The 66,779-nt window shown below is 45.1% G+C and overlaps 3 protein-coding genes across 3 annotated transcripts; all 3 read right to left on the bottom strand.

The window, feature by feature from the left end:
- Positions 1-6,280: 6,280 nt before the first annotated feature.
- Positions 6,281-7,488, bottom strand: LOC123124854 (arginine decarboxylase 1-like). The gene has a single exon (XM_044545403.1). The coding sequence runs from the start codon at positions 7,486-7,488 to the stop codon at positions 6,898-6,900; it is 591 nt and encodes a 196-aa protein (XP_044401338.1). The 3' UTR covers positions 6,281-6,897.
- Positions 7,489-10,264: 2,776 nt separating this feature from the next.
- Positions 10,265-25,605, bottom strand: LOC123121617 (kinesin-like protein KIN-7I). Its single transcript, XM_044541634.1, has 31 exons — positions 25,329-25,605; positions 25,154-25,243; positions 24,676-24,794; positions 23,324-23,437; positions 23,151-23,232; positions 23,008-23,075; positions 22,868-22,939; positions 21,464-21,609; positions 21,279-21,381; positions 19,735-19,815; positions 19,562-19,630; positions 19,432-19,491; positions 19,190-19,351; positions 19,014-19,070; positions 18,409-18,636; positions 18,137-18,289; positions 17,958-18,062; positions 16,406-16,495; positions 16,091-16,240; positions 15,469-15,582; positions 15,277-15,363; positions 14,993-15,196; positions 14,714-14,881; positions 13,981-14,187; positions 13,789-13,878; positions 13,573-13,710; positions 12,864-12,961; positions 12,357-12,420; positions 11,888-12,007; positions 11,743-11,814; positions 10,265-10,789 (listed from the first exon to the last, which is right to left on the bottom strand). The coding sequence occupies exons 1-31, from the start codon at positions 25,453-25,455 to the stop codon at positions 10,556-10,558; spliced, it is 3,672 nt and encodes a 1,223-aa protein (XP_044397569.1). The 5' UTR covers positions 25,456-25,605; the 3' UTR covers positions 10,265-10,555.
- Positions 25,606-25,988: 383 nt separating this feature from the next.
- LOC123124853 (phospholipase D alpha 1) lies at positions 25,989-29,451 on the bottom strand. The gene is made up of 4 exons (XM_044545402.1): positions 29,302-29,451; positions 27,803-28,803; positions 26,797-27,698; positions 25,989-26,688 (listed from the first exon to the last, which is right to left on the bottom strand). Exons 1-4 carry the CDS (start codon positions 29,434-29,436, stop codon positions 26,234-26,236), a joined length of 2,493 nt encoding a protein of 830 aa, XP_044401337.1. The 5' UTR covers positions 29,437-29,451; the 3' UTR covers positions 25,989-26,233.
- Positions 29,452-66,779: the final 37,328 nt, after the last annotated feature.

Here is a 66,779-nt window from a genome sequence, read left to right as displayed (position 1 = left end):
CTCACTGTTCATCCCAGAGGCAGCATCAGTCGGCTTCAGTTAGCAGTAGTAGCGAAGGAATCGCTCGATCGGGTTCAGTTAACAGCCATCGATCGATTGCTCGGGTTCAGTAACGCGTAGCCTGCAGTGTAATCGCTCGAGTTCAGTTAGAGCCAACGCCTCGCACACACGCGCGTACGTGTACGAGAGAAACGCGCATCGCTCGGCCCCCGACCTCCCACCGTAACCGGGAACTCCCCGAAATTTTCCTCGCCCTCGCTTCTACCACGGTTTTTCCCGTCATGGACGGCCCAAAGAATGTCATGCAGCTGCGTCTCCGGCCCGCCCAGGACGAAAAGCCCATTTTCTGTCATGATTTTTTGTCATAGAAGTAGGAGCCCACCACATCTATGATGATACCGGGTTTTGTCACAATTATCGTCATAGAAGTGTCATATGTATGACAGGAAAAAAATTCGTTCGGCCCAAAATGTCACGGATGTGTCTTTTTTTTGTAGTGATATCACATCACAGCAAGCCCTGCAAAAACAAGTTAGACGTCCTCTACTTTGTTGTTGCAAGTTTTACGTGGCTGCTACGGGCTTCTAGCAAGAACCGTTCTTACCTACGCATCAAAACTACAACGATTTTTCGTCAAGTGTGTTGTTTTAACCTTCAACAAGGACCGGGCATAGTCAAACTCGATTCAACTAAAGTTGGAGAAACAAACACCCGCTAGCCACCTGTGTGCGAAGCACGTCCGTAGAACCAGTCTCATGAAAGCGGTCATGTAATGTCGGTCCGGGCCGCTTCATCCAACAATACCGCCGAATCAAAGTAAGACATTGCTGGTAAGCAGTATGACTATTATCGCCCACAACTCTTTGTGTTCTACTCGTGCATATAACATCTACGCATAGACCTGGCTTGGATGCCACTGTTGGGGACGCAATATTTCAAAAAAAATCCTACGGTCACGCAAGATCTATCTAGGAGATGCATAGAAACGAGCGGGGAGAGTGTGTCCACGTACCCTCGTAGACCGAAAGCGGAAGCGTTTAGTAACGTGGTTGATGTAGTCGAACGTCTTTGCGATCCAACCGATCCAAGCACCAAATGTACGGCACCTCCGCGTTCAACACACGTTCAGCTCGATGACATCCCTCGAGCTCTTGATCCAGTTGAGGCCGAGGGAGAGTTCCGTCAGCACGACGGCGTGGCGACGGTGATGATGAAGTTGCCGGCGCAGGGCTTCGCCTAAGTAATACGACGATATGATCGAGGTGTGTTACAGTGGAGGGGGCACCGCACACGGTTAAGAGAAAAATTGTGTGTTCTAGGGTGCCCCCCTGCCCCCGTATAAAAAGGAGGGGAGGGAAGGCCGGCCGGCCCTCCTAGGGCGCTCCAGGAGAGGGGAATCCTACTAGGACTCCAAATCCTAGTAGGTTTCCACCTAAGGAAGAGGGGGAAGAAGGAAGGAAGAGGGGGAAGGGAAGGAAAGGGGGGCGCCGCCCCCTTCCCCTAGTCCAATTCAGACCCAAGGGGGGGAGGCCAGCCCCTCTTGACCCTTCCTCTCTTCCCACTAAGGCCCATCGAGGCCCATTAGTTCCCTCGGGGGTTTCCAATAACCCTCCGGCACTCCGATAATTCTCCGGTACCTTTCGGAACTCATCCGGTATCCGAATAACATCGTCCAATATATCAATCTTTATGTCTCGACCATTTCGAGGCTCCTTGTCATGTCTGTGATCTCATCCGGGACTCCGAACAAACTTCGGTCATCAAATCACATAACTCATAATACAAGTCGTCATCGAACGTTAAGCGTGCGGACCCTACGGGTTCGAGAACTATGTAGACATGACCGAGACACATCTCCGGTCAATAACCAATAGCGGAACCTAGATGCTCATATTGTCTCCTACATATTCTACAAAGATCTTTATCGGTCAAATGGCATAACAACATACGTTGTTCCCTTTGTCATCGGTATGTTACTTGCCCGAGATTCGATCGTCGGTATCATCATACCTTGTTCAATCTCGTTACCGGCAAGTCTCTTTTCTCGTTCCGTAATGCATCATCCCGTAACTAACTCATTAATCACATTGCTTGCCAGGCTTATAGTGATGTGCATTACCGAGAGGGCCCAGAGATACCTCTCCGATACACGGAGTGACAAATCCTAATCTCGATCTATGCCAACCCAACAAATACCATCGGAGACACCTGTAGAGCATCTTTATAATCACCCAGTTACGTTGTGACGTTTGATAGCACACAAGGTGTTCCTCCGGTATTCTGGAGTTGCATAATCTCATAGTCAGAGGAACATGTATAAGTCATGAAGAAAGCAATAACAATAAAACTATACGATCATTATGCTAAGCTAACGGATGGGTCTTGTCCATCACATCATTCTCTAATGATGTGATCCCGTTCATCAAATGACAACACATGTCTATGGTTTGGAAACTTAACCATCTTTGATTAACAAGCTAGTCAAGTAGAGGCTTACTAGGGACACTCTGTTTGTCTATGTATTCACACATATACTAAGTTTCCGGTTAATACAATTCTAGCCTGAATAATAAACATTTATCATGATATAAGGAAATAAAATAATAACTTTATTATTGCCTCTAGGGCATATTTCCTTCATGCTTTCCCTGCAATTTATTTCCACCACCAGAACCAAAATGCTCGTGTTCACATAATCATGATGATGTGATCAGTTCTGCAATGTGTAATAGGCTAACCTGTGTTGCAATGCAAGAACTTATCTCGCGTTGTGTTCTATGCAGGATGTTATGCTCACTGAACCGTCGGATAAACGAACTATAATTGGTGGCGAGCCGTTCACAACAAAAGCTACCTACGCCACTATGTACCAAGTTGTTAATGATCCTACACTCTCAATAGTTTGGTCATCAACATACCACACACAATCAAGATTTTCGTTGGTTGTTGCACAATAACGGACTGAACACCCATTGAAACATGCAAAAAAAGACAACCAACGTCTTCAAACAAGTGCTTCATGTGTGTGCGGGACACTAAAACCTGCACACACACACACCTCTTCGTCCAATGCCCCAAAGCAAATACTCCCTCTGTAAACAAATATAAGAGTGTTTAGATCATTACTTGAGTGATCTAAACGCTCTTATATTTTTTTACGGAGGGAGTACCATTTAGCGTGCCATTGGCACTATGCCAAACTGAAACGACATCAAGAACATGTTGAAGATCACCGTACCTCCATAGCTCCCAACATCGCTGCAACCTTACATGACCGTGCTTGTCCTCTGAAAGATTTAGAATGTGAAATGCATGGCATTTTAGGCAATGTCATTAACGTCGGCTAGTGTAATCTATAATACTTATTAATATAGCCTCTAATCTGGTTCTTTGGTTAGATAGACTTCAAACACACAAGTAGAAAAGTAACGCCGATCTATGGCGTGGCATCTTCTCCTCGGGATAAATGATATACTAAGATTGAGATACTTATTTTGAGACGGAGGGAGTAGCTCTGAAAACACACATCCATCCTTTAATGAAAGTTCAGGTGGGGAACCACCCCCTCGGCAACATTTCAGAAAAAAAAAACTCCGTCAAGACTGAAACCACGTGGAAAGGAAATGCACCCGAGTAACCCTCACTTGGAAATACATGGAGGTGACTTAGCATACTCTATCCAAATAACCGCTGAAAAAACATGTTTAAACCACAAGATTGTACGTACATGCCCTTCCCAGAAGAAAAAAGTCGACGGTAGCACGCGGGCGTGCCGTCGACGGGCGTTCCGACCAGGACCATAGCTGGCAAGGCACAAGCGACAAGGCGAGGACACAAACACGCCGGTTGGTCCCTTCCACGCTGCCGGTGTCATGTGGTCTCTCCCATTTCTGCCGCTCACCGGAGCAGCCAGCTGACTGGACGCCCTCGTGCCGATCGGCCGAGTCAAGCGGCGAACATGCATGTCAACCCTTGTCCCGCAAGTTGGAACCACGAGCGGAGAGGTGCAACTTGGGCGTCCTTTTCTATGCCCGGTGCTCGCCGCTCTCCCGCCCATGTTTAATCAGCCCAGCGAGTCCACGTCGCATGGATGCATGAGGTGTGTGGTCTGGCGAGAAAACACACTCGTATGAGAAGAATTCGGGTCGGTGCGGCTGCTCATGGATGCCTCGGATTCGCTCGGCGCAGTGCATGCCGCTGCCGCTGCCGGTGCGCTCGGCTTTTTCAGCAGTGGCGCCTCGGAGAGCTGAACGGGATGAATTGTTTTTTGTCCCGTACTACCCGTGCATGTGCCTGGCAAGGGACGACGTCTATCTCCGGCTCTGCCCTGCCCACACGGGGCCGCCTCGTTGGGGCTGCGCTGCGCTGCCTTCACGTAGAAGCCAGGCCATTAATGGCGGGTCGGTCGGGGCGTGGCTGCGATCGCGCGGAGATCACATTCCACGGGCCCTGTCCCCTCTCCTGCGCTGCCGGTCTCCAGTGCCCAAACAGAGGCGATCGTTGAAAAGTTTTCGTGCAGTGCAGTGCAGAGAGGCGTTCTCTCGTGCGTGCGTGCATGAGGCGAGGGCGATCCATGCATGTCGCCGTAGCGGGCAGGGGTGGCGAGGTTTTGGGCACGAGTCGAGTCGGGAAACGTGTGGGATGCTAGCGGTTGCGTTCGGGTCGGTGCCATGCCGACGTGGATCCGACGGGTGGTGGTGCTGGACCGGATGGTAGTCCAGTTGCTCGCGGTGTAGGCTGTAGCCGTGGGGCAGTGCTACGTGTGTTTCCAATTGCAAGGTCGATCTCACTGGCAGGTAAAGCTTGGAGCTGCCGCCTTGATTAACGATGATGATTTGCCGGTTCGGTTTCATTGTCGTTAAGCAACGAATCATTCGGACCAGCAGCTTCCACTAGCTTCTTCGGCGATCGAGTCGAGCTTCCGAACTAGCTAGGGCTAGGACCTAAGAGCGAAAAGCAAGAGCTAGGAATAAACATAATTAAGAAGTTTCCGGACACCTATTTTGCTAGACTTTCAGAACCTCCTGCTGTGCGTATGCTCAAACAGCTGTAGCAATTTACTCCTGCGCAAGCCACATTCGCAGCTGCTGATACGGATAGCCAGCCCCGAGTCGAGTCCGGGCAGGGTACCCCACGAGGCCTGGCCTCCCCTGTGGAAAAAGGTAGCCCATGGCAATGCCATGGCCGGATGGACGAAGATGCCAAGTCCAAGGTGAACAGCAACAGACAAAGCCGCTCTTCTGTTTGGACTTTAAGAAGCCGTCCAAACGGGATCGGCCGATTCGATTCGGTGGTCACTCGCTCACCAGTCGCTCCTTGGACGCGCTCGATCAAGATGGGCACAAAATTCACAAGGTGGGCACTGTGCGCTTGGATTGGGTGGACCGGGCGCACCGGGGACCTCGCCTCCATCGCCTTCCTTACCCAGGGGCCAGGGCCCGACCGATAGTGCCATCTCCTCTCCCAGCGGCCGGACGGACATAATCCGTTCCGTGACGCCCAACAGCAAGACGCTAAAAACGCACGCACGCACGCACGTCACGCACGGAGGCTCCTTCGGTTCAGCCAGCGATCCACGTGCTCGTCCGCGCCACCTTGTGTCCGTGTGGTCGATCGGGTCAGGCCGGTCCCGGCAGGGCCCCGGGCATTCCGTTCGGGTGGCGGCTTGGGCGCGGTTCGTGGCTTCGCGCACGCCTTGCCCGTGCACAGTGCTCCCTTCCGTCCATCTCGGGCGTCCAGTCACGGGTGCGTGACTAGTTCGGCCATCCGTCGTGCGTCCGTGCGGTGCGCAGCGCGCGCCCGGCGGCGGGGGTGCGGGGCGCTCGTCCGGGCCACTGTACGCCTGCCGTCTACGCGTGCCGCCCTGCCCTGCTAGTAAGATCGATCGACTGGTCCGTCCGTCCGTCGGGTCGCAGATCAGATCAGACATACGTACGCATGCACGCAACCGTGCATGTGTGGGAGCTGCCAGAGCCACCCGACCGGTACACCACGACCACGTAGTACGTACGTCGGTACGTGAGATACTGAGACGTAGGGCTGTTTGGTTTGCGACTATGGTTGCCACATGTTGCCACATCTAAGGTTAGGCAACTTTGATCAACTTATAAGGGTGTTTGGTTCAAGCCTTACCTTAGACAATATATTTTTTGTCACACTAGGGCCCCACATGACATACATTCAAAAAGTGTGGCAAGATTCCCTTAGGCTTGACAACTTGTGGCTCTCATTTTGAAGAACTAACCTTAACCAAGGAGGTAATAGCACCCTAGGTACCCTAACTTGCACACGACGTGATGATTTAGTCCCAAACTTGCAAAACTTGACCAAACCATATCTCAACTTGCACTCCATGTGATGATTTAGTACCTGGCCAATCACAGCTCGCCAATTGGCTGCCAGGTGGGTGGACCGGTCAGCGCGCGCACTTTTGCAGAAAACCCCCTGTTGTTTCCCTGAATCAACCCGCGGTATAGGATGATCGCGGACATTTCTTTCGGTGATCAATTCGTAGCGAGTTGAAAGTTCAGACAACGACACGGCCTACATCTCGCAGGTTTGCCTGCACGAGATGGATTTGTCCTCTCTGCTCCAGACCACGAAACCTCTCTCGCAGTGCGGCCCGTCGCTCTGGGAGACGCGCACCACGCTCGGCCCGCCGAACAGGTTGTGCAAGCCGCCGAGCGCCTCCTGGTAGGCGCCGCCCAGGAACATGCCCAGGTAGTAGCCGCGGGTGCCGTGGGTGGGGAGCTCGTGCAGGGGGAGGCTACTCCTGCCGCCGATGAACTGGTCCACCTTGCCGTCGCTGTCGCAGGTCAGGTCCGAGAGGACGCCGTCCACGGCGGGCCGCTCCTGGAGGCGCTGGATGGGGATGATGGGGAAGAGCTGCTCGATGGCCTACATGTCCGGCAGCGAGGTGAACACGGACAGGTTGATGTGGTACCTGCGCGGCCCCTCCGCCGCGCCCATGCCGCGGGCGACGATCTCGCAGAGCCCGTCCACGGCGGCGAGGTGCTCTAGCCCGAGGACCCCCTCCTTGAACTGCTCGGCGCAGTGCCGCTTCAGCTGGTCCGCGTACAGGCCGCAGGTGTCGAAGTCGCCGCGCACGGCCGAGACCATGAGGTTGCGGTAGTCGCTGCGGCAGTCATCGGTGAGCTCGTCGAGCAGGTAGGCGGTGGCCGGGTCCATCATGTTGGAAGTCGGCGCCGTCGCGGAGAAGGCCTCGAAGATGAGGACCGAGTGGTGCGACACCAGCGCGCGGCCGCTCTCGCTGCAGATGACAGGGTGTTGCACGCCCTTGCGGTCGCAGACGCGGCCGACGGCGGCGACCACGGCCGCCGCGTACTCCTCCAGGCTGTAGGCCACCGACATGTCAGTCTGCGCCGAGTGCGTCCCGTCGTAGTCGATGCCGAGGCCTATGATTAAGAACAAGGATAGTAAATTGATTGATGTCTTTGTCCAGGCACGTACGCGCGCCGGACACATCATTTGGAGATCGAACACAACCACAACCCTGCCAATCAATTGAGAGAGATAGTCCCACCGGCTCGGCTCGTTCTTGGCTACCTACCTAGCTCGACGGAGCCTCTCAGTGCCCGGAGACGACTACGGAGTACGGACAACCCAGGCGGCAACGAGATGCACGCCGACGAGCGCCGCCGCGATGCAGTAGTTGACGACGATGTCGCAGGAGAGCTCCAAGACCAGGGCGGAGAGGGCAAGGAACGTCGAGGTTAAGGTGAGGTTGAGGCCGACGATGAACATGGCGCGCATCTCCCAGTCCCACCCAGCGGCGCTCAGGTCGTCGGCCGCCTTGCCGAGCCAGGAGAGTACCCCGGCGGCCGCGGAGGCGCTGAGGACGAGGGTGTAGCGCACCTGGACCGCGAGCTCCTGGAGGTCCATCCTCGTTGCTCTTCCGCAGCCGGGGAGACGGCTGAAGTCCGCCATCCCGACGACGAACATGACACTTAGGAGGCAGAGCACCACAGGCGCCATTTCCTTGTAGAGCGCCGACGAGAGGTCGGCCGACCAGGCGGCCATCTCGGGCTTCTCGGCGGCAGCGGCCGCGATGACGGCGGCGGGGCCCAGCAGGGGAGCGACAACGTGGAGGTGAGCGCGGGTTGATTAAAGAAAACAGCAGGGGGTTTCTGCAAAAGTGCGTACACTGACCGGGCCAGCCACCTGGCTGCCAATTGTCGAGCTGTGATTGGGCTGGGACTAAATCATCACATGAAGTGCAAGTTGAGGTATGGTGTGATCAAGTTTTACAAGTTTGGGACTAAATCATCATGCTGTGTGCAAGTTAGGGTACCTGGGGTGCTATTACCGCTTAACCAAGTGTGGCAAGAAATGTGTGGCAACATGTGGCACTCCTAGGCCTAGAATCAAACAGCTCCGTACTGTCCTTGAGATACCGAAAAGATGCACTGTTCCTTTTTTTTTAAAACAAAACTGAGATGTTACTGTCCTGCTTCTTCGTCGCGATGCTCGGGCGAACCCCGTCCCGTACCGAGCCAGTGCTACCTACCTAGGTCTAGTAACCTAGCTGATCTTGGCGTTTTGCACCGGGAAAGGAACAAGGCAACAAGACCAAACAAACAAAAAGCCGGATCAAAACCAAAAGCAAGCCCCCCCTGGCCGGGCAATGATTGCGGGGTTAAAAGTGGGGGTCAAGGCCTCGGTCAAGGACGGGTTGGAACTCCACTCGATCATCCATTCCTCTCCTCCTCCGTTCTCCATCATCGTCTCCACTGGGTCTGAGATAAGGATCGGGTCGAGGCCATTGCGGGGGTGCATCATGAGCAATCATGCACGCAGATGCAGACGCAGGGCAGTCGCACTCACGGGAATGTAGTCGTGGTAGCGGTGGTACGTGGAATCTCGCAGATTTCATCATCGCTCGCCTCAAGGAGCACCACACCCCGTCCCCTGTCATTAGCCATCACTACCGCCGCCTCGATCGGTTGTTTTCCTGCACTTTTTCGTGGTATCGCCATGCTATGGCCGGCGAGCAACGAGCAGCCTCGTGTACGAACGGGGACGTGTGCAGGCCGCGTGTCCTCCACACGGCTGCTACTACAAGTTTATTACACTGTACTAGCGTGGCCGTATGTCCATGATTGCGTATACGTGGTGGTGGAATTGTTTTGCGTCTGGGGATGGATCTGCGGCCGAGGATCCTGCGGGCAAGCGTGCGTGATTGCACGGATCATGTCCGTCCGTCTCATCATCCACGGTCGACCATCGACGACCGGCAGCTTCCTCGTCCTGTCCACCATGTCTCGTCTCGGCGACGAGACCAGCGAGGTGGATAGATGGATAGGCACGGTGATCAGGAAGGAATGGCACAAAGAAAAAGGCTTCGGGTGGCTGCTTCCACGCCACGCCACGCTCTCACCTGTGTCGGTCGGTCCCAAGTTCCCAGTTCCAAGATTCTGATTCTGATGAGGGACAGGACGGGTGTGCCCATGCCACATTCTTGCAAGCCAAACATGATTTATTCCTGGGAGTGGGAGGCGAGCTCGTCTTCTCTTCTTTCTACGTACTCCCCAAGGAAAAGCTGGTCTTTCGGCCGGGTCAGCCACTCAGTTCAGCTGGTCGCTCACTGGCTGGGTGCCTGGGTAGATAAAGTACTGTAGTATGTTTGGTCTCGAAACTGCAGAACGCCATTCGCGAAGGACAGAGTTCGCTCTCTTCGACGTCGTTCACAAAAAGAATGGAGACAAAGACAATGGTAGGGAAAAAAAGCATCCGGTGCCACAAACAGTGCTGTTACCTATGCTAATTACTAGTTCACCTGGCAACACGTGCACCGCGCTAGTTACGTTTTGACTCCTGAGAAAGGTTGCTGCAGACTGAAAACATGTTTGAGTTTCGGCAGACTCTTCCCCTGTGGTTTGAAGCGCCTCAAAACTCATACTAGCACGGTTTCTTGACACTGCACGGCTCCACCTCAAATCCCCTTTCCCTGAACAGCCAGGATAGATGCATGAACTCGGTTATTCAGATGCTTAATCACCATCATAGACGATCACATTATATGTTCAGGATCAACCAATCAACCAGCCTAGTAGGAGCATACGTACTTGCGAACCTGTTCAGCATGCAACCGTGCCTTTAATGCCCAGGGCGGCCAAGACCCATAAGCGTACGATCTTGGAAAATTTGGATTCATGATCTGGATGGCTAATTAGAGGTCTACAGCACCGAGTGAAGCCCGGCCTGTACCAGTCGTCCTCTACGGCTGATGCCCATGACCCATCCATGTCCAAGCCCGAATCATTAGACCACAAGCAAATGTACAGCATATTACAATTTCAGACCGGAATGCTAGCAAAGCTATCAGTAGCACGAGGCACCAGCGGTCCAGGCCGGAATACGACGGTCTCTACGCACCATAAACGACTCTGTACAACCTGGCAATCTTAATGTAGCAGACTCAAGCACCAGTCTGAAAGAGTCAGACCTGCATTGAGGCAATTATCGCCGCTGCCAACACGTGAAACGGTTCCACTAGGTTAGGAGCACGTAGTTCCGAAGAAGAAAGGTTACTGCGTCAGTTTGACGTGGCTTCTGGTCGTTTAAGCTCTTCTCTCAGCTTCAGGACCTCACGGCACGTCTCTCTCAGCTTTGCCTTCAGCATGGCGGTTGCTTCCTGATAGTTCTCATCCATCAGCGCCCGTTCTTCTACTGCCTCTTTAAGCCTTGCGCGGTTCGTGTCGAGCTCTGGCTGCAGCCACCGGATTTGCATGCGAAGCTTTGTTTTCTCTTTGTTGTAGGTCGAAGCATCCTGTAGAAAGAAAGCAAGTTATGGAACTGGTACTGTGGAGAGATTATGCTGGTTGGCGATCTTCTGGCATGCACTGTGCTCTTCTACTTCACTGGCCAGTCACTGCTTTATTGAATACGCGACCAAACAAAATTTGAACGGGAATTTTTGGTAAAATGGGTTTAAAGAGGACAACTAGAACCACCGATTTGAGTTTCTTCCGGAATTTGATGACGCAGCACTGCAAGAGAATTATCAGCAATTTCTTTGTTGCGTTAACTGTCTGTCAATTTTCAATGCTTTCGACATATAATGTCAACAGTCAAGTTACGGAATTTCATCAATAGCATTATTGTGGTACAAAAATACCAGCATTACAGTCGGTTTCTGAAAGTAGTCCACTCAGTTCTCTGGAAACTTGAGGAACTATAGGAAACAAGGTTCTAGGGTTCATGTCGATCTATTGGAATAGAACTTCAGTGCGCAAACAAGCAACTTATGCAATGAAAAGATGCCAGAATGATTAACTATATGCTGCTTCCATCAGCCCACTTATGATTCTGAAAATGGGAATGCGTTCTGTGGTAGAATTTAAACTCATTAGCTTGTATACGTTTTTTTGCTTTCAGGGTCCTAGTACTGTGTTAAGTGAAATATTTATGATATTCCATCTCCAAAAATGAATGAACACATAAAAATGCTATAAAATAAAATAAAACAGCAGATGTTCCTATCTCAGACCCTGCGCAAGCGGGAGCTACATGCACTGGGGCTGCCCTTTTTTTCTATGTTCCTATCTCAGCACAGGCTACTACAAGAACCCTGCTCCCGTGCAAAGCTACAATGAATTTATTTCCAAAGCTCAGTACAGTAATCAGGCACTTATTCTGGAAGATTTAACACTTCAAAACTCAAACTGCAGAAATACTCTGCCTGAACCAACCATAGAGAGTGACGGATTCGGCAATGCTTACATTTTTCATCTTGACCTCCATGGCAGATATCTGACAGCTCAACTCATCCATATTAGCTTTGGCCTGTAGTAGCTGCATCAATGATACATAAAAACAACTTAAATTTAATTTACTGAGATAACTTGTAACAAATTATCTAACTTGCCTTATTATTAGAAACCTCCTTTAAGGCTTCTAATTCATTGATGACTAAGCTCATCTGTTTCATCTTAGAAAGTAAGCTATCGCGTTCTTCCGAAATAAGCTGTAGTTGTTTGCAAAGTTCCTGCTCAAAATTGGAGTCAAACACAAAAGATGGAAAATATATCTCCTGAAGTTGTACTCCCTAGAAAATCAACTGAAATTTTTAATAATTATAAAAAATATTAATGGTTAGCAATCTTGTGTGATCCATGAACAACCAAGTCATAGCAAGAAACTCTAGCCAATTGTTTCTCAATAGGGAAAGATCATTAAAACTCAAAAGTGAAACAACATGGCTGTCCTGGTGATGGAACTTATTTGTGTGCAACTAGTCCTGACAATATAAATACATATTTTAAATTTGGTTTCCTGATGTTTCTAAAAAAATGAATTTTCACACTAGAGCAAAAATGGATGGGCTTAAGGCTTACATTTTCATTATCAATGTTTCTTCCTTTCTCCACGAGTTGTTCTGATTCTTCGCAATTCTCCCTGCTGCATCAGATTACATAACTAGCAGTAAGTTGAGTACATGAGCGTATGCAAACACACCATGCTTTTGTTATTGCTTGGAACCTATGATGATTTACTCTATAAACTTTTTATGTTCACTAGCACTGGAGTAACTGCCTGCATTCTAAAATTGCTTTCATCACTAATGCTCTAAAGATTCAAAAGAACTTCTGATAATTTTGAGTGCATCGATCATATTTAGGTACAGTTCTGGCGTAAGGCATAATCATTCAGGTTTGTTCTTCTGTTTCTCATCAAACCACATTCAAAATATATGAAGCATTCTTAGCTCCGTGTGAAAAGTATTGAATGAAACTACATTAGTAATAGACTATGTGCATGCTGTTACCTACCAAGTCAATACAAAACTGAAGCACAATAGAGTGGTACTGTTGCATTAGAAGAGGTTCTGAGAGAAGACTGACCAGCATTTTTCCTCATTTGTGTTATGCTCCACAGAAAGGATCATTTTGTCTTCCAGAGTTTTTAACAATTCTCTACATTGCACCAGCTCTTGTCTCACCTAGTGACATATTGAAATATATACAGTAATAAGAAATGAGAAACAGACAATTATATAAAAATATTGATGAAAATAAACATGGAACTAACATGAACTAAAAAAATAAACTAAAATTAGGCATCTTGCAGTACCCCATACTTGTTCCTGTATGCCAAGACAGGCCAATGGATGTCTAATAAAAAATGAGTAAATATAGTGATGTCCTTCTATGAGTACTAAATACGGTACAATATGGATCAAATAAACGGAAGGAACTTGAGAAGCTAGTTTGAGCTGTCAAATCGAAATGGCAAAACATAATTCATGCCTTCTTCATGGTATAAAGTTTCTAACAACTTCTACTGCTTATTGATCAATGGATCACTAGTCGAATAATTCTAGACTGCAGATGGCATGCATGCACAGTGCTTACTTCTGCCTAACTCAAATTATAGATATAGCGTCAGTTGACATTCACAATGTGTTCCAAAACTAGACAGTACTGAATTATTCACACACAAAAACAGTTAGAAGATAACCACATTGCATCTGCACGCTAATTGTCGACGTTGAGGATTGATCATGAATTAGATCTGGCAGGTATGTAATCAAGAGAACTCTATTGAACGTACCTTAACCAAATCTTCGGATAATTTACTATTCTCATCAGTGCATATATCCAATTGCTGCTTAGTTTCTAAATATGCTTTCTCCTTGGCTATCCACATTGATCTTTCAGATTCCATTTCCAGAAGAACATCAGTAAGTTGCTGCATTTCAGAGCACAAAAAAATGAAACAAATTATGGAGAGCGTCGACGTTTTGGATAAAACCGTAAAGCTAATTACCATTCCCAAGTCTTCTTTTTCCTTTGATATAGAACTGAGAGAAGCCTCCAATTTTCTACCAAAATACTCAGATTCATCAAGTTTTTTGGTCTGTATCACAGAAAAAAGAAATTTCATGGTGAAAAAAAATTGGGTTAGACAAAAGGTGTGGGGGATCTGGCAAAATATACTGAAAAGCCATTTTAAGTATACCAATACAGCAATCTCTTCGTTCAAGGAATTTATCTTTGATTCTGCGGAAGTAAGCCTGTTTTCGAGATCTTCCTGTTCCAACACCATAAACTCTACTTTAGATAGCGCTTCTTCCTTCTCTGCAGTCAAGGTAGCTAAAGTTTCTTGCAAAGAAGCAATTTCATCTTCCATATCAGAAGCATGAATCTCAAGCCTTTGGTACTCCTCCTGAATATGAAGAAACAAGATACACGGTCATAGATAAACATAAGCTCCAGTAAATGAAGAACAGACTGCATGCCATTCATGCCGTAATACATACATATGTAACACATGTATTGTAAGGTGGCACTCATTTTCTGACTGCAAGTCAATTAAAATGATGAACCTTCTGGATAAAGAAACGAGACATTGACACCGGGCTTATTAAAAAAACTTGTGGCATAACTACAAGGTATGAGAGCAACAAACTATTATAATCCAAAAAAAAACTAGTTTTTCCTAGCCAGTAGCTTGGGACAAGTGATGTTATATCCACAATGGTATACCAGCTACTAACGTGCAGCTGTCTGAAACATATAATCTAGAACCACGGTATGGTATGAGGTGTAGTTGGAGTTTGGGTTTATTCCTGGAGCTGTGGTGATTTACGTAAGTCTTGCTATAACAATATCATACCAGCACCTCAACATGTATCAGGGTGCTTAAGAACAGTGTGTTTGCACAAAGTAATACAAATTGGGAAGGCTGCAACCTGCAACTGCACAGCTTGATCAAAAAATCCAGCAAGTTCTTCTGGCTTCACATTCAATTCATGTCTTTTATCAACAGTGACAGAATCATGTTTCCTTAAATCACGTTCAAGATGGGTCCTCTGGCTTTGTAACTTCTTTATTTCCCTGTGTGCCTCTGCTTTTTCACCCTGGACAAAGAGTATGGATTCATACTTGCTACGTTTTACCGTTTTGAAGAAGATACACCTGAATTTGTGCCAACGTAATGAACGATCAAATTACTGAGTACAAAATAATACCTCAAGTTTAATTTTTTCTTGAACATAATTCTTCAGCTTGTTGTCAGTCTCTCGTAACTTTGTTTTCGTTCTTTCAAGTTCCTTTCGGATAGACTCCTTTTCTTTCATCAAGGAAGATGATGACAAGGTCAAGACTTCCTTTTGGAGAGTTAGAAGCTCTGAGAGAATGTTATCCTTCTCAAGTTCATGTTGAAGAATACAATCCTGAGTATAAGTAACATTGTTAGAGCAGACACAAGAAGTTAGAAACTTGATGGCTGACGATAGCTTAAGTAATGACAGACATCCTTGGACTTCTCACAGCTTTCCAGACTGGACTTCATCCTCTGAAGTTCATCCTGTTGATTAAGGAACTGTTCGTGTAGCAGCTTCTGCACTCAAGTCAGAGTGTGTTAACAAATGGTAGCTCCTTGGAATTTAAGTATGTATGGCCTGGTCAAAATTGAAGTGTGGATTGGATAAGTTGATATAGCTACCTTCTCCAATTCAAGTCTGCTGATTTTCTCCATCAATGTTTTTGACATTTTCTCATGATCCATAATCATGTAACTGGATTGTTTTATATGCCCATAAGAAGACTGCTTGAATTCCTACAGAAAGAACAATTGAGATCATTTCGAAATATAGTACTTACAAGAAAAACAATATTCAGCCAGAAACACTAACTATGGTACTAAGTCTACATAGATAGATCTATATGCAAATTGATAATAGACATAACAAAGTATTCCGTCAGCACCAGACATTTACCAGATCATCTGCATAGCTTTTTCAACTGGTTTATGACCTACAAAGTCGATGGCACCCTTTCATGCAAATATTTGCGTAACCAAAATAGTAGCTTATACGTAAACAATATATCCAGAGGATATGATCACATTCAACATTTGAATTGCCAAAGTATTTCATATTATTTAATTAATGAGGTGATACCAATAATTTAGTAAAATGCACACTGGCCCAACATTGAATTTTGACTGAGACAACTTGTTTAATGAAATGACTCCAGGGTGAATATTTAGGAAAGGAGAGCAAGGGGAAGAGGGACATGATTAATCAATGAACTATGGAGATACTATCATGATCAGAGAAACATACAGTTACGTTCTCTGCAATCGCAGACAGACTCTGAAAGAGTTCCTCAATGAAAGAAATAGCATTGTCGACTGAGTGGGTTGTTTGATCCATCTGCACAGATATTCCTTGCGTCTCCATTGACACGTTGCTGAGGAATTCATCCGCTAGTTCCTGTAGTTATACCAAATGTTTCATTCAAGTACGCAATCATGTCAATAAATCAGACTGCGACATCAAAATGGTGTAAGAAGATTAGAGAACTGATTAAACATCCTAATTATGCACTATATTGGAGAAGAGAAAGAACAATGCAAGTGGATGAGGATAGGAAAGTACTTGTTTGGATTTTGCAATAGTAGCCAGAGCTGATAGCTTCTCACCAGCAATTTTTGCTTCTTCTTGTGCCGCCAGAGCATTCTTCTGAAGCTGAAACCAGGCCAAGAATCAATAGACAATTACAAGGAAAAGATCCAAATCCATTCTAAATAGCTCTCATATGATGCAAGCAGCATGGAAACATAATGAAGCTAATGCAAGGCAGGTAGAGCATAATGAAGGAAGGACACCAATGTCTGTAATGAACTTTTTTCAGGCTATTGACTTACAGTTTAAAGAACAGATAACATTTAAGAAAAAAGTATCACACAGATGCTATGTGGTTTTCTTAGCTAAATGGATAGTATAACAGCTATATTCTTTTATATCTGTGCACTAGAAGTAAATCTAAATATGGGAGTCTTAGATGATCGTGAAAACAGATGGCAGCTTCACCAGATGCCAGTCAAAATGAGGTTACTTGATGGTCTTACTTTTCCCACAGAAAACATGTACAAAATGGTAAGCAAAGCTTGTTGTTCCCTCTTTTTTGGACGATTGGTTCATGGGTAATTTTGATTATCACCACATGTATGACAATATCAAGAAAATTAAAATAACATGATATTTTTTAATAAAGATAACATACAACTTCGTTCTTTAACTATCTTCTGTTGATTAATTGCAGGGTCTGGGCGGGTGCAATCGGCTATACCCAACCGGTGTCCTGTTCGCCAAGTTATTGCTTGAGCTCGTGAACCAAGCCCTTCCTGCTTGTGCTTGCCCTCCAGCGCAAGTGCGCAACCTCACCATCGCTGTCAACAGCAACAATCCTTTACCCAAGTTCATCCTTGGCACCTTTGCCATCATGGTCAGCAAGATCTCCTTCTCCAAGTTCCTTTTCAGCATCCTTCCTGCCATGCTCGCCACGACAGGAAAGCAGATGGAAGCCATCGAGGAGGGTCGCTCACTGTCCAGGCCGTCACTCTGAACGTGCCCGTCAGGCCCTCATCACCCTGAGGACTTCCTCCGTTGGTGGTCGTTCTTAAATCACTTAGTGCAGACGTGTTGATAAATATCTGTAACAGCTCTTTTAGGCCTTAGCAGCACATGCAAGATGCAAGGACCAAACCAAATGGTTTTGTTGTAAAAGATTTGTAACAACCGATTTTGATGAAATTTAAATAGTCCACACAAGACAGCATAAACTCTAAGAAGTAGATGATGGTGTTCTCCCCACTTCTCTTGTGGTGAGTCAGAAAGCTGTATTTAAACTGAGTCAACATGTCCACATTTGATGGCAGCTGTGCAGAAGGACTAACATGGCCAAATTTGTGTACACAGATCTATTTGGCCAATTTCGTAATTAAGGGAGCAAACTCAGCAACAGGCGATAGTTGACAGACCAAAGTAGTACCAAACTGCATGTTAAAGTTGTTAACTCATGATTTAATAGGCAAATATATCGATAATGAAACATGCCTGACAAGATAACAAAGCTACCTAGCACCCAAAAGGAAGTAACATATTGGATATGTTTGAATTTTAAATATAATACAGTAAGATAATTCACCTCTTCATACTTCTCAGTGAAAGAAGCCTTCTGCTGCGTTGCCACCTCCAGAACATCGTCCAAGTTATTTTGAATCAAACTCTTCTCTAACTCCAGCGAGTTTACCTACTTGGGATTTCCAGAAATACTTATTGGAAACACATTTCAGAATAGGGAAATCATAGGAAAAGGACTAGCACCTGGTCTTGAAGTTGTTTAATGACAAGAATTGCCTCGGACTCTCGAGCAGATAAGCCACTGGGTTCTTGACTTAGCATGGCATCTTTCTGCTCATTAGGGTCTTGGGGTAGTTCAGGCACTGAACCCCTAAGTTGCTCTTGATCTGATTTCTTCTGTCAAGACAATGTATTTCAAAATTCAGAAGGCATGTGCAATAAAAAATGTGGATTCACTTTTGCAATCAAGCTTCAATAGCGATATGTTGCATTAATTGAAAATGAGAGTCACACACCATTGTATTTGGCTTTCTTCTGCTGGTAACATGCAACAAAGCATGTGCATCGGGAAGAGAAACATCTTCATTCGATAGATCACTGAATGAATAACCATGAGCAGAAGGCTCGACATTGCTGGCATAGCTTTCTTGCATTAGCTCTTCAAAACATGGGGGCATCCCCATGTTACGCTCGTCACGAACTGAGCTGCTTGCAGAGCCTTGTTCAGAAGCAGGTTCTTGAACCTGGATATTTGTAGAGATGCCCAAAAGATATCTTAACAACATATGTAGTCTTCTATAGATTTGATGAAGTTCTGTCATGGAATGAACATGAAAAGAAAACCATAACATGGACATTTACAGAAGTATGTCATGTATCCATATGAAGTACCAAAAAATGGAATATCACATGTAATTTATCCCAGGAACTAAAGAAGAGGAGACAAGTAAAGTAAGTACCCACAAAGAAGGGCATCCAAGTGAATATTTTGGGGTAGTTGTTTTAACATTTCATAAATGACATGAGAACAATCAGGCCATGATGCTATGGCGACACCAAAAGAACAATGTACCTTTAGATTTTCAGAATGATGAATTTAACATGTTACAGTATATTATACCTCAACACTGAATTCATTCGACAGGGGTCGAGCACACCATGTTTGCCTCCTTTTGTTCTGTTCAAGGGACAAATATAAAGACATCAGAGGTAGGTTTACATTGTTGTTCCGCTGTCTAAATGGGGCAGCTTGTTATGACTACTAGTACATATGAGATAAAGGAAATGAGTACTGACCTTACTAGAAACAATAGCCCTATCATCTCTCTCTGAATTTAAAACCAACGAACTAAGATTTTCAATTTTCTTTGCTTGCTGAAGCAACCTCTTCTCGCGTTGCTCTTTAGCTTTCCTTTCCTCCTCCAACTCTAAAGCAATTCTCTCTTTTTCCAGTTCACTCTGAAAACAGTACTCAGATTATTTAAGGCACTATACTCTACAACCAAGAGATGAGATATGCTTAAGGATTAGAAAGGGACCTGTAGCAGGGTGTTCCTCAAGTGCAAAACATCTTCATCCAAGTGTTCACTTTGAGAGTTCTGTGGCCGCAGGTATACGGTTTTTCAGGTTCAAGATGCATTGACTTAACATAACTTTTTTAATACATACCTTGAGTTTTGCTCGAAGTTCCTCTATTTCTTTCCTTTGGCGCTTTAAAAGAGCGGCATCCGTCAAAATCTGTATTTGCATACATACATGTGGAGTAAGCATTTATGCATTTTTAACACCTTAATTAATCAGGAAAACGCAGTTTGATTGACAATAAAAAAATATGTCATTACCTCATTGATTTCTGCACAATTTGTAACACGTAATGCCCTACTAGCAAATTGCAAGCTGCTTTTAGTCTCATCTGCATGGACCTACAGTACAAATAAAGTGAATAGTTTGCAAGGACATGCCAAAAAATTGAAGCAAATAAATAATTGTAACTTTGTAAGAATAATTGTTCTCTCTTTTTTTTGAACTTCTTTTCAAATGTCCAATTTCTGTTACTCTAGTATTATCTCTGTACCTTAATAAAGACTTCTTTGACACTATGATAGTGCCAAAAACTTCTAATATTAAGGTACAGAGGGAGTATTTTCTAAGCATGGTTGTAGATTATTCGCATGAAAGGAAGCGTTGGTGCAGCGATAAAGCTGTTGCCTTGGACCAACAGGTTTAAATCCTGGAAACAGCTTCTTGCAGAAATGTAGGGAAAGGAGTCCCGGAAACAGCCTCTTGCAGAAATGTAGGGAAAGGCTGCGTACAAATGACCCAAAGTGGTCGGACCCGGACCCTGCGCAAACGGGAGCTACGTGCACCGGGCTGCCCTATTTAGTTCTATAATATTCACATCACTTTAGGAGTAGATCATTTGAGGAACACGTAGTATGTAGATAAGAATTCCGCTAGTAAAAAGATCTAGTAACACATTTTATCTTCTAAAGCTGAGGGAGTACTATCCACTGCACCACCACCAACACAATAACACTTATGTAACATATTTGTCCATTCCTAACTTACAGAAGAAAAAAACACCAATGTCCTTAAAGACTATCCCGCAACGAACTGGCCCGTCTCCTGTTTTTCTCCACTTAACAATGAGAATTATATGTGTGGATTTCTTTGATGGAAGCGTTGTGAAAAACTAGTTTCCCTTATGTAAGGCCTTGATTGGATTGTCGTGTTCCCTCTAATACACCTGTAAAATAAATACAGGTCTCGGCTCGTCGTTTCGTTTACAGCCGAAATTTGCTACGCGGCCAGTAAGATACAAGTGTAAAGTAAACACCCCCGTATTTACTTACAACCATTCCAGGTGCACCCTAAAAGGGTTATCATATAATATTGCAAAGCTACCATTATGTTAATATTGCTCTCTTAAATTTACACTCGAGAATTCCCCACAGATCTTATTTTGATTAATGGTATTATTGTAAATTTTCAGTTCACCAATCAAGCCACATGAGTACATGACAAGGTAATAGTTGCGGCTAGCCGACTAATGACTGACCTATGACGCAATACCTAAAATTAAAATTAAAATGGAATCCATTTTAATGACCAAAGAGGATGTCATGATAATCATTTTATAATTTCCAACACCATACAATTAACCGGCAAATAAAATTAAACAGTTGATTTTTTTTTGCGGGAATTAAACGATTGAAATTACAATAGCAATGCACAAGAAATGATAAATACTTGTGGTTCATACTTTACTGTCCAAATATGCAGTAAGTGAGAAAAGAGAAACACCTAATATCTGTATTCTACCTCCAATACCAAGCAATATAGGAACCGGTCAATAAGAGATAGGGAGATGGTTAATATAGCATACCTGTGCAAGTGTTATATTACAAATGATAGCTGTGTTAGCATTTCCACCCAGAGCAGGTTGCAATATCCTTGTCAACTTACTATCTCGGTAAGGAACGTGCCCCCTGATTATGAAATCCATTACTAAATGAACCCAAAAGGGGGAATCAAATCAACTTGAGTCGTTGTAAGAAGTTTCTAACTTACCCCTGGCCCTTTATGCCTTCACTTAGTTTCTTGATTACTGTTCCGAGAGTCATTAGACTTTTGTTAATGTGGGAACCCTCCTTAAGTCTCACACCTTCTGCACCCGTCTTTGCAGCACGTTCTGAACCAGCTAAGTCCACCAGATTCTAAAATGTGAAAATACATGTCAATTGCAACATAACAAAACAAACCCTGGCAGTAATTGAATAAAGTACAACCACTAGTGCAAGAGAGATGAAGGGGAGCCTTGGCGCAGTGGTAAAGCTGCTGCCTTGTGACCATGAGATCATGGGTTCAAGTCCTGGAAACAGCCTCTTGCAGAAATGTAGGGAAAGGCTGCGTACAATAGACCCAAAGTGGTCGGACCCTTCCCCAGACCCTGCGCAAGCGGGAGCTACATGCACTGGGGCTGCCCACTAGTGCAAGAGAGATAATGTTTTGCTTCCTCCATAATCACAAATAAGTAACACTTTCGACATGCCTCCGATCAAAAAATTAAAACGTTTGACTCTGAGTATCATTTTAATTATTCCATTTGAAAATCATATGTACAGATTTGGCTTGAAAAATATTTTCAGAATATTATATTTTCTAAGTCTTATACATATATTGTATTATTGTATGGGAAAATCCATACTACCACCCGGTGGTAGTTACCCCACATATCTCATATACTACCATGTGATACTATATTTACTATTTTATTATTTTAAATATGTTCATGTATTATATATAAGATATTTCAAAGCAAGTTACATGAGAAAATTGCATATGAGCCCATAGTTTTTGTTATATTTGTGAAATACGTACATATTTGTACGTAAAAAAGAACATACTCAAAACATGGTATATACTACCTAAAAATTAGTATATATACTACCTAATCATTGTTATATACTACATACTACACATACATACTCTCGGTTTTGATAGATACTACATACAACATACAAAACGCAAGTGGTGGTAACTACCACTGCTTGTAGGAAACATTTGTCCATTATTGTATTATAAATTAGTGTTCAAAGTTACATCTTGAAGACCGTGTCAATGTCTACAACGTCACTTTTTGTGATATGGAGGGAGTAGCAATTTAGTTTTAGTCTGCGATTAGTTATTGTTTTGATTCAAGGCAATATTTTCATTTAAATGCACCTATTTTAGTCATCATAAAAAATCAAATGCACATGTTGTTTCCTTATTGATATGTGTGTTAAAGACAAATGTGAAATACTCCCTCCGTAACAAAATGTATGACGTTTTTTATGCTCTATGCAAAACAAAAAACGTCTTATATTTTGGTAGAGGGAGAAATATTTTGTGTGTGTTTTGCACGTATAAAGCTAAAAGAAGAAGTAACTTGGATAAAAGTTTATGCTAGTTAAAACTGAGAATTGTGTGTACCAGAACAGAAACTCGAACAGCATCACAAGAATCTGTGTCACTGTCATCAGCTTTATCTCGACTCTCAATAACCTGAGTAATTTGTGGCATAAGATAGGTTGATATTGCATATAGGACAGCACAATGGAATCTAAGCATACCATGCGAAATATGGTATGAGAACGGCTGCTGTAGACATTCATATTTGTCTCCCCGATATGACGGTGGGCTGCAATTTTTCTAATAATTATTAAAATAAGTTAATCATAAATTAATTGAGTTACCAAACAGTAAAAAAACTTACATTCTCCAAATGACACAAACTTCAAGACTTGTTCAGGACAGGTTACAATTTCCTCGCTTAAGCCAGCAACATATATGCCTCTCTACAAACAAGAATATCAATACGAAGAGCAAGGAGGATACATAGTATTTCAAAATAGTGTTAATTATTTGATACTAATGATGAAATATTACCTCATAATTCTCATGAATCTGCAATTTTCGATGTTCTGGGACAAGAAGATCATTTATTTCTTCATTATAAATCTCCATATAAGACATGCGGACAAGAAATTCTCTGTCCATATGCTAAAATTGTAAAAATTAAGTCAGGCAGAATTATACACAATAGGCAATGAAAACTACAAGCAAAGTCTCATAGTGTACAAAGGTGATTTCCTATTAAACACAGAGGTAGTTAAGAGTACTTTAAACAGGCCTTAAAAATACCAAGCTGGTCACATTAGCCTTTATGACCATTTGCATCTCAACTTTTTTTACACCGTGAAAACATAGTACGAACATAAGAAGACATCAAGTACATTATATATCATAACTGACAGACAAACTTATCCAAACATATCTCCCTTCAATCTCATAACTGTATATTAAAAGCACAATGCGAAAGAAAAAGAGAGAAATGTCAAAAAATCCACAAAAGGGACTGGCAGACTTATTTTTGATAAGTTAGTCAAAACCAATAGATCTTTATAATCATGCCTAGACAGACCGAGCAATAGATTATCATAATTGTTTCTAAGAAGATCACAACAGTATATACTTATAACTAATAACTAATCTGCATGCAACCTTGAATCTAATAAAAAGGAATGGGATGCAAGTAGAGTCCCAATCCAATGTGTTTCTCCCTGTGTATTCTCTTTTTTCGCCCTCAAAAATAATGGGATGCAAGTAGAGTCCCAATCCAATGTGTTTCTCCCTGTGTATTCTCTTTTTTTCGCCCTCAAAAATAATCTCATGCATGCAGACTTGACACGAAACATAGACTTGCTAAATTCACGGTTCTCAAAATATTTTAGATATTAGTTATGGTTCACCGGGTTGATCACAGCTGATATTTTTTTCTAACTACAGTTAGGCATCATCCGCTTTAATTTCTAGATGTAATGTCAAATGCGCTCATTAATTTCATGCACTGCCCTAACATCACATAAAAAACACCGACTGGCTAGCAACATGAGCTTCAGTTTTGCGTACTGATACCTCATAGGCCAACAACATTTACAAACTAACAATCTGCAAACTGACAATCTGAACTTTAATATTGTGCCATTCATAATATTGTATTTCTACAAGTAGCATAACAATATATCTTTATGTGGGTTCAATACATTAAATATGATGACAAACATTTACCACGCAATTATGCAGGACACGTACTAGTTGCACAGAATAAAAAATGACAGTTAGACGGTACTCTAATAGCCAAACGCAATAACTGTGTATATGTTGTAAGCAATCTGCAATACAAATTACACAGTAAGCAGAATAAAGATTGTCTGATGAGTAATGGACATAGAGATCACCTGCTGTATTGTTCTAAATAAATCATGAACCGCAAGCGGTATTATTCCAGGTTCATTAGCAGATCCTCTCATTGTATAGGTCTTTCCACTGTTAGTTTGTCCATATGCAAAAACAGTGCCTGTCATACAAGCAAAGGGACCAAATATTTCATTAATACCCACATGCTGCCAGAATGATGGAGAACAATATATTTTGCAGATAGTTCACAAAAAATCTAAATAGATTTAAGAAGGCGCAAGCAAGAATATTGTACAGTAGCGTTTTATGGAACTAGAGTTCGTGTGATTATAAATTGTACATTGTTCATCCAGTATCGGTTACAATTGAGAGGTGAGAACATTATTATCAAGCACCACTATGTAAGAAGCGAAAGAGCCCAATATTGCGGCCCTCAGATTCTACTCAGAGCCGGAGCCAATTTTCAACTTAGCAAGCTGTAGAAATCAGAATTCGAAATTGTGCCAAAGAAATGTTTACCGTTGAACCCTTGCACGGCAGAGTCGACGATGTGCTTGGTGCGGGCCCCGTAGACGTCGGCCGTGTGGCAGTCCTCGCCGAAAATCCTGTCTGCGAGAACGGAATAGAGGGCAACCTATGAGCAAGCCCGCGGTCCGAGGCGAGGGTGTGTGCGGAGGGGGGGCGGATTCCTCACCGAACTCGAAGCGAATGGAGGGCTGGGCGGTGAGCGCGACGGCGTTGCCGGAGATCCGCCACGGGCTGCTCTGCGCGTCCTCCGGCGGGAGCGGCCGCGCGCGCACGGTGACGTGGATCCGGTCCATCGCCGGCCGCCGCGGGTCGAGGGGACTCCGCCGGGCCGGAGCGGCGGTGGGGGTTGCTGATTGGGGGTTCTGGCGAGAGGAAGCAAGGGCAGCGGGGGCTTTCGATTTCGTGGGTGTCCGCAGCTAATTTCGTATTCCCGCTCGCAGAAAATTCTTTTTTTTTTAGAGAAGGCTGGCAGAAAGTGAAGTGAGCCGAAGAAAGGGGCAGTTGGGGATTGATGGGCTGTAGAGCCCAGAACTAAGGCCCAAAAGAGTTAAGCAAAAGAAACAGAGACCCGAGACTGTGAGCAGAGGGAGGGCAGTACACTGATGGGATTGTTTTTTAGACTAGAAATGTGCACAAGATGAAGTTCACTTCAGCTCAAAAAAAAAAAACAAGATGAATTTCACTTTTCATAGTTTGGAATTCAACACTTCTAACTTCACCAGGGTGCACCAAATTTAAACATATTTTTTTCTCAATTTGAACCTTATAAGAATGTAAACATCTAATGCACAATAAATTCGCGCATGTTGATCTCAAGTGCTGACTCTTCTTTGGTTCGATGATTTAGCCACCCAATCGCGTTGGCTTGGTGATAGATACACAACATAGTGCGTTTGGAAAATTTAAATTTAAATTGGATTTCACTCTTTAGAGAGCTCACCAGGTCCCATCATACGTTTGCTTACTCTCTTTTGTGGCATGCTACTTCAGTAGTAGTACAAAGTATCCAGCCAGCCAATCATATGAACAAGGTTCGTCTTTACGTAATCCTCACGTGACAGAAGAACGGACTCAAGTGGTCAGGATGGCCGGAAGTGTGGCCGACTTCCTCCCCTTGACCGGCGCCCTGGTGTCCGGGAAGCAGCCGTCGGCCGTCCGGTCGGCCACCTCCCCGAACTCCGACACGCTGATCGGGAACGGCAGCAGGTGCCCTCGCAGGTCCTCCACCCTGTCCCGCGTGTACGCGTCCCACAGCGCCTCCGCCGCGCGCCGCACCGCGCCCACGCACTCCGCGCTCTCGGGCTCCAAGAACACGTCCTCGCCGGCGCCGGCGCACATGTGGCTCATCAAGTGCTCGTGCCACAGCGACATCCGGAACCCGTGCACGAGCCCCCGGGCGCGCCCGCCGCCCGGGCCGTTCAGGTGCGCCGGCTGGTAGCTCCCCTGAGCGATCTCGCTGTCCCGGTTGCCCGCCAGCGATCGCTCGTTCAGGTTCGCCGACCCCACGATGACGTACTCGTCGTCCACTGCACAACAGGTCGGACAATGTGAGAGTGAGACGCCGAGAGCTCGCAAACGGCGACATGGCGTGACGCATTATGAAATTATCGACCAAGGTCGCGGATAGCGCGCACCGATCATGAGCTTGGCGTGGACGTAGATGGGGGCCCGGCGGCTCGCCTGCGCGCGCCAGTAGTCCGTGCCTTTCTCTGGCTTCGCCGGCGGCACGTACTCCCCGCCGGGGCGCGGCGCCTCCCGGTTCCCGAGGCAGAAGAAGTTGAGGTAGTCGCAGGGGTGCGCCTGGCCGCGCAGCCCGGCGTCGTCGATCGCCTGCATCACGATGCCGTACATCATTTCCACGGTCAGCCGGTTCCACCGCACGATGGCCTGGATGGAGTCGCTCGCCGGCTCCCCCTCGGGCCACATCGGGGTCACCACGTACACGGCGAACCGCTCGCCGCGCCGGATCTTGGCGGCGACCTTGAGCGCGATCTCCACGGGCACCAGGTTCAGGCAGCCGGAGTCCCGGTCCTCCGCCCACGACGCGCACCCGCCGAGGAAGTACTGGTTCTCGATGTAGATGAACCGCCGCGCGCGGCGGATGGCCTCGACGTAGCCGGTCTGTATGCTCTGGTCGATCGTGAGGTCCTTGCCACTCGTCAGCCCCATCGCGGCCGCCCCGGCCGGGTCGGTGGGGAATCCGACCACCGACGCGTCGTCGACGGACCGGAGCACCTGCACGTTCCACGAGCCGGTGCCGTCGTCGGTGTCGAAGGTGCAGGGATCGGGGAACGTCTCCGGGCTCAGGTCGAGCAGGCAGCCCCGTATCCTCCGCGGCGCCTGCTTATTCCACCGGTGCTCGAAGTTGGCGAGCACGTCCCACGCCGCGGGTCCCTCGAGCCTGCAGTGCACGTCGTGCCACGGCTCCCTCGGCCCGCCGTGCCGCAGGGAGGCGTGCCTGAAGTTGTTCTGCATGAAGTCGCTGGAGTAGGTCGTGTCGAGATCCCGGAACAGCGTGTGGTTCTCGTCGTCGTACCTGGTCGAACACCTCGCATCCCGTCAGATAAAAATCGTTGACGATGATGATTCTAAGTGCGTTGAGGAAAGTTGAACAGTTTGAGTCGGTGCTGCCGAGACCACCTGCCGTCGCAGAGGTCGATGCCGCCGATGAAGCTGACGACGTGGCGGGCGTCGGCGGTGCCCGGCGTGGCGGCGTCGAGGGTGACCGTCTTCTGGTGGTGCGTGAACTCGGTGCTGATCTCGATGCTCTGCACCAGGGTGAGCGCGGCTTCGGCGTCGCGCGGGCAGAGGAAGCACCGCACGTTGGTGCCATGGAAGAAGGCCCGGGTCTGCTCGTCGTGCGTCTTCATCACGCCGGTGTTGCCGAGGAACGGGACGGACGTCTTGTCCTGCCACGGCATCACCAGCACCGCGACCCCCTCGTCGGCCTTCCGCTTGAGGAGCTCGCCCAGCGTGACGCCCTCCGCGCCGGGGATCATCCGGCTCGCGTCGCGCACGAGCGTGGTCGCCGTGTTCACCGACCACCCGGCGACGTACACGAAGTGGCGCGCGTCGCGGATGGCCACGTAGAGGTCCTCCCACAGGCGCGCCGGACGGTACGGCCGACCGCCGTCGAGGCGGACCGACGGGTCGAACCCGTTGGACAGGTGCGAGTTCTGGTACAGCGTGACGCTGCAGTTGGTCCGCTCCGGGAAGAAGGCCGGCGTGACCCCAGCGAATCCGGGCAGCCAAATGCCGGCATCCCAGCACGGGTCGCGCTCGACGTCCAGGAACTGCAGCCGGACGCGGAGCCTCGGGGTGTGCGTCCCGTGCGCGCGCTCGCCGCCCCGGAGGCCGACCCAGAGCTCGAGGGGCTCCCCCGCGGCGACGCTGGCCGTGGGCACGGAGCCGTGGCCGAGGACGCCGGCGCCGATGAGGTGCTGGCTCTTGACGGTGAAGGTGATGGCGGCGGCAGGGTAGGCGCAGTGCAGGCGGAAGGACTGGTTCCAGACCGGGCCGTTGGCGTGGGGCTCCACCTCGCAGGTGCGCGCCACCCGCGCCGCGCCGACGTCGATGTCCACGTACAGGCTGCTCCGCTGGAGGCAGTGCACGCCCAGCGACTGCTCCAGCTTCTCCGTCGCCTGCTCGAGTTCGTCACCGGATTAAACCACGTGGCACCATTACATTCACACCGCACGAGTTCTCCATAGCGTGCACACCAAGAAACACAGAGACTTTTGCTGTATCTGCTTGAACGTAGTATCTCATCGCCATATATCGTCTTGTTATTTTACGTTCATTTTTACCTCGACGAGTAAGTAATTAAGCACGCCGCAGAGAGCGGTGCAGCGGCGAGCTAGTGGTGTTAGGTGATGTCAAAGTCGAGAAAAGGAGGAGAGTATCCTTGACGTCCAAACCATTGGCTCACAAGCAACCATGAGCGCCAAAGCAAAGGCTACGGCGCCACTAGCTGGTTCGGACGATCGGAAGCTTCTACTGCTGCTCATGGCGGAAAGGTGAATGGCATTCAGGCCGAACAACGGAACTGGACCTGGACGGAGGAAGCGTGGCGAGAACAACAGAAAAACAAGTGAAGCGAGGACCAGCCATTTTGCATACATGTAATGATCGTTATTTACCTTGATGATCTGGCCACGGATGGCGTTGTGGAGGTGGTCCGCCTCGAACACCGTCACCTCCAGGACGCCGTGGAGGTACACGGCGTCGTCGGCGGCGGCGGCGGCGGTGGCGGGGTGTCCGTCCTTAGAGCCCATGACTGCCGTCCTTGCTACTGCCGGTCGTCTTCCCGCACCGCGCGCGGATGGGCCTCTTTATACAGGAGTCCGGCCGGCCAAGACGCCAAGTTCACACGCTGGCTTGCCCAGGCCCCAAGGGTGCAAGGTGGCACTCGGTTCACGTCCCTTTCCACCACGACGCACCGCTGCTTGCGTTCTTCAGGGGGGGAGAGAGCAGAGCCAGCACACCAAAATTCCCCACCGGTTTTGGCCATCCATGTGATGATTACTATCCGGCTCGCCTAATCTCTAACCGTACATACGACCATGGAGCGTGGAGGAAATGGCATTCCCCTAAATTCCTAGGCATTGCTGTTGGCGTGGAAAGTCCATGCTTAAATGCTTAAAGTTCAAGCCATCCAAGAAACATTAGGCATTGCATCTTGATGAGTTAGTGTCAATACTTTTTCTTGCTTGCCACTGAGTGTCAATAGGTTTTTCACCCCGTTATTAGATGATCTATAGGTCAAGGGTGTCTAGATGGATTTCATATGATCATCGAGGTCGTCTTGTCACATCCTTGCGGACTTGGAGATATTTTGCATTTCACGGTATGGCATTGTAATTCTTTTTTTTTTTCTATGAACTGAACTTAATTAGTTGGAGGTCTGGACTTGGGCAGCCTAAGGAATGAGATGTTGTGACAAAGTACCTAGAGGATGGAGCATACAAGAAGCATGTGGCATCATAGATTCTTCCTCTGGTGCCATCCATCATGAAGGGAGGAGAGTCTCATGCCTATACAAAAGAAACACAAGCAAACAGCATAACAGCTTCCACATTTGGGTGCAACACACCAGACAAAGTGAACAAACCTCGCTAACCGTAAGGCTGCATTTCTACATAGATTCTTCAACTCTAAGACCACACACATTGTAACAGCGACATCTATAATGGCACGTCTCAAAGAGCATAGACTATTATGGGTACAACCATAACAAACTTATCAAAGGCTCGCATTCTGAAGGTACAACCCCCTCCTAAAACGTATAAAGGGGCAATATAGTCTGACTGGGCCGGCCCATTATTGCGTGAAAACTGAGAAAATAAACACCCATAAGAAAATGGCCAGCACAAGAGTTCGAACCATGCACCTCAGTATGGTAAGCGCTGATCGCTAGCAAATCCACCTGATAGAGCTCGTTGTCCAATAAAGAAACACTAGCTATCAGAATGATCACAGGAACCGGTTTAGTTTTCCCCTGTTTTTTTCTTTTTCTTTTATTTTTTGTTTCTTTTTCCTATTTCAAGTTTTTTTCAACAAAATTTTAATGCTTTCAATTTTGTTCAAAATTTCATGAAATTTTTGTTTTTTCAATTTTGTTCATAAATGGAAAAAATAAATCACATTTTCAGAAAAAGTAAATGAATTTTTGAAAAAAATCGTGTCCTTAAAACATTGTTCAGAATGATAAGACATGAAGAGTTTTTGAAACGTACGAACAAAATTTTGAAAACCAGCAATTTTTGGAAAACACGAACAACAATTGGAATTTTTAAACATTTTTTCAACAAGTCGAACAAAAAATTGAAACCAAAAAGGTTTATTGAATTTCCTCGAACATTTTTTTGAATATGTGAAAAAAAATTGAAAGCAGGATCATTTTTAAAATTCCAAACAAATTTTGAAAGTGCAAACGTTATTTGAAACTCCACGTACATTGTTTGAATATGTGCATAAACTTGGAAAAAGTGTAATTTTTTGAATTTGTGGGAAATTTTTGTAAACTCGAACATTTTTAAAATTGTGATTTTTTTTGTAAACGGCAACATTTTTTTAAGAGTAAAGTACACCATAAGTCTCAAAAATACTTGGTGTGTGTCATATTAATCCGAATACTATGAAATTTATATATGGTTCCTAAAAGTTTGCCAAGTGTGTTGCTCGCAGTCCTATCCACGCTGCATCAGTTTTGACTTGCACGGGGTGGGAGGTTGACTACTTTGATGTGACAACTTTTTTGCACACCCCCTCCCAAAAGGTCATATGTTCTAATTTTGTGGCATTCACATTTGCGCACATCCTATCCCTTGTCCTCCTCTCCATATCCAACAACCACCGTCCACCTCGGCGCCGGAGCGCGGTAAACATGATGAGCTTCCTGCATCATGCGTTGGAACCACTCTGACACGTCTACCTTTTCCGTCGAGGTAGGATCGTCTATGTTGTGGAGGAAGTAGGGATGGAACCATTAAGACTTCTGCAACGGGGTGGAAGGAGGAGGACACAGGATGAAGCCTGTCGGCTGCTTGCTGCCACCGCCGCCCTCTCGCGTACGGCGATGGCGCCACAATCTTTGTGGAAGGCAAAAACCATAGCGTGGGGAGGGGGCTTTGGGTCGTCGCCTGGGAGAGCATGACTGACGACTACGCAGATGCAGGATGGCGGACTTGCTAGCAAAAGTTGGGGTCCGTCCTGAGATTTCCAATAAAATACCAGTGTCAGCGGAGAGCTTTGAGTAGGCCTTAAGGGTCCGTTTGGGAGCAGCTCGTTACTCCACATCCCTTAAATGACCTCAATTTTTTTAATGACCCTGCATGACCAATTCAAGACATCATGCCAAGTTTTTGAGTTTCGGCAATTCTTTCATTTTCTAGAGTTTGTTTTGCGAAAAATGGCCAATAAATGGTCGGACGTGACGCAACTTGCACATGGTGTCAAAATTCGTTCAAACCTATCATGGATGCCTACCATGGGCAATCTCACATGCTTGCAAAATTTGGGGTCATTTCATGCATGTCAAAAATTGACCGTGTTCATGGTAGACGAGAAGGGTCCATTTGGGAGCACTTCATTTCTCAACATCTCTAAAATGGCTCCAAATTTTTCCTTGGTATTGTATGACCAATTAAAGGCACCATGCCATTTTTTTTGTTTTCAACCATTCTTGCATTTTTTTTGAAGTTTTCGATGATAAATGGCCGATATGGACGTGATGCAACTTGCATATGGTGTCCAAATTCATTCAAACTTGACATAGATGACTACCATGGGGCATGCCCACCTGCTTGCGAAAGTTGGGGTCAGTTCATGCATGTAGAAAAATAGACCATATTCAATGGAGGAAGTTTGAGTAGGCCAAAATGGTCTGTTTGAGAGTCTGATTTTGTTCATGGCCTTGTATGATCAATTCAAAGTACCATGCCAAGTTGTTTGAGTTTCCGGCAATTCTTGCATTTTTTAGAGTTTTTTCAGTGTGGTCAATAAATGGTCGGACATGACACAACTTGCATACGGTGTCGGAATTCATTCAAACCTGGCATGGGTGCCTACCATGGGTATGTCCGCCTACTGGAAAAAGTTAGGTCATTTTATGCATGTCCAAAAATAGACCATATTCAACGGAGAGTGTTTGGGTAGGCGAGAAGGGTCTGTTTAAGACCACATTGTTTTCGGCATCTGTCACACGAGCTTATATGGTTAATTCAAGGCACCATACCAAGTTGTTTGAGCTTTCGATAGATTTTGCATTTTCTGGAGTTTTCTCGGTGAAAAAAGGTCGATAAACTGCGTATTAAATTTTGACAAGTTTGAACACCTGTTCCAAAATTGGTAACAAATTTCCAACAATTGATGAAAATTACCGAGAGGATGTTGTGACAAAGTACCTAGAGGATGGAGCATACAAGAAGCATGTGGCATCATAGATTCTTCCTCTGGTGCCATCCATCATGAAGGGAGGAGAGTCTCATGCATATACAAAAGAAACACATGCAAACAACATAACAGCTTCCACATTTGGGTGCAACACACCAGACAAAAGAACAAACCTCGCTAACCGTAAGGCTGCATTTCTACATAGATTCTTCAACCCTAAGACCAAACACGTCGTAACGGCGCCATCCACGACACGTCTCAAAGAGCATAGACTATTATGGATACAACCATAACAAACTTATGAAAGGCTCGCATTATGAACATAAAAACATGATTTCAATTAGTATGCTCAAGTCATTTTCGTATGGCATAAGCAAAACTGAAATGCTGGTGCATTGTTATGTGAACAAAGAAGCTTCAGTCCAATAACAGAAGAACATTCTGACCTTATTTGATTTACAGGAGTGGAGAAGCGTCCACTGAAATTATGTGAGAAAGCAAAACAGAGGTTTTCCCCCATGAAGTCCGACCTAATGCTAGTTTTCCTATGAAGTTAACTGAGAAGTTCATATAAGATTGGCTCCTGGGAAATTGTATCGTGAATCAAACGACACCTGCAAGAAAGAAAGAAAATCAAGAGGGTCTAAATCCTATAGAAGTCATATACAAATCTTGTAGATCAATTGAGGCCTCTGTAGGGTTGTATTGATAGAGCCTATCAAAAGCCCATCATACCACTTGGAGCCAATTTTTCGCTGCTAGGTGACCGAATGAAATATATGCGTAGGATCACAATATCGACCAAAGGGTGAATGAGAGATTCAACAATTTCCTTCCAAAAACAAGTCCTTCAGAAAAAAATACTTGAAAGAAATCAAAGAACACACTTTAAAGAGATATGAAGCTAGTAATGAAAAAATATTGAAACATATAGTAAATCACTTGAGTACGGATGCAAGGGGGGAGACATATATGAGATCTCACTTTTAGGTGAGATCATGAGATCAATCCCACAAAATCATATTTAGACATTTCAAAAAAATCTGAAATTATTTGACAACATTCATGTGGGGTATGTCTACAATTCCGAAAGAAATCAACTCAAAACTCGATGTACATTTAGAGATTCAAAACAGAGAAATTTTAATGTGAATAGTAGCATTTTTGGGTGAATAGTATTTTGACACTATTCACATCTGATTTTGTGTTTTGTTTCTATTAATGTAAGTTGAATTAGGAGCAGAAACTTTTTGAGGTTGTACATCAAACATTGATGTGTGTCTACAAAAAAATTGAGAACGTTTGAACATGTATTTTCTTTCTTTCAGAAAAACGATCTCATAGATCTCACCTAATGTGAGATCTCACACAAGTCTTCACATGGATGCAGGCAGTACTTCTAAAACAACACTTTAGCTATATGTCAGTCAACTAAACTTTGAATTTGAGTCAGTTGATTTCTTGGACGTTGATTTTGCTCTGAGATTTGTGCTGCATTTTTTTCCTCGCTTGTGTTGTTGGCAGTGTTGGGCTAGTTTTTTTCAACTGGCCCCATATTTGGGCGAGTCGATTGCTACTGGGCAGAAGCCCATTAACTACGTGATCCAGCTCTTCTCTTCCTTTGTTTTTTCTGTTTTTACGTGTCTTTGCCTTTGTTTTCAGTTTTTCTTTGTCAGTTGGTTTTCATTTGTATTTTGTGGTTATTTTTGTGAGGTTGGATAACTGTAAATGTATGCACATAGATACTATGCAATATGCATGAAAAATACACTATTATATGATTATTCTTATCTTGACATATACAAAAAGTGCAATTTTAGAGCAAAGTTGTTTGCAAAAAAAAATTTAGAACTTTTTTCTTCTTAAAAGGTAACATTAATGTCACTAATTCGTTCCTCGTTCTAATAATTTTAGTTATTATTTCTTTCCTTTTTCTTAAACGGTAAGCCAATGCCACTAATTCATTCCCTATTATGATTTTTTCTTCGAAAATTCCACTATTTTATGTTTATTATTGCATATTGTTGGATAGCACATCTTTTGTGTATATTGTGTGCAAAGGTTGTTATTGTTTGTTTTAATTTTTTCATTTTGTTTCTACCAATGCCACTAATTAATTCTTCCTTAGAAACCTCATTATTTTGATTCTATTTATTTTACTTTATTTCTTTCTTATTAAAAGGTAATAGTAATACCAATGTCAATAATTCATTCTTCCATGGAAAATCTCATTATTTTGATTTTGTTTTAGTTTTTGCTTTATTTGTTTCTTCTTAAAAGTTAATACCAATGTCAATAATTCATTATTTCCTATAAAACCTCATTATTTTCATTTAGTTTTATTTTTTTATTTTTTCTTAAAGGGTAATACCAGAGCCAATAATTCACTCTTTCTTCAAAACTTCATTATTTTGATTTTTTAGCTTTTTTCTTTCTTCTTTAATGATAGTACCAATTTCACAAATTCATTTATTCTTATGAAGCTTCCCTTTTTATGAAGACTCCACTATTGTATTTTTATTCTTGCATATTATAAAAATGCACTTTTACTATGTAAATTGTTTGCAAAATCTGTCATTTTATTCATTTTCTTTCTTCTTAAACGGTAAACCAATGACACTTATTTGTTCCTTCTTAGAAACTTCATTATTGTGACGCCCGGATAATTAGGCTACAATAATGACACGTTAATGATGCCACGTCACCACGGTTACTGTTGATAATCTCGCATTAGTTCAAAACCGATTCAAATTCAAATTTGAATTTAAGTCAAACATTAAAACTAAAATGCTCTAAACGTGTCAAATAATTCATGAGTAATAATGGTGTAGAAACCACATACATGAAACATGGTTAAATGCTCAAAAGTAATTAACACGGTGGCTAAAACAATTAAATAAATGACTTTTGTATTTTATAAAATCCTAAACTGTTTTATTTGGAAGCCAAGCTTTTTTATGGCAGAGGCTTAATTTACAACACCAATTTAGGCGCTAATTATTTATCTTAATAGAGTTTAAATAAATTGGAAGTTAAAAGAAAACAGAAAAGAAATAAAATTAAAAGGAAAAACAAAAACAAAAACAAAAAGAAGAAAAGGAAAACCCCTCCCCCCACTAGGCCACGGCCCAGCAGGCCATCGGGCCGCCAGGCCGGCCCAGCCGCACCCCATACCCTCCCCCTTATCCACCCCACTGGGGGAAAAACCCTAACCACCCACCCCACTCGCCCCACTCCTCTCCCCCCACTCTCCCCGATCCCCTTTTGGATCGGGGCAGCCACCGCGGCGCCCGGCGCCCTCTTCCTACCCCGGCGCTCCGCCGTCGCCAGGCGCGCGCCGGCCCTCAACTCGCCGGCCCTCAACTCGCCGGCGACGACCTCCTCCTCCCCGTTCTGGATCTGGCCGCCCGGGTTGCCCTGACGTCGTCGCCCCGGAGCTGCCACACCGTCGCCGGACCCGGTCGCCGCTCGCCGAACTCCTCGTCCTCGCCGGCCCCTCCCGACCTCCTTCCTCTCAGCCCGCGCCGCCATCGCCTGCTACCTCCTCTTCGACCACGAGCGCGAGCTCGGGACCCCTACCTCGCCGGATCGACCTCGTCCCCCTTCTCTGCCCCGCCGGTCATCACCGCCGATCTGCTACTCCGGCGCCTCCCCGAGCCCACTGCCGTTGCCCTACGACCGCCGGTGAGGCCCCGACCTCTCCTTCTCTCCCTCTGCTCCTGGCCATGCCGAAGTGCGCGTGCGTGCCCGCACCCCGCCGCCCTAGCACGACTCCGGCAGCTCCTCCGGCCGCCGCCCCAAACCACCACTCCGCCCCGTGCCGCTCTCAGCCCCGGCTGCCCGGCCAACGGCCTCCCCCTCGCGGTGCTGCTCCAGCCACCGCTGCGGTCGGCGCCTCACCTGGTGGCCTCGGGCCGACACGCGGGCGCACGCCCCGTACGCGCCCGTAACCGCCACCCGCTATGGCCCTGGTCTATGACACAGGGGCCCCACCCCCTGAACGATTTAAAAAAAGAGATGAAATTAATAATAATGACTATAAATTTAATTAATTAATTAACTAAATTAATCATGTTCAATTAATGTAATTAATTAACTAACCTAACTAATCTGTTAATTAAACTAATTAATTAGGTTAATTAGATTATTGTACCTATGACATGCGGGACCCACACGTCAGCGATCCAGTCAACACCTTTGTTGACTGCTGACGTCATGCTAACGTCATGATGATGTCAGCAAACACTGTTCTGGATAATGTTGAATTAAAGTAATTAAATAAATCCTAAAATGATTTAAATATTTTAAAATTAATATAAAATAAACCGTAGTTCGGATGGAAAACTTTGTACATGAAAGTTGCTCAGAACGACGAGACGAATCCGGATACGCAGCCCGTTCGTCCACCACACGTCCCTAGCATAGTGAACCTGCAACATTTCACCTCCGGTTCATCTCTCCGAAAACGCGAACACCGGGAATACTCTCGGATGTTTCCCCCCTTCGTCGGTATCACCTACTACCGCGATTGGGCCCCCCTAACAACGCTCATTGTCATGTCATGCATCGTTATGCATCTGTTTGCATTGTATTCATTGTTTCTTCCCCCTCTTCTCTCCGGTAGACTACGAGACCGACGCCGCTGCTGGTGCCCCGACCGACTACGCTGTTGACGACCCGTCCTTCTTGCCAGAGCAATCAGGCAAGCCCCCCCCCTTGATCACCAGATATCGCCTATTCCTTCTCTATACTGCTTGGATTAGAGTAGTGTAGCATGTTACTGCTTCCGGTTAATCCTATTCTGATGCATAGCCTGTCATTTGTTGCTACAGTTGTTACCCTTACCTGCTATCCTACTGCTTAGTATAGGATGCTAGTGTTCCATGAGTGGCCCTACATTCTTGTCCGTCTGCCATGCTATACTACTGGGCCGTGATCACTTCAGGAGGTGATCACGGGTATATACTATATACCTTATATACATGACACATGTGGTGACTAAAGTCGGGTCAGCTCGTTGAGTACTCGCAAGTGATTCTGATGAGGGGGCTGAAAGGACAGGTGGCTCCATCCCGGTAGAGGTGGGCCTGGGTTCCTGACGGCCCCCGACTGTTACTTTGTGGCAGAGCGACAGGGCAGGTTGAGACCACCTAGGAGAGAGGTGGGCCTGGCCCTGGTCGGCGTCCGCATATACTTAAAATAACACGCTTAACGAGATCTTGGTATTTGATCTGAGTCTGGCCATTTGGTCTATACGCACTAACCAACTACGCGGGAACAGTTATGGGCACTCGACGTCGTGGTATCAGCCGAAGCCTTCGTGACGTCAGCGACGGAGCGGCGCGCGCCGGATTGGACTGGAACGCCTGCTAGGCTAGGTCTTCTTCCGGCCGCGTACACAACGCGTAGGTGTGCAATGGGCCCAGACCCCTACGCGCATAGGATTTAGACCGGCGTGCTGACCTCTCTGCTGAGCCTAGGTGGGGCTGCGATGTGTTGATCTTCCGCGGCCGGGCATGACCCAAAAAAGTGTGTCTGGCCAAATGGGATCGAGCGTGTTGGGTTATGTGGTGCACCCCTGCAGGGAAGTTTATCTATTCGAATAGCCGTGTCCCTCGGTAAAAGGACGACCCGGAGTTGTACCTTGACCTTATGACAACTAGAACCGGATACTTAATAAAACACACCCTTCCAAGTGCCAGATACAACCCGGTGATCGCTCTCTAACAGGGCGACGAGGAGGGGATCGCCGGGTAGGATTATGCTATGCGATGCTACTTGGTGAACTTACCATCTACTCTCTCCTACATGCTGCAAGATGGAGGTGGCCAGAAGCGTAGTCTTCGACAGGATTAGCTATCCCCCTCTTATTCTGGCATTCTGCAGTTCAGTCCACGCTATGGCCCTTTACACATATACCCATGCATATGTAGTGTAGCTCCTTGCTTGCGAGTACTTTGGATGAGTAGTCACGGTTGCTTTTCTCCCTCTTTTCCCCCTTTCCCTTCTACCTGGTTGTCGCAACCAGATGCTGGAGCCCAGGAGTCAGACGCCACTGTCGATGACGACTCCTACTACACCGGAAGTGCCTACTACTACGTGCAGCCCGCTGACGACAACCAAGAGTAGTTAGGAGGATCCCAGGCAGGAGGCCTGCACCTCTTTCGATCTGTATCCCAGTTTGTGCTAGCCTTCTTAAGGCAAACTTGTTTAACTTATGTCTATACTCAGATATTGTTGCTTCCGCTGACTCGTCTATGATCAAGCAATTGTATTCGAGCCCTCGAGGCCCCTGGCTTGTATTATGATGCTTGTATGACTTATTTTATTTTTAGAGTTGTGTTGTGATATCTTCCCGTGAGTCCCTGATCTTGATCGTACGCGTTTGCGTGTATGATTAGTGTACGGTCAAATCGGGGGCGTCACAATTATTTTGATATTCTTTAACTTTTTACTTTATTTTCTTTCTTCTTAAAGGTAATACCAATGTCACGAATCCATTCTTCCTTAGAAAACCTCATTATTTTGATTATCTTTTATCTTTATTTTTTTCTTAAGGTAACACAAAAGCCACTGATCATTCTTTCTTGAAAACTTTAGTATTTTGATTTTTTTGTTTTTCTTTATTTCCTTTTTTCTCCAATGATAATACAAATGCCACAAATTCATTTATTCTTATGAATCTTCCTTTTTTTGTGAAAATTCCACTATTATATTCTTATTCTTGCATATTGTAAAATGCAGAATTTCTATTCAAATTATTTTGCTTTATAATTATTTGTTTTGCTTCTTATTGAAGGGTAGACCAATGAAAAGAATTTGTTATTTCTTAGAAAACTTCATTATATTGTCTTTGTTTAAGTTTTATTTAATTTTCTTTCTTCTTTAAGGTTAATATCGAGGCAACTATTCATTCTGTCTTAGGAAATTCCTATTTTTGCGAAATTTCACTAGTATATGCTTTTTCCGACAAGCGCAATTTCTCTGCAAACTGTATGTAAAAATTGCCATTCTTTTTTTCCCTTTTCTTCCTTCTTAAAGGGTAATACCGATTCCACTAATTCATCTTCCTTAGAAAACCTCACTGTTTTGATTTTGTTTTAGTTTTTTGCTTAAAGGGTAACACCAATGCCACTAATGAATTCCTTGTAGGAATGAAGTATGTCTACCATAGGGGGGATGGGAGTTTTAAAATTTCTTTCGGAAACTTCAAAACTCTCAGAACCGAGCAGCGGAAAGAACGATAACAGATAACATAACTGAAGGTAAACTACCGACCTAAAACTAAGCACAAACTTCGAAGAAAATCACATGGTGGCAAACATACAGGTGATGACCCACAAGTATAGGGGATCTATCGTAGTCCTTTCAATAAGTAAGAGTGTCGAACCCAACAAGGAGCAGAAGGAAATGATAAGCGGTTTTCAACAAGGTATTCTATGCAAGCACTGAAATTATAGGTAACAGATAGTTTTGTGATAAGATAATTTGTAACGAGCAACAAGTAACAAAAATAAATAAAGTGCAGCAAGGTGGCCCAATCCTTTTTGTAGCAAAGGACAAGCCTGGACAAACTCTTATATAGAGAAAAGCGCTCCCGAGGACACATGGGAATTATCGTCAAGCTAGTTTTCATCACGTTCATATGATTCACGTTCGGTACTTTGATAATTTGATATGTGGGTGGACCGGTGCTTGGGTGCTGCCCTTACTTGGACAAGCATCCCACTTATGATTAACTCCTATTGCAAGCATCCGCAACTACAAAAGAAGTATTAAGGTAAACGTAACCATAGCATGAAACATATGGATCCAAATCAGCCCCTTACGAAGCAACGCATAAACTAGGGTTTAAGCTTCTGTCACTCTAGCAACCCATCATCTACTTATTACTTCCCAATGCCTTCCTCTAGGCCCAAATAATGGTGAAGTGTCATGTAGTCGACGTTCACATAACACCACTAGAGGAGAGACAACACACATCTCATCAAAATATCGAACGAATACCAAATTCACATGACTACTAATAGCAAGACTTCTCCCGTGTCCTCAGGAACAAACGTAACTACTCACAAAGCATATTCATGTTCATAATCAGAGGAGTATTAATATGCATAAAGGATCTGAACATATGATCTTCCACCAAATAAACCAACTAGCATCAACTACAAGGAGTAATCAACACTACTAGCAACCTACAGGTACCAATCCTAGACTTAGGGACAAGAATTGGATACAAGAGATGAACTAGGGTTTGAGAGGAGATGGTGCTGGTGAAGATGTTGATGGATATTGGCCCCCTCCCGATGAGAGGAGCGTCGGTGATGACGATGGCGATGATTTCCCCCTCCCGGAGGGAAGTGTCCCCGGCAGAACAGCTCCGCCAGAGCCCTAGATTGGTTCCGCCAAGGTTCCGCCTCGTGGCGGCGGAGTCTCGTCTCGAAAGCTTGCTTATGATTTTTCTTCGGAAGAAAGACTTCATATAGCAGAAGATGGGCACCGGAGGGCCAACAGGGGGCCCACGAGGCAGGGGGCGCGCCCAGGGGGGTAGGGCGCGCCCCCACCCTCGTGGCCAGGGTGTGGGCCCCCTCTGGTATTTCTTCCACTCAATATTTTTTATTATTTCCAAAAATAACTTCCGTGGAGTTTCAGGACTTTTGGAGTTGTGCAGAATAGGTCTCTAATATTTGCTCCTTTTCCAGCCCAGAATTCCAGCTGCCAGCATCCTCCCTCCTTATGTAAACCTTGTAAAATAAGAGAGAATAGGCATAAGTATTGTGACATAATGTGTAATAACAGCTCATAATGCAATAAATATTGATATAAAAGCATGATGCAAAATGGACGTATCAACTCCCCCAAGCTTAGACCTTGCTTGTCCTCAAGCGGAAGCCGATAACGATAAATATGTCCACATGTTTAGAGGTAGAGGTGTCGATAAAATAGAATACGGACATGAGGGCATCATGATTACTCTCATAACAGCAACATATATGGATAATGTCATATGATTTCTTATGCTCAAGTAATAATCTATTCACAATGCAAAGTATGAATCCGAAACTTCATTGAGAACTAACAAACTATAATCTCAGTCACTGAGGCAATTGCAATTTATCATAACATCAGAAAGAGTCTATGTCAGAGCTTTTTAGCAATTCCACATACTCAACTATCATTTAGTCTTTCACAATTGCTAACACTCACGCAATACTTGTGGTTACGGAGTTTTAATCGGACACAGAGAAAGATAGGGGCTTATAGTTTCGCCTACCAACCTTTTACCTCAAGGGTAATGTCAAAAATAATAGTTCATGCTAACTTACATCCAATTAGATATATGTATCAGGATCTTTCCAACACACTGTGCTTGCCAAAGGATAAAATGTAAAAAGGAAAGGTGAAGATCACCATGACTCTTGCATAAGGTAGAAGATAGAAGTAAAAGATAGGCCCTTCGCAGAGGGAAGCAGAGGTTGCCATGCGCTTTCAGGGTTGGATGCACAAAATCTTAATGCGAAAGAACGTCACTTTATATTGCCACTTGTGATATGGACCTTTATTATGCAGTCCGTCGCTTTTATTTCTTCCACATCACAAGATCGTATAAAGCTTATTTCCTCCACACTAATCAATCATACATATTTAGAGAGCAATTTTTATTGCTTGCATCGATGACAACTTACTTGAAGGATCTTACTCAATCCATAGGTAGATATGGTGGACTCTCATGGCAAAACTGGGTTTAAGGGTATTTGGAAGCACAAGTAGTATCTCTACTTGGTGCAAAGAATTTGGCTAGCATGAGGGAGAAAGGCAAACTCAACATGTTGGATGATCCATGACAATATACTTTATCTCAGATATAAGAAAACATAACCCATTACGTTGTCTTCCTTGTCCAACATCAACTCTTTAGCATGTCATATTTTAATGAGTGCTCCCAATCATAAAAGATGTCCAAGATAGTATATTTATATGTGAAACCTCTCTTTCTTTATTACTTCCTATTAATTGCAACGATGACCAAAGCCATGTTTGTCAACTCTCAATAATTTTTAATCATCATACTCTTTATATGTGAAGTCATTACTCTCCATAAGATCAATATGATCTCTTTGTTTCTTTTTATTCTTTTTCTTTTCTTTTATTCACTCAAGATCATAGCAAAATAATCAAGCCCTTGACTCAACACTAATCTTTATTATATAGCTCACGGACTCGATTACATAGAGGGATCATAAAGCAAAACTCAAAAGTAAATCATACTAAAGCTTAATCCTACTAGATCAAAATATTACTAAAAGGATTGAACTAAGAAAAACGGTAAAGATAGGAGATATGGTGGTGATACGATACCGGGGCACCTCCCCCAAGCTTGGCAGTTGCCAAGGGGAGTGCCCATACCCATATGGTTATGTCTCCTTTGCTGGTGAAGAAGATAGTGGAGTTATTGATGATGGGTAGTCGCACATCGAGCGCAAGAGATCCTCCAACTTGCGGATAATGCCCTTGAGTGCGACGATATGCTCCTTCAACAAAATATTTTCACGTGTGAGATACTTGTTTTGTATACGAGCTAACTCAGTCATCTTGAAAGCTTCGATCTCAGTTGGGGTAAGGAGATTGTGATCAGGTTGAACGGTGTCTTCTGCTGCCGGAACTTGGTCCTCCGGGGCCTTCTTGATCCCTTCATCCTTGTTGATCTCCACGGGTTCTTCCCTCTTCAGCTCTATCTTCATTAGCCAAGCATCGTTGTCACCATTGTTGGAGGAGGGGGACGACATGATGCCTGGCCTTGACAACCCTGACAGAAAACAGCTCGAAACAAGAACATAGGATATTTGCGTGATACAGGAGTCAAAACCTTCGGGAGATTATATAATGAATTTTTACCGACCAAAATACGTATCGTGCAAGAAAGCGGAGTCCGGAGAGCGCACGAGGTGCCCACGAGGCAGGGGGTGCGCCCAGGGAGGTAGGGCGTGCCCTCCACCCTCGTGGAGCCCTCGTGTCCTTCCCGGACTGCTTCTTATTTTTCTATTTTTCTAAATATTCCAAAACGGAGAAAAATTACCATTAGAACTGTTTTGGAGTCGGTTTACTTACCGTACCACATACCTATTCCTTTTCGGAGTCTGAAACGTTCCGGAAAGTGTCCCTTATGTATTCCTCCGGGGTTACGGTTTCAATAACATTGGTTTCAACATTTATAGGATTACCTGAGATATAATGTTTGATTCTTTGACCGTTCACCACCTTCGGATTTGTGCCCTCGAAGTTGTTGATTTTTATGGCACCAGAACGATAGACCTCCTCGATAACGTAAGGACCTTCCCATTTAGAGAGAAGTTTTCTCGCAAAAAATCTTAGACGAGAGTTGTATAGCAATACATAATCACCTACATTAAACTCACGCTTTTGTATTCTTTTGTCATGCCATCTTTTAACTTTTTCTTTAAACAATTTGGCATTCTCATAGGCTTGGGTTCTCCATTCATCAAGTGAGCTAATGTCAAATAACCTCTTCTCACCGGCAAGTTTGAAATCATAGTTGAGCTCTTTAATGGCCCAAAATGCCTTATGTTCTAGTTCGAGAGGTAAGTGACATACTTTTCCATAAACCATTTTATACGGAGACATACCCATAGGATTTTTATATGCAGTTCTATAGGCCCATAATGCATCATCAAGTTTCTTGGACCAATTCTTCCTAGATCTATTTACAGTCTTTTGCAAAATTAATTTGAGCTCTCTATTACTCAATTCTACTTGACCACTAGACTGTGGATGATAAGGAGATGCAATTCTATGATTAACATCATTCTTAGCAAGCATTTTACAGAAGGCACCATGAATAAAATGTGAACCACCATCAGTCATTAAATATCTAGGGACTCCAAACGTCGGAAAAATAACTTCTTTAAGCATCTTAATAGAAGTGTTATGATCAGCACTACTAGTTGGAATAGCTTCTACCCACTTAGTAACGTAATCAACAACAACTAAAATATGTGTATATCCATTAGAGGCAGGAAACGGTCCCATATAATCAAAGCCCCAAACATCAAATGGTTCAATAACAAGTGAATAATTCATAGGCATTTCTTGACGTCTACTAATATTACCAATTCTTTGACATTCATCACAGGATAAGACAAACTTACGGGCATCCTTAAAGAGAGTAGGCCAATAAAATCGGATTGCAATACCTTATGTGCAGTTCTATCTCCAGCGTGGTGTCCTCCATAAGCCTCGGAGTGACACTTGCATAGGATCTGTTCCTGTTCATGCTCAGGTACACAACGTCTAATAACACCATCTACTCCTTCTTTATAAAGATGTGGGTCATCCCAAAAGTAATGTCTCAAATCATAGAAAAACTTTTTCTTTTGCTGGTATGTGAAACTAGGTGGTATAAATTTAGCAACAATGTAATTAACATAATCAGCATACCATGGAGCAGTACGAGAAGCATTTATGACATTTAATTGTTCATTAGGAAAGCTATCATCAATAGGTAGTGGGTCATCAAGAACATTTTCTAACCTAGACAAGTTGTCTTCAACGGGGTTCTCAGCTCCCTTTCTATCAATAATATGCAAATCAAATTCTTGTAGCAAGAGAACCCATCTAATAAGTCTAGGTTTAACATCTTTCTTTTCCATAAGATATTTAATAGCAGCATGATCCGTGTGAATAGTTACTTTAGAATCAACAATATAAGGTCTAAACTTATCACGAGCAAATACAACTGCTAAGAATTCTTTTTTAGTAGTAGCATAATTTCTCTGGGCATTGTCTAGAGTTTTACTAGCATATTGAATAACATTTAATTTCTTATCAACTCTTTGCCCTAGAACAACACCTACAGCATAATCACTAGCATCACACATAATTTCAAAGGGTAAATTCCAATCAAGTGGCTGAACAATAGGTGCAGAAATCAATGCTTTCTTAAGTATTTCAAATGCTTCTACACAATCATCATCAAAGACAAATGGTATATCTTTTTGTAATAAATTAGTCAGAGGCCGAGAAATTTTTGAGAAGTCCTTAATGAACCTCCTATAAAATCCGGCGTGACCAAGGAAACTTCTTATACCTTTGACATCCTTGGGACATGGCATCTTTTCAATAGCATCAACTTTAGCTTTATCAACTTCAATACCTCTTTCAGAAATTTTATGCCCCAAGACAATGCCTTCATTAACCATAAAGTGGCACTTCTCCCAGTTCAAGACAAGATTAGTTTCTTCACATCTCTGCAAAACTCGATCAAGGTTGCTCAAGCAATCATCAAAAGAGGATCCATAAATGAAGATATTGTCCATGAAAACCTCACAAATCTTTTCACAGAAGTCAGAGAATATAGCCATCATGCATCTTTGAAAGGTAGTAGGTGCATTACATAAACCAAAAGGCATACGTCTATAAGCAAAAGTACCGAAAGGACAAGTAAAAGTGGTCTTAGCTTGATCATCAGCTGACATAGGTATTTGAGAGAAACCAGAATAACCATCTAGAAAGCAAAAATGTGTATGTTTGGATAATCTTTCTAGCATTTGATCAATGAATGGCAAGGGGTAATGATCTTTTTTAGTAGCTTTATTTTATTTGTGGAAATCAATTACCATCCTATAACCTGTAATAATTCTTTCCGGAATCAATTCATCTTTATCATTAGGAACGACAGTAATACCTCCCTTCATAGGGACACAATGGACATGACTTACCCACTGACTATCAGCGACGGGACAGATTATACTTGCCTCAAGGAGCTTTAATATTTCCTTTCTTACCACTTCTTTCATCTTAGGATTTAGCCATCGTTGGTGATCAATAACGGGTTTGGCGTCTTTTTCCAAATTTATTTTGTGTTGACATAGAGTGGGACTAATGCCCTTAAGATCATCAAGAGTATATCCAATAGCAGCACGGTGCTTCTTCAGAGTTTTCAATAATTTTTCTTCCTCCTTCTCTAAAAGGTTAGCACTAATAATAACAGGATATATCTTCTTTTCATTAAGATAAGCATATTTAAGAGTATAGGTAATGGTTTAAGCTCAAACACGGGATCACCCTTGGGTGGAGGAGGATCCCCTAAGATTTCAACAGGCAAGTTGTTTTTTAGAATAGGACCCTGTTTAAAGAACACTTCATCTATTTCCCTTCTTTCATTCATAAACATATCATTTCATGGTCTAGCAAATATTGTTCTAAAGGATCACTAGGAGGTACGGCAATAGAAGCAAGACCAATAATTTCATCTTTACTAGGCAATTCCTCTTCACGGTGTTGTCTACAAAATTTAGAGAAGTTGAACTCATGAGACATATCACCTAAACCAATAGTAACAACATCCTTTTCGCAGTCTATCCTAGCATTAACAGTGTTTAAGAAGGGTCTACCAAATATAATGGGACAAAAGCTATCTTGTGGGGAACCAAGAACAAGAAAATCAGCAGGATATTTAGTTTTCCCACACAAGACTTCAACATCTCTAACAATCCCAATTGGTGAAATAGTATCTCTATTGGCAAGCTTAATAGTGACATCAATATCTTCTAACTCAGCAGGTGCAATATCATGCATAATTTCTTTGTATAAGTCAATAGGTATTGCACTAGCACTAGCACCCATATCACATAAGCCATGATAACAATGATCTCCTATTTTAACAGAAATAACAGGCATGCCTACCACGGGTCTATGTTTATCTTTAGCACAAGGTTTAGCAATTCTAGCAGTTTCATCACAGAAATAAATAACATGTCCATCAATATTATCAGCCAAGAGATCTTAAACAATAGCAATATTAGGTTCAACTTTAACTTGCTCAGGAGGTGTATAAGTTCTAATATTTCTTTTACGAACCACAGTTGAAGCTTTAGCATGATCCTTTATCCTAACAGGGAAAGGTGGTTTCTCAACATAAGCAGTAGGAACGATAGGATCGTTATAAGTGATAGTCTTTTCTTCAACTTTAATAGGTTCAACTACTTTTACTTCTATGGGAGTATGATATTTAAACCACTTCTCCTTAGGGAGATCAAGATGAGTAGCAAAGGATTCACAGAAAGAAGCTACTATCTCAGAGTCAAGTCCATATTTAGTGCTAAATTTACGGAAAACATCGGTATCCATAAAAGATTTAACACAATCAAACTTAGGTGTCATACCTGACTCCTTACCTTCGTCGAGATCCCAATCTTCAAAGTTGCGTTTAATTCTTTCCAATAAATCCCATTTGAATTCAATAGTCTTCATCATAAAAGAGCTAGCACAAGAAGTATCAAGCATGGTGCGATTGTTATCAGAAAGCCGAGCATAAAATTTTTGAATAATCATTTCTCTTGAGAGCTCATGATTGGAGCATGAATATAACATTGACTTTAGCCTCCCCCAAGCTTGAGCGATGCTTTCTCCTTCGCGAGGCCAAAAATTATATATATAATTACGATCACGATGAACAAGATGCATAGCATAAAACTTCTGATGAAATTCCAATTTCAATCGTTTGTAGTTCCATGATCCCATATCATCACATAGCCTATACAATGTCAATGCATCTCCCTTCAAAGATAAAGGGAAGACCTTCTTCTTGATAACATCATCGGGCATACCTGCAAGCTTAAATAATCCACAAACCTCATCCACATAGATTAGGTGCTCATCAGGATGTAATGTTCCATCTCCTGCAAAAGGATTAGCTAGCAGTTTTTCTACCATACCTGTCGGGGATATACCCCGCGGTATGACCCGACCGGACTTGGCGCTTCACCGTGACCCGCTGGAGGACTGGCGACTCACGGGTCTGGCGGCTCACTATCAGACGACTCACGGATGACCCCGACGGCGGGTCAGATAGAAGACTAGGCCCAAGGCCCAGAAGGCCGGCTCACGTTTATGATGGGCCGGCTTAAGTAGAAAGGGATGATGAATATTTCCTTTACGAGGAAGCAAGACCCGGACTTGTAATTAACTTGTAAGAGAAGATAGACTAGTCCTAGTCCTACTAGGACTCCACATGTAACCCGCCCCTCTAACTTATATAAGGAGGGGCAGGGCACCCCAAAGAGGGACGAGCAACAAGAAACAATCTCTAGGGCTAGACACAAAGAGCCGGCTTACCGGCGACTCTCTCATAAGCATAATGAGACCTAGCCTCAAACAGCATGTAGGGTTGTTACCGGATGATGTTTCCCGGGGCCCGAAGCTGTCTAAACCCTTGTCTTGTGCGTTGATCCGCCGTGCGTCTCTCATCCCAATCAACCCCTCTCAAGCTACTACATAGATGCATTGGCCTCACGACTAAGTCCTTACACCTAGGACATCTGACGTGTTAATTCCACGACAGTTGCCGCCCACCGTGGGGCTCGCGCACGGTGGTGATGAGTTCTTGGAGGGATGTCTCACAGGGATCGAGAAGTTTGCGATTGTTTAGATGAAGAAGAATCATTATGGAAGGAGTTATATTGTCTAGAAGGCGAGCAATCAGATCTAATATCCATCCGAGGTTCAAAAGAAACTACGGTTACACGTCCGTGCGCCGCTGCAAGTTGCGAGTTTGAGGACGTAGAGTTTCCGCTACAGTATCAATTTGTGCGGCGGCCGTGTCCGAAGTGCTACGGCATCTTTCCTGTCCACAAGCAATGTAGAGGATTTAATCCGAAAGCTACGAGCGACTCAATCCGTCAAGTTGCCGCGGGCTAAAGGCGATTCTGGTACTGCCTTCAATGCATGGCGTCTCACCTTGCGGAGGTTTTCAAAGGGAAAAGCTATCTATCGCTGCTCCATTGTTTTCCATCAAACTTCGGACGTATTGTTTCCAAAAACAAAGATGCTGCATATATAAGTACCTGGAACACAGTGCTTAAAAAAAGGGGAGAAGGAAAATAAGAAAGAGAAGGAAGAGGACCACAACCCGGAAGTGGATGTATCTACGGAGTACTACTGCTAATTTTACACGAGCATGTATGGCTAGCAAGAAATCAGATCGGTCAAACCTGATTGGTCAAACCTGATGGAACAAAGTAACTACTACTACAAGCCGGAGAAAGACGAGGATTCAGACTCGGCCACAGTCGCGGCCGTACATCGCCGGCGCGTTTTCACGGCCGGGCCTCGCCTCCAAACCGTTGTTCGTCTTCAAACCGACCGCTCGCCAGCAACGCGTGACCCGCCCGTGCTAGTTCTACCACGCCCCGCCTCTGCCTCTGCATACGGATGGGCTCCAAAGAAAGACTGGGTACAAAGTGTAATCAGCTTATACGCGGTGCGGAAGATGTGTTCAAGGACTGGAAAAACTAGGTCCAGGATGGTTTGTTCCTCTGCCAAAAAACAGCGGTTGTAAATCAGTTGTTTCCACCACGGCGGTCACCATGGTGCGTTCGAATCGCCCTCACCGCCGTGCTTCTAAACCGGTGCTCTGAATCACCACCGTCACTGAGCCATCGCTCTCCGCGGCCGCACCTCACCGGCTGTCCGCCTCCGACACACGGCCTTGCAGCTGCTGCTCACCTCCGCGGATGTGGTTTCAAGACGCAGTCGCTAACTCACCATCACGACCGAATTGAATCCCCGCCTCGCCAAGTCACCTTTGCCGGCTCTGGCCTCTGTTGCGGGCTGCCCATTTCCTGTGTTGTTCCAAATTGGCTGCATCGCAGCCGACGCCTGCACTACGCCTCAACCCGCCGCCATGCGTTGACCAGGCCTGCCATCGCCACCACAGCGCGAGCCGCTGCTGTACTGAAGCTGCGCTCGCCTCGCGCTGTTCCATTATGGCAAACCGCTTCTGCCTCTACGAGAAACCGCTTCAAGCGGGCTCACCATCCATTGCTGGCCACCTCCGAGTCAAGTCGCCGCGCCTCCGGCTGTTTTAAGTCGCTGACCGCCGTCTCAAGCTGAGAGCCGCTATAGCTGATCCGTCGGCCCTGCACTTGATTTCTACTGTGCGTGGCTGCAGCCTCAAAGCAAGATTATTGTTGAAAATGGATGAGATGGTGGAAAAGCCATTGAATTAATCGACGCTATGGTCGTTAGTAAAGCCAAGTTCGCGCTTCAACTTAAATTGCCTCTGTGTTGAACCACCGGAGCCACGTTGAGTCACTGCTGCCACATTGAGCCGCTGGGGCTATATTGAGTCGCCGGTCTTCCTGAGCTGCCTCTGTCGCGTTGTCATCCGAACGAATCAGGTGATATCCTTCTAAATATAATTTTGGCACATATTCCTTTTGTCAAAAAACAATTACTCTGGCCTGTAATATTTTTATGCAGGGCGGCTATTAAAGGAAAAAGGGGTGGTATTACACCGCGGAGGCATGTTCGGTTGTGCCGCGCAGCCTCACGGACACGCGTATCGCGGTCCGGTTTACATCAACGCGTCGGCCGACTCGCCCGTCCGCACCACCTTACAACGCCACGGACGACTCGCCCGTCCGCCCTCGCCGCCGGTTCATGCGTCCGCGCCGGGTTACAATGCGGAGGACAACTTGCTCGTCCGCACCGGCTTACAACACCGCGGCCGGCTCATCTGTCTGCTCCCGCGACCGACTTGGCCGTGATTGATTTCAGCTTCACCGTGATAATCATCAACTCCGCGGTGGATCATTTCTGGCCTGACATATCAGGACAATTGTTCACTACATGAACGCGACGTGGTTGACTCGCCCATCCGCGCGGCTTACCGCGCCGACGATTGACTCGCCCGACCACACCGGTTTACAACATCGTGACCAACTCATCTGTCTGTACCACCTCTGATGCTGAGGTCGTCTCTTCCATCCGCCTCTAGCGGCCTGGTCTACATCAACACACCGAGCCGCACCTGTCTGCATGAGCTATGTATTGAGTATGAGCAGGTCACTACTTGGGAAGCCCGGTTTTCTTCCAACAAATTGGAGGCAAGTTATCATATGTTATCAACCGTCGTCTGCACTGGATGGTTCAATGGGCAGGCGCACAAATCGCCGCCACTATAGTTCAGTTAACTTCAAACAGCCAGTTGGAAGGAACCATTGGCCGAGTTGCTGACACGGCTCATACGGGATCATTTATAACCCGCCACAGTCACTTTCAACCTTCTGTGGATTCACATCGCGCTATCAGCGCCAATGATATACACCTTCTGCTATGGTCAAATATGGAGAATCTCAAGCCAAATCCTTGAGTCGTCTTGAGACTCGGGGGCTACAATGAGATGACTCAACAAATCGTGCCAGTTTCAGCAGGCTGAAGAACTCCGGGTCATTGGAGGAAAAAATAACCCGGCCCTGGAGATTACTGCTCTATCGATGCAAATTTAAAGGCCGTCAGAAAAATATCCGGCTTAAAATAAAGATTCCGGTTTAAAATCCGGTTCAAGAGACATCTCTCTCCCGCAAAGCTTTGAAGCTCTCAAATCCGGTTCAAACATCCGGCTCAAGGTAAATTTGTCTCTTACAAAGCTTTTAAGCTCTCAAATCCGGTTCAAAGTTCCGGTTCAAAAAGAATTAATCTCTCGCAAGATTCGAGTTCTCAGAAAAAATTAAAGGTTGCCAAAAAGAACTTGCTGCCATGATGCGCGGTTCAAACATAGGTATCCTGCCTTATGGCTTATCTTATTATGGTCACTTGGGGGCTTCCTGTTCAAACATAGGTCATATTCGAACCAAAGAGAACATAGCTGTCGGTACCCTCTTGATCGGCACACTGCCGAGCTCACTAGGGGGCTTCTTGATCGTATTCGAATCATAGCTCAAACCCCTCTTGGGAACCGACGTGGATCGTATTCGAATCAGCGTCGTTAAACAACTCTCAAGGTCATTTGGGGGCTTCCTGTTCAAACATAGGTCGTATTCGAACCAAAGAGAACATAGCTGTCGGTACCCTCTTGATCGGCAACGCCAAAGCCACCGGGGGCTATATGATCGTATTCGAATCTTAGCTTAACCCCTTTGGGAGGGTTTTCTGATCGTATTCGAATCAGAAGCCTCTAAATTTTTGAAGTCTCTTTTTGCAAATAATTTTTGGATATTATTTGAAGCTCTTTTGAACACATCTAAAGTGTATATGAGTGGTTTCTATTTTAACCCGGCTTGATTTTCGATGATAAGTCGCCGGTTTATGACAATCATCATCTATGTGGAAGCATTGGCTTTTACAGAATTGGGTTCTCACCCTCACTGTCCGGGTCACATAAACCGGCGGTATCATTCAAGGGATCATAGGGATCTTGTGATCTACTTGTGTGCAGGGTAAGACTACATTTGGGTGGTTACCCGCCCTGGCTTTTGACGTTAAGTCGCCAGGGCATACGTTATTTAAACTCTATGCAGGATTTACAGAGCTATGACTTACATAAATGATTCAGTTCAAGCCCATCATCGAAAGATTGGCATTGGTGTCTCAAAAGGGTTATCAATTCTTGATTTTCTCAAAGGCTATAAATAGCCAGGTTATAAAAATTCCGGCTTACAATGGAGGCGTAATAAATCGCCATCGGCCAAGAGCCGCTGGGTATTTAAACTCCGGATTTACTTGTCAACAGATAAGGTATTTGAAATCTTTAAATAGCCAAACTTGGCTGGATTTTCATTATGATTTGAATGATTGAGGTTTTCCAGTCGGGTTAGTCAAATCTTTAATAGCCAACATGACTGGATTTTTATTATGGTTATCAGTAACTAATATTATGATTGAGGTTTTCAAAGTCGCTTTGGCGCAATGGCTATTATTTTATCAATGGATATGATTTATTCTACAATGAAAGGAATAGTCCCGAGTCGCTGCAGGCTTACAACCCGGTACTTGGGGGCTACATTATTCATGTTGAGATTACATCAAATATGCAAGTCCCATGTCACTGCCAGCATGCACCATGGCACTTGGGGGCTAATGCAAAGTCATTTTTTGCTCACTTCATTGAAGACCCGAATCATCACATCGTAATGAGCCGGCCCTTGGGGGCTACCAATTCCTCCTGGCAACAATTCAAGACAATTCTAGGATGACCCGGCTACACTACTATGACTATAGCCGACTCATGGGGGCTACACAACTGGATTTTATTTAAAGCCATGATGATAAGTCCCGGCTTATTCATGCTGATTAAACCGGCTCTTGGGGGCTACAGGTAATATGGATATAAGGGAGAAATATCTTCAAATTTTCAGTTTTGAGTAAATCAGATTGACCTGGTGTCTACAAAAATCATAAACCGGCGTCGGCGACAATTATGACTTGGCATCATCTATTTATAACCCAGCAATTTTGGTACTCATAAACCGGCAAGTTTTATATCTTTAAGCCGGTTGAAAATAAGTTGAATATTTGAGGACCAATATTTTTGTCAAGTCAGAGCATTGAAAGCCGACTCAAGTGGATTATCTCTTACAATATTTCTCAACAAGAGACCAATGTCAGCAAATTGACTCTAAAGCTGGCCTGTTGACCCGGATTTTCAAAGGAAGTATCTGGATTTTTTGCATTGGCAAAATTTGAACATATCTGCTAAAGAGATTTGCTATGAGATTATGGATACATATCAAGAAGGAAGATGACAAGGAAATAAGGATGATCATGTGCCGGCTTACAAAGAATATTTAACCCGGAACACAACCTGTCAAATTTGTTGTGTTTATATTGCAGATTAGTTTAACATGGATAAATCCAAATTAAACTGGGGGCTAATGTCGGGGATATACCCCGCGGTATGACCCGGCCGGACTTGGAGCTTCACCGTGACCCGCTGGAGGACTGGCGACTCACGGGTCTGGCGGCTCACTGTCAGACGACTCACGGATGACCCCGACGGCGGGTCAGATAGAAGACTAGGCCCAAGGCCCAGAAGGCCGGCTCACGTTTATGATGGGCCGGCTTAAGTAGAAAGGGATGATGAATATTTCCTTTACGAGGAAGCAAGACCCGGACTTGTAATTAACTTGTAAGAGAAGATAGACTAGTCCTAGTCCTACTAGGACTCCACATGTAACCCGCCCCTCTAACTTATATAAGGAGGGGCAGGGCACCCCAAGGAGGGACGAGCAACAAGAAACAATCTCTAGGGCTAGACACAAAGAGCCGGCTTACCGGCGACTCTCTCATAAGCATGACCTAGCCTCAAACAGCATGTAGGGTTGTTACCGGATGATGTTTCCCGGGGCCCGAAGCTGTCTAAACCCTTGTCTTGTGCGTTGATCCGCCCTGCGTCTCTCATCCCAATCAACCCCTCTCAAGCTACTACATAGATGCGTTGGCCTCACGACTAAGTCCTTACACCTAGGACATCTGACGTGTTAATTCCACGACAATACCCGAAGGAATTTCAAAGTAGACATTTTCCTTTTCAGTAGGTTCAGTAGGTTGAGGAGCAACTCCTTGCTCTACTGGTCGTGAAGATACCCCGAACAAGCCCCTCAGAGGATTACTTTCCATAGTAACAAGTGACAATAAATTTCAGCACGCTATATAAATTTTTCCTTACCAAATTCCACCTACCAAAGGCGTTTCACTCCCCGGCAACGGTGCCAGAAAAGAGTCTTGATGACCCACAAGTATAGGGGATCTATCGTAGTCCTTTCAATAAGTAAGAGTGTCGAACCCAACGAGAAGCAGAAGGAAATGATAAGCGGTTTTCAGCAAGGTATTCTCTGCAAGCACTGAAATTATAGGTAACAGATAGTTTTGTGATGAGATAATTTGTAACGAGCAACAAGTAACAAAAGTAAATAAAGTGCAGAAAGGTGGACCAATCCTTTTTTCTAGCAAAGGACAAGACTGGACAAACTCTTATATAGAGAAAAGCGCCCCCGAGGACACATGGGAATTATCGTCAAGCTAGTTTTCATCACGTTCATATGATTCGCGTTCGGTACTTTGATAATTTGATATGTGGGTGGACCGGTGCTTGGGTGCTGCCCTTACTTGGACAACCATCCCACTTATGATTAACTCCTATTGCAAGCATCCGCAACTACAAAAGAAGTATTAAGGTAAACGTAACCATAGCATGAAACATATGGATCCAAATCAGCCCCTGACGAAGCAACGCATAAACTAGGGTTTAAGCTTCTGTCACTCTAGCAACCCATCATCTACTTATTACTTCCCAATGCCTTCCTCTAGGCCCAAATAATGGTGAAGTGTCATGTAGTCGATGTTCACATAACACCACTAGAGGAGAGACAACATACATCTCATCAAAATATCGAACGAATACCAAATTCACATGACTACTAATAGCAAGACTTCTCCCGTGTCCTCAGGAACAAACGTAACTACTCACAAAGCATATTCATGTTCATAATCAGAGGAGTATTAATATGCATAAAGGATCTGAACATATGATCTTCCACCAAATAAACCAACTAGCATCAACTACAAGGAGTAATCAACACTACTAGCAACCTACAGGTACCAATCCCAGACTTAGGGACAAGAATTGGATACAAGAGATGAACTAGGGTTTGAGAGGAGATGGTGCTGGTGAAGATGTTGATGGATATTGTCCCCCTCCCGATGAGAGGAGCGTTGGTGATGACGATGGCGATGATTTCCCCCTCCCGAAGGGAAGTGTCCCCGGCAGAACAGCTCCGCCAGAGCCCTAGAGTGGTTCCGCCTCGTGGCGGCGGAGTCTCGTCCCGAAAACTTGCTTATGATTTTTCTGTTGGGGATCATAGCAGAAATTTAAAATTTTCTACGCATCACCAAGATCAATCTATGAAGTCATCTAGCAACGAGAGAGATGAGTGCATCTACATACCCTTGTAGATCGCGAGCGGAAGCGTTCAAGAGAACGGGGTTGATGGAGTCGTACTCATCGTGATCCAAATCACCGATGATCCTAGCGCCGAATGGACGGCACCTCCGCGTTCAACACACGTACGGTTGGGAGAGACGTCTCCTCCTTCTTGATCTAGCAAGGGGGAAGAAGAGGTTGATGGAGATCCAGCAGCACGACGGCATGGTGGTGGAAGTGGCGGGGATCTCGGCAGGGCTTCGCCAAGCTCAGCGAGAGGGAGAGGTGTTACGGGAGGGAGAGGGAGGCGCCAGGGCTTAGGGTGCGCAGCCCTCCCTCCCCCCTCTTTATATAGGGGCCCTGGGGGGGGCGCCGGCCCCTGGAGATCCCATCTCAAGGGGGGGGGCGGCCAAGGGGGGGGACTTGCCCCCCAAGTTAGGTGGGCCCCCCACCCCCCAGGGTTTCCAACCCTAGGCGCAGGGGGAGGCCCATGGGGGGCGCACCAGCCCACCAGGGGCTGGTTCCCTTCCCACTTCAGCCCATGGGGCCCTCCGGGATAGGTGGCCCCACCCGGTGGACCCCCGGGACCCTTTCGGTGGTCCCGGTACAATACCGGTGACCCCCGAAACTTTCCCGGTGGCCGAAACTGGACTTCCTATATACAAATCTTTACCTCCGGACCATTCCGGAACTCCTCGTGATGTCCGAGATCTCATCCGGGACTTCGAACAACTTTCGGGTTACCGCATAATAATATCTCTACAACCCTAGCGTCACCGAACCTGAAGTGTGTAGACCCTACGGGTTCGGGAGACACGCAGACATGACCGACACGACTCTCCGGTCAATAACCAACAGCGGGATATGGATACCCATGTTGGCTCCCACATGCTCCTCGATGATCTCATCGGATGAACCACGATGTCGAGGATTCAAGTAATCCCGTATACAATTCCCTTTGTCAGACGGTACGTTACTTGCCCGAGATTCGATCGTCGGTATCCCTCGTTCAATCTCGTTACCGACAAGTCACTTTACTCGTACCGTAATGCATGATCCCGTGACCAACCACTTGGTCACATTGAGCTCATTATGATGATGCATTACCGAGTGGGCCCAGAGATACCTCTCCGTCATACGGAGTGACAAATCCCAGTCTCGATCTGTGCCAACCCAACAGACACTTTCGGAGATACCTGTAGTGCACCTTTATAGCCACCCAGTTATGTTGTGACGTTTGGTACACCCAAAGCATTCCTACGGTATCCGGGAGTTGCACGATCTCATGGTCTAAGGAAATGATACTTGACATTAGAAAAGCTTTAGCAAACGAACTACACGATCTAGTGCTATGCTTAGGATTGGGTCTTGTCCATCACATCATTCTCCCAATGATGTGATCCCGTTATCAATGACATCCAATGTCCATGGTCAGGAAACCGTAACCATCTATTGATCAACGAGCTAGTCAACTAGAGGCTCACTAGGGACATGTTATGGTCTATGTGTTCACACATGTATTACGATTTCCGGATAACACAATTATAGCATGAACAATAGACAATTATCATGAACAAGGAAATGTAATAATAACCATTTTATTATTGCCTCTAGGGCATATTTCCAACAGTCTCCCACTTGCACTAGAGTCAATAATCTAGTTACATTGTGATGAATCGTACACCCATAGAGTTTTGGTGTTGATCATGTTTCGCTCGTGGAAGAGGTTTAGTCAACGGATCTGCGACATTCAAATCCGTATGCACTTTACAAATATCTATGTCTCCATTTTGAACATTTTCACGAATGGTGTTGAAGCGATGCTTGATGTGCCTGGTCTTCTTGTGAAACCTGGGCTCCTTGGCAAGGGCAATAGCTCCAGTGTTGTCACACAAGAGAGTCATCGGCCCCGATGCATTGGCAATAACTCCTAGGTCGGCAATGAACTCCTTCATCCAGATTGCTTCACGTGCTGCCTCCGAGGCTACCATGTACTCCGCTTCACATGTAGATCCCGCCACGACGCTTTGCTTGCAACTGCACCAGCTGACTGCCCCACCATTCAAAATATACACGTATCCGGTTTGTGACTTAGAGTCATCCAGATCTGTGTCGAAGCTAGCATCGACGTAACCCTTTACGACGAGCTCTTCGTCACCTCCATAAACGAGAAACATATCCTTAGTCCTTTTCAGGTACTTCAGGATATTCTTGACCGCTGTCCAGTGTTCCATGCCAGGATTACTTTGGTACCTTCCTACCAAACCTACGGCAAGGTTTACATCAGGTCTGGTACACATCATGGCATACATAATAGACCCTATGGCCGAGGCATAGGGGACGACACTCATCTTTTCTCTATCTTTTGCCGTGGTCGGGCATTGAGCCGTGCTCAATCTCACACCTTGCAATACAGGCAAGAACCCCTTCTTGGACTGATCCATATTGAACTTCTTCAATATCTTGTCAAGGTACGTGCTTTGTGAAAGACCTATGAGGCGTCTTGATCTATCTCTATAGATCTTGATGCCTAATATGTAAGCAGCTTCTCCAAGGTCCTTCATTGAAAAACACTTATTCAAGTAGGCCTTTATACTTTCCAAGAATTCTATATCATTTCCCATCAATAGTATGTCATCCACATATAATAAGAGAAATGCTACAGAGCTCCCACTCACTTTCTTGTAAACACAGGCTTCTCCATAAGTCTGCGTAAACCCAAACGCTTTGATCATCTCATCAAAGCGAATGTTCCAACTCCGAGATGCCTGCACCAGCCCATAGATTGAGCGCTGGAGCTTGCATACTTTGTTAGCATTCTTAGGATCGATAAAACCTTCCGGCTGCATCATATACAATTCTTCCTTAAGAAAGCCGTTAAGGAATGTCGTTTTGACGTCCATTTGCCATATCTCATAATCGTAGAATGCGGCAATTGCTAACATGATTCGGACGGACTTCAGCTTCGCTACGGGTGAGAAGGTCTCATCGTAGTCAACTCCTTGAACTTGTCGATAACCCTTAGCGACAAGTCGAGCTTTATAGATGGTAACATTTCCATCCGCGTCCGTCTTCTTCTTAAAGATCCATTTATTTTCTATCGCTCGCCGATCATCGGGCAAGTCTGTCAAAGTCCATACTTTGTTTTCATACATGGATCCTATCTCGGACTGCATGGCTTCAAGCCATTTGTTGGAATCTGGACCCGCCATTGCTTCTTCATAATTCGAAGGTTCACCATTGTCCAACAACATGATTTCCAGAACAGGGTTGCCGTACCACTCTGGTGCGGAACGTGTCCTTGTGGACCTACGAAGTTCAGTGGTAACTTGATCATGATCGTCATCATTAACTTCCTCTCTAGTCGGTGTAGGCACCACAAAAACATTTTCTTGTGTTGTGCTACTTTCTGGTTCGAGAGGGGTCATCTCATCAAGTTCCACTTTCCTCCCACTTACTTCTTTCGAGAGAAACTCTTTCTCCAGAAAGGACCCGTTCTTGGCAACGAAGATCTTGCCTCCGGATCTGAGGTAGAAGGTATACCCAATGGTTTCCTTAGGGTATCCTATGAAGGCGCATTTTTCCGACTTGGGTTCGAGCTTTTCAGGTTGAAGTTTCTTGACATAAGCATCGCATCCCCAAACTTTAAGAAACGACAGCTTAGGTTTCTTTCCAAACCATAATTCATACGGTGTCGTCTCAACGGATTTCGACGGAGCCCTATTTAAAGTGAATGCGGCAGTCTCTAAAGCATAACCCCAGAATGATAGCGGTAGATCGGTAAGAGACATCATAGATCGCACCATATCCAATAGAGTGCGATTACGACGTTCGGACACACCATTACGCTGAGGTGTTCCAGGCGGCGTGAGTTGTGAAACAATTCCACATTTCCTTAAGTGTGTGCCAAATTCATGACTCAAATATTCCCCTCCACGATATGATCGTAAGAACTTTATTTTCCTGTCACGTTGATTCTCAACCTCACTCTGAAATTCCTTGAACTTTTCAAAGGTCTCAGACTTGTGTTTCATTAAGTAGACATACCCATATCTACTCAAGTCAGCAGTGAGGGTGAGAACATAACGATAGCCACCGCGAGCCTCAACGCTCATTGGACCGCACACATTAGTATGTATGATTTCCAATAAGTTGGTTGCTCGCTCCATTGTTCCGGAGAACGGGGTCTTGGTCATTTTTCCCATGAGACATGGTTCGCACGTGTCAAATGATTCATAATCAAGAGACTCCAAAAGTCCATCTGCATGGAGTTTCTTCATGCGTTTGACACCAATGTGACCAAGGCGGCAGTGCCACAAGTATGTGGGACTATCATTATCAACCTTACATTTCTTGGCATTCACACTATGAATATGTGTAACATCACGTTCGAGATTCATTAATAATAAACCATTGACCAGCGGGGCATGACCATAAAACATATCTCTCATATAAATAGAACAACCATTATTCTCGGATTTAAATGAGTAGTCATCTCGCATTAAACGAGATCCAGATACAATGTTCATGCTCAAAGCTGGCACTAAATAACAATTATTGAGGTTTAAAACTAATCCCGTAGGTAAATGTAGAGGTAGCGTGCCAACGGCGATCACATCGACCTTGGAACCATTCCCGACGCGCATCGTCACCTCGTCCTTCGCCAGTCTCCGCTTATTCCGCAGCTCCTGCTTTGAGTTACAAATATGAGCAACCGCACCGGTATCAAATACCCAGGAGCTACTACGAGCGCTGGTTAGGTACATCAATAACATGTATATCACATATACCTTTGGTATTGCCGGCCTTCTTATCCGCTAAGTACTTGGGGCAGTTCCGCTTCCAGTGACCGTTTCCCTTGCAATAAAAGCACTCAGTCTCAGGCTTAGGTCCATTCTTTGTCTTCTTCCCGGCAGCTTGCTTACCGGGCGCGGTAACTCCCTTGCCGTCTTTCTTGAAGTTCTTCTTACCCTTGCCTTTCTTGAACTTAGTGGTTTTATTCACCATCAACACTTGATGTTCCTTTTTGATCTCCACCTCCGCTGATTTCAACATTGAATATACCTCAGGAATGGTCTTTTCCATCCCCTGCATATTGAAGTTCATCACAAAGCTCTTGTAGCTAGGTGGGAGCGACTGAAGGATTCTATCAACGACCGCGTCATCCGGGAGATTAACTCCCAGCTGAGACAAGCGGTTGTGCAACCCAGACATTTTGAGTATGTGTTCGCTGACGGAACTATTCTCCTCCATCTTACAACTGTAGAACTTGTCGGAGACTTCATATCTCTCGACCCGGGCATGAGCTTAGAAAACCATTTTCAGCTCTTGGAACATCTCATATGCTCTGTGCTGCTCAAAACGCTTTTGGAGCCCCGGTTCTAAGCTGTAAAGCATGCCGCACTGAACCAGGGAGTAATCATCACTACGCGACTGCCAGGCGTTCAGAACGTCTTGAGTTGCTGGGAAAATAGGTGCATCACCTAGCAGTGCTTCAAGGACATATGCTTTCTTGGCAGCTATGAGGATAATCCTCAGGTTACGGACCCAGTCCGTGTAGTTGCTACCATCGTCTTTCAGCTTGGTTTTCTCTAGGAACGCGTTGAAGTTGAGGGCAACATTAGCGTGGGCCATTTGATCTACAAGACATATTGTAAAGATTTTAGACTAAGTTCATGATAATTAAGTTCATCTAATCAAATTATTAACGAACTCCCACTCAGACAGACATCCCTCTAGTCATCTAAGTGATACATGATCCGAGTCAACTAGGCCGTGTCCAATCATCACGTGAGACGGACTAGTCATCATCGGTGAACATCTTCATGTTGATCGTATCTGCTATACGACTCATGTTCGACCTTTCAGTCTCTTGTGTTCCGAGGCCATGTCTGTACATGCTAGGCTCGTCAAGTCAACCTAAGTGTATTGCGTGTGTAAATCTGGCTTACACCCGTTGTATGCGAACGTTAGAACCTATCACACCCGATCATCACGTGGTGCTTCGGAACAACGAACTTTCGCAACGGTGCACAGTTAGGGGGAACACTTTCTTGAAATTTTAGTGAGGATCATCTTATTTATGCTACAGTCGTTCTAAGCAAATAAGATATAAAACATGATAAACATCACATGCAATCAAATAGTGACATGATATGGCCAATATCATTTTGCTCCTTTTGATCTCCATCTTCGGGGCGCCATGTTCACCATCGTCACCGGCATGACACCATGATCTCCATCATCGTGTCTTCATGAAGTTGTCTCGCCAACTATTACTTCTACTACTATGGCTAACGGTTAGCAATAAAGTAAAGTAATTACATGACGTTCCAGTTGACACGCAGGTCATAAATAAATCAAGACAACTCCTATGGCTCCTGCCGGTTTTCATACTCATCGACATGCAAGTCGTGATTCCTATTACAAGAACATGATCAATCTCATACATCACCTATATCATTCATCACATCCTTCTGGCCATATCACATCACATGACACTTGTTGCAAAAACAAGTTAGACGTCCTCTAATTGTTGTTGCAAACTTTTATGTGGCTGCTATAGGTTTCTAGCAAGAACGATTCTTACCTACGCCAAAACCACAACGTGATATGCCAATTTCTATTTACCCTTCATAAGGACCCTTTTCATCGAATCCGATCCGACTAAAGTGGGAGAGACAGACACCCGCTAGCCACCTTATGCAACTAGTGCATGTCAGTCGGTGGAACCTGTCTCACGTAAGCGTACGTGTAAGGTCGGTCCGGGCCGCTTCATCCCACGATGCCGCCGAATCAAGATAAGACTAGTAACGGCAAGTAAATTGACAAAATCGACGCCCACAACAACTTGTGTTCTACTCGTGCATAGAAACTACGCATAGACCTAGCTCATGATGCCATTGTTGGGGATCGTAGCAGAAATTTAAAATTTTCTACGCATCACCAAGATCAATCTATGAAGTCATCTAGCAACGAGAGAGATGAGTGCATCTACATACCCTTGTAGATCGCGAGCGCAAGCGTTCAAGAGAACGGGGTTGATGGAGTCGTACTCATCGTGATCCAAATCACCGATGATCCTAGCGCCGAACGGACGGCACCTCCGCGTTCAACACACGTACGATTGGGAGAGACGTCTCCTCCTTCTTGATCCAGCAAGGGGGAAGGAGAGGTTGATGGAGATCCAGCAGCACGACGGCGTGGTGGTGGAAGTGGCGGGGATCTCGGCAGGGCTTCGCCAAGCTCAGCGAGAGGGAGAGGTGTTACGGGAGGGAGAGGGAGGCGCCAGGGCTTAGGGTGTGCAGCCCTCCCTCCCCCCTCTTTATATAGGGGCCCTGGGGGGCACCGGCCCCTGGAGTTCCCATCTCAAGGGGGGCGGCGGCCAAGCGGGGGACTTGCCCCCCAAGTCAGGTGGGCCGCCCCCACCCCCCAGGGTTTCCAACCCTAGGCGCAGGGGGAGGCCCATGGGGGGTGCACCAGCTCACCAGGGGCTGGTTCCCTTCCCACTTCCGCCCATGGGGCCCTCTGGGATAGGTGGCCCCACCCGATGGACCCCCGGGACCCTTCCGGTGGTCCCGGTACAATACCGGTGACCCCCGAAACTTTCCCGGTGGCCGAAACTGGACTTCCTATATACAAATCTTTACCTCCGGACCATTCCGGAACTCCTCATGATGTCCGGGATCTCATCCGGGACTCCGAACAACTTTCGGGTTACCGCATACTAATATCTCTACAACCCTAGCGTCACCGAACCTTAAGTGTGTAGACCCTACGGGTTCGGGAGACACGCAGACATGACCGACACGACTCTCCGGTCAATAACCAATAGCGGGATCTGGATACCCATGTTGGCTCCCACATGATCCTCGATGATCTCATCGGATGAACCACAATGTCGAGGATTCAAGTAATCCCGTATACAATTCCCTTTGTCAGACGGTACGTTACTTGCCCGAGATTCGATCGTCGGTATCCCAATACCTCGTTCAATCTCGGTACCGACAAGTCACTTTACTCGTACCGTAATGCATGATCCCGTGACCAACCACTTGGTCACATTGAGCTCATTATGATGATGCATTACCGAGTGGGCCCAGAGATACCTCTCCGTCATACGGAGTGACAATCCCAGTCTCGATCTGTGCCAACCCAACAGACACTTTCGGAGATACCTGTAGTGCACCTTTATAGCCACCCAGTTACGTTGTGACGTTTGGTACACCCAAAGCATTCCTACGGTATCCGGGAGTTGCACGATCTCATGGTCTAAAGAAATGATACTTGACATTCGAAAAGCTTTAGCAAACGAACTACACGATCTAGTGCTATGCTTAGGATTGGGTCTTGTCCATCACATCATTCTCCTAGTGATGTGATCCCGTTATCAATGACATCCAATGTCCATGGTCAGGAAACCGTAACCATCTATTGATCAATGAGCTAGTCAACTAGAGGCTCACTAGGGACATGTTATGGTCTATGTGTTCACACATGTATTACGATTTCCGGATAACACAATTATAGCATGAACAACAGACAATTATCATGAACAAGGAAATGTAATAATAACCATTTTATTATTGCCTCTAGGGCATATTTCCAACATTTTCTTTGGACGAAAGACTTCATATAGCAGAAGATGGGCACCGGAGGGCCAACAGGGGGCCCATGAGGCAGGGGGGCGCGCCCAGGGGGGTAGGGTGCGCCCCTCACCCTCGTGGCCAGGGTGTGGGCCCCCTCTGGTATTTCTTCCGCTCAATATTTTTTATTATTTCCAAAAATAACTTCCATGGAGTTTCAGGACTTTTGGAGTTGTGCAGAATAGGTCTCTAATATTTGCTCCTTTTCCAGCCCAGAATTCCAGCTGCCGGCATCCTCCCTCCTTATGTAAACCTTGTAAAATAAGAGAGAATAGGCATAAGTATGGTGACATAATGTGTAATAACAGCCCATAATGCAATAAATATCGATATAAAAGCATGATGCAAAATGGACGTATCAACAGGCAGGGTAATTCGAAAGGAATAGTGCAAAAAAATAACCAGTGAAGCTCGATGGAGACAAATGATTTGGTAGACCAGTTCATCCTTCCGCACAAGGATTGCGTCTGGTTGGAGGGGTTGTGATTTAACACAAAACATAAACTCTCTTCGCCCTATTCTCCAATTGGTTCGTCAACCAATGTCGATTACTCGTGGTAGATACTTGAGGTGATATCCAAACCTTTATAGACGTCTTCTTTGAGAACCACAATCACTCTTGGTCTCTAAAGGAAATGATACCTAACCTGATGGAAATATGCCCTAGAGGCAATAATAAAGTTGTTATTATTATATTTCCTTATTCATGATAAAGGTTTATTATTCACACTAGAATTGTATTGACTAGAAACTTAAATACATCCGTGGATACATAAACAAATACCGTGTCCGTAGTGAGCCTCTACTAGACTAGTTCGTTGATAAAAATATGGTTAAGGTTTCCTAACCATAGACATGAGTTGTCATTTGATAACGGGATCACATCATTAGGAGAATGATGTGATGGACAAGACCCAACCATTAGCATAGCATATGATCGTTCAGTTTATGCTCTCTTAATGTCAAATACATGTTTCTTTGACCATGAGATCATGCAACTCTCAGACTCTAGAGGAATGCCTTGTGTGCCATCAAACATCACAACGTAATTGGATGATCATAAAGGTGCTCTACAGGTATCTCCGAAGGTGTCTGTTGAGTTGGCATGGATCGAGACTGGGATTTGTCACTCCGTATGACGGAGAGGTATCTCTAGGCCCTCTCGGTAATACAACATCACAAGAAGCTTGCAAGAAAAGTGACTAAGGAGTTAGCTACAAGATGATGTATTACGGAACGAGTAAAGAGACTTGCCGGTAATGAGATTGAACTAGGTATGGAGATACCGACGATCGAATATCTGGCAAGTAACATACCGACAGACAAAGGGAACTACGTACGTTGTCATAAAGGTTCGATC

This window comes from Triticum aestivum, chromosome 5D (assembly GCF_018294505.1).
Source record: "Triticum aestivum cultivar Chinese Spring chromosome 5D, IWGSC CS RefSeq v2.1, whole genome shotgun sequence".
NCBI classification, from domain to species: Eukaryota; Viridiplantae; Streptophyta; class Magnoliopsida; order Poales; family Poaceae; genus Triticum; species Triticum aestivum.
The sequence above is the reverse complement of the archived record's forward strand: the minus strand, read 5'-3'. Positions and strand labels throughout refer to the sequence as shown.

Excerpts from the sequence above, each read along its gene's own strand:
- LOC123124854 (XM_044545403.1), bottom strand. The coding sequence starts at position 7,488 with ATGATGTGTCCGGCGCGCGTACGTGCCTGGACAAAGACATCAATCAAT.
- LOC123121617 (XM_044541634.1), bottom strand. The coding sequence starts at position 25,455 with ATGGACCGGATCCACGTCACCGTGCGCGCGCGGCCGCTCCCGCCGGAG. Across the intron at positions 25,244-25,328 it reads CTCCATTCGCTTCGAGTTCG|ACAGGATTTTCGGCGAGGAC; the intron begins GTGAGGAATCCG and ends CCGTTCTCGCAG. Across the intron at positions 13,711-13,788 it reads AAAAAGAAGACTTGGGAATG|CAACTTACTGATGTTCTTCT; the intron begins GTAATTAGCTTT and ends TCTGAAATGCAG.
- LOC123124853 (XM_044545402.1), bottom strand. The coding sequence starts at position 29,436 with ATGGGCTCTAAGGACGGACACCCCGCCACCGCCGCCGCCGCCGCCGAC. Across the intron at positions 28,804-29,301 it reads TCCGTGGCCAGATCATCAAG|GCGACGGAGAAGCTGGAGCA; the intron begins GTAAATAACGAT and ends GAACTCGAGCAG. Across the intron at positions 27,699-27,802 it reads ATCGACCTCTGCGACGGCAG|GTACGACGACGAGAACCACA; the intron begins GTGGTCTCGGCA and ends GTGTTCGACCAG.